General features: G+C 40.1%; 3 protein-coding genes and 1 pseudogene across 4 annotated transcripts; 3 read left to right on the top strand and 1 right to left on the bottom strand.

Annotated features, from left to right (window-relative positions):
• Positions 1-19857: 19857 nt before the first annotated feature.
• Positions 19858-43714, top strand: APELA (apelin receptor early endogenous ligand). 2 transcript variants are annotated; one of them, XM_047719900.1, is made up of 3 exons: positions 19858-20105; positions 21485-21574; positions 27990-28065. In XM_047719900.1, exons 1-2 carry the CDS (start codon positions 20030-20032, stop codon positions 21571-21573), a joined length of 165 nt encoding a protein of 54 aa, XP_047575856.1. In that variant the 5' UTR covers positions 19858-20029; the 3' UTR covers position 21574; positions 27990-28065. The 2 variants fall into 2 exon arrangements, with proteins under 2 accessions (XP_047575856.1, XP_047575854.1); XM_047719898.1 differs by lacking the exon at positions 27990-28065 and adding an exon at positions 42730-43714 and having other exon boundaries at positions 19859-20105.
• Positions 43715-45912: 2198 nt separating this feature from the next.
• On the top strand, positions 45913-49251 carry LOC125094084 (FAU ubiquitin-like and ribosomal protein S30; annotated as a pseudogene).
• A 6974-nt stretch (positions 49252-56225) lies between these two features.
• Positions 56226-57744, bottom strand: LOC125093074 (heterogeneous nuclear ribonucleoprotein A3-like). Its single transcript, XM_047717750.1, has one exon. It carries the CDS (start codon positions 57742-57744, stop codon positions 56617-56619), a length of 1128 nt encoding a protein of 375 aa, XP_047573706.1. The 3' UTR covers positions 56226-56616.
• Positions 57745-61633: 3889 nt separating this feature from the next.
• LOC125094249 (tripartite motif-containing protein 60-like) lies at positions 61634-63123 on the top strand. Its single transcript, XM_047719909.1, has one exon. It carries the CDS (start codon positions 61708-61710, stop codon positions 63121-63123), a length of 1416 nt encoding a protein of 471 aa, XP_047575865.1. The 5' UTR covers positions 61634-61707.
• Positions 63124-72089: the final 8966 nt, after the last annotated feature.

Genomic DNA, 72089 nt, shown 5'->3' with positions numbered 1-72089 from the left:
TTATTCAATTCAGTATGTGATGCCATGTCTCCCTAGCTTCTGCCGCTGGCTAAAAAAAGATTCTGTTTTGTTCCTCTTCTTATTGTCAAATCTTCGGGGTGCCTGGCCCGCTCAATCAGTAGAGCATGTGACCCTTGATCTTGGGGTCATGAGTTCGAGCCCCAAGTTGGGTGTGGAGATTACAAAAAAATAAAAAGTTAGGGGCTCCTGGGTGGCTCATTCAGTACTGTGTCTACCTTCAGCTTAGGTCATGTTCTCAATCAGTACTGGGTCTACCTTCAATTTAGGATTGAGTCCCGGGTCGGGATCCCTTCTGGGCTGGGAGCCTGCTTCTCCTCTCCCTCCACCTGCCACTCCCCCTGCTCATGCTATTTTGCTGTCAAATAAATAAATAAAATCTAAAAAAAAAAAAAGTTAAAAACAAAATCTTCTATTCCTCCTACCCCGACAGGTAAATCAGGCAGCAGGAAAAGGGATTAATGGATCATGTTATCAAGAATGAAAGAAGTGGACATTTTACAAGATTGTGCTCACACTGAATGTCATTTGCCAGCCATTGTTGTCTCAACCTGAATGTAATTTAAAGGGTAGTAGAACTTCCATTAACAGTGAAAGTCAGGACTCCTGGCTGGTTCAGTCAATAAAGCACACAGCTCTTATCTTGGGGTCATGAGTTCAAGCTCCATGTTGGGTATAGAAATTGCTTAAAAAGAAAAAAAAAGAAATCACAAAAGCTGGCATTTTGTTTGCTAAGCCCTCTACTGAGTGCTTGACTGCATTCTCATTTATTCTTCACCCCCCCCCTTTTTAAAAAGATTTTATCCACCCATTTGGCAGAGAGAAAGAGAGAGACACAGTGAGAGAGGGAACACAAGCAGGGGGAGTCAGAGAGGGAGAAGCAGGCTTCCCACTGAGCACGAATCCTTATGTGGGGCTCAATCCCAGAAACCTGGGACCATGACTTGAGCTGAAGGAAGACCTTAAGGACTGAGCCACCCAGGTGCCCCCATCTCTTTCCTACTAGACTTTATCTCTATTACCAGAGAAGAAATCTTAAACACACAGTTAACATGAGCTAAAACTTGCACCCAGTTTTTCTGATGGAAGATTATGGGGCTCTTAACTATTATATCATAATGTCTTAATCGAAATAAAATGGGATATGTAAAAATTAAAATAAATGGGGGCTCCCGGGTGGCCTAGATTGTTGGGCGTCTGCCTTTGGCTCAGGTCATGATCTTCAGGTCTTGGGATCGAGCCCCATGTTGGGCTCCTGGCTGGCTCAGTGGGAAGCCTGCTTCTGCCTCTCTCTGATTCTCTCAAATGAATAAATAAAAACTTAAAAAATAAAAAAATAAACAAAAAGAGAGGGAAATAGGAAAATACCTGAGATGTTACTCACATTCTTTTAAAAAGGCACATTTCCTTTTATTTCTTTTTTTTTAAACTGTTATTTATTTATTTGTCAGAGAGAGAGAGAGAGAATAAGCCAAGGAGAGGCAGAGGGAGAAGCAGGCTCCCCGCTAAGCAAGGAGCCCGATGTAGGACTCGATGCCAGGGCTCTGAGATCATAACTGGGCCAAAGATAGGTGCTTAACTGACTAAGCCACCCAGGTGTCCCATCATTTTCATGTGAAATATGCAGATGATGTTTCTTGTCACATCACAAAATGTCATCATAAATGATGTCAATAAAACATTTTCTACAGCACATGAGTGCCTAGCCCAGCACTGGGGGACTGTGGTGTCCATCTGGGACAGCTACTACAGATGGTCTGGAAGAGGTAAAGACTCTTTAGTGTTCTCTCCTGACTTGATTTCGAATGGAAAGTAAATATCTGCTTTCTCACTGCAAATGGCAAGTCTTAATGCTTCTTGACTTAGTAACAAGAGTCAAAATATGTCACACAGAGAGAGAATAAAAGACCCACAGTCATCAACCTCTTGGGGGTGGGGGGCAGAATCATAATATATATTACTTTCCACATTCCAAAGCTGAAAAGGACTGCTTTCTAAGGAATATTTATGGGGCATCAAGGTCTTCTTAACAAGGATAAGTTGATTTGATGGCAAAGATAGTGAGAAGATCTTCTCTGCAAAAGCAAAGGCGGTTTCATTTTTAATTCTTTAGTTTGACCCCTACGGTCAAGTAAGTAGGTACTTCTAGATTGATGGTTAAAGCTAACTTGATCAAATGAAAAAGTTTGGAAATAAAACTGCAGATAGCTAAATGTGTTGAGATTATTCTAAAACATGAACTGCTGACATCTTCAAGAATTGAGCTTCTTAAAAGAAAAAGGAAAAGGGGAAAAAAAAAAAAAAAAGGTGAGCTTCCAGAAAGTACCTGAAGCCAAAATCATACAGGTGGCCTTAAAAAGCATTTCAGGTAGTTAGGAGAGGTACAAAGTTATTTGTTGAGCTGTTTTTTTAAAGTTAATGTTTGTTGACCATTTTGTGACAATAGCCAAGTTTATTTCAAAATGCTTTATTTACTCTATTACACTTACTAGAAGAGCCTTTTAAAAGAGAAATTATGGACCTATTTGTTTAAGTACAACCCATGAAAATACTGAAAAGGTAATAAGGACATCAATATAAACATTTTGGAAGCTACTTCCTCGCTTTATATGTAACTATAACGGCCCCCCCTGCCCCGCCCCAGGGGAGGTGGAGCTATCTGGGAAGATTTAAAAAAAAAAAAAAAAACCTGCATAAAGGTTTTGAGGCTACCTCCTCCCTGTCCCTTAAATAATGGAAATAAGATCAACTCTTTTTCTTCTTGCATCTATACAGATCTTTATTAGCCCTAAAAATGATAAGCACCCTATCATTTTAAAATTCTCTAAGTTGGGGTGACTGGGTGGCTCAGTCATTGAAGTGTTTGCCTTGGGTGTTTGTGATCTCAGGGATTGAGCCCTGAGAAAGGCTCTCCCTTTAGCAGTGAGTCTGCTTCTCCCTCTCCCTCAACCTCTGTGATCTCTTTCACTCTCTCAAATAAATAAATAAAATCTTTTTTAAAAATTCTCTAGTTTTGTAGGGTGCCTGGCTGGCTCAGTTGGTAGAGTTTGTGACTCTCTTGATCTCAGGGATGTGAGTTCAAGTCCCACATTGGGTGTAGAGATACTTAAAAATAAAAGTTTTAGGGGCACCTGAGTGGTTCGGTCAGTTAAGCATCAAACTCTTGATTTTGGCTCAGGTCATGATCCCAGGATCGTGAGATGGAGCCCTGCATTGGGCTCCATGGGGCCTGCTTAGGAATCTCTTTCTCCCTCTCCCTCTGCCCTTCCCCTTCCCTCTTTCTCAATCCCTCTCTAAAAAATTTAAAATAAAATATTTAAAAATATATATTTGCTTTGATTTTCTAAGTTTATATGAAAATTACTTTTCACATGTAAATTCCATAGAAAGAATGGGAAAAGCAATGGTCGCGGCAGAAGGCCAACAATTCAGTTAAGTCTGAATTTGTCCCTCCCGTGCCCTACCCACCACACACACTAAGTATTCTTCACCTGTCCATCTCAATATATAGTCAATATATTCTGATAAGATCTCTTTTAATGAGAATGAAACTAATACCAGCTACACAAAAATAACCAGTTATCTTATCTTATCTTATCCTAGGACAAAGGAAAACAGAAACAGCTTTGCAATTGAGCAATGCTGTGGAGTTTAAATAAAGTCAGTCTAGTAGGTTCTTGGTTCCTGATTTAAGATTTAATTCAGAACTTCATTTTTTATACACTGAATGGAAACTAGTGAGAAGTTGAATGCTGGTCTTCTATGAGTCTGAACACCAATTTTAATTAACTGGAAACCATTAAAAGTCCTCTCTTTATTCCTTTACTGTATTTTCTTTTTTTAATTTTTTTTTCAAGATTTCATTAATTTATTTGTAAGAGAGCACACATGCACAAGGAGCAGGGGGAGGGGCAGGAAGAAGTGACTCCCCACCCAGCAGGGAGCCTGATTCAGACTTGGATCCCAGACCCTGAGATCCTGACCTGAGCCACAGGTAGAGGCTTCACCGACTGAGCCACCCAATCACCCTTCTCTACTGTATTTTTTACTCAAAACCAGGTTTCTTTCCAAAAGGAACTCCATTAATTGAGGGAAATCTTTCCTAAGTCTTTGTTTCTCTCTCTAGAAGTAAATATCACATATCACCCAAATTTGGAATAATGCAATTTCATAGCACAAAACTTATTTTCTCCATAAATCATTTCTTTATTTAAAAATTATTATGGGGGCACCTGGGTGGCTCAGTGGGTTAAGCCGCTGCCTTCGGCTCAGGTCAAGATCTCAGGGTCCTGGGATCGAGTCCCGCATCAGGAGCTCTGCTCAGCAGGGAGCCTGCTTCCCTCTCTCTCTCTCTCTCTGCCTGCCTCTCTGCCTACTTGTGATCTGTCCCTGTCAAATAAATAAATAAAATCTTTAAAAAATAAAAATAAATAAAAATTATTATGAGCTATCATTTAAAAAAAAAAAAAGGAAAACATCTAAAAACCAGGCATAAAATGCTATTCACTACAGGACAAAATTTAGCCAGAGAAGCACTCCCACGTATTACTCTAGAGTACAGAATGAGAACAAATCAGTCATCAAATGTGTAGAATGACATTTTCATTAGAATACATTAGAATATACATTAGAATACAGAGGATGAGAAGAATCGGAAAAAAAAAACACTTTTTTTAGAAAGGAAGGAATAAAACAAAAAAAGGAAGGAATACTCCAAACTACCGCTAAGTGGTAATATTATGAGTAATTTTTTTCTTGCTCCTCGCACTTTTTCTACACTCTAAGCCTTATTAAATTTGACAAAGGTGCAGAAAGATCAATGACTCAAAATTGCAAAATCATAACAAAGGAGGTTTAGATGTTATTGATCAGGAGTCACAGTTCCAAGCTAGTAAGTTCTGTCATATGTCCCATATGCCCTCATCCTGTCAGCCAGAATGGAGAATGAGAGCAGCAGTTTTGCCAACATGATAAAAGAATAATGAAATCCAAATACTTCCTTGTGTTTAAACCTTAAGATTTCAGAGGAAATAAAAATAATACGAAAGGGCCTTTTCGATACCCCTTCTGTAGTTTATTATCAGAAAACCCAGACAAGGTTTTGAAACCAAAGTAACTGATTCCTTCAGACCTAAGTGTTTTACTTTCTCAGGGTTTACAAAAATCCCTGAAATGGGTACTATTGATCTAATTTGTGAAGTACGGAGATTGAAGCTTTATACATTCGCATAAATTAAATGTACCAGTCATTGATCCAGAGCTGACCTTTGTCACTTGGTGGTTGTTTTCTGATTCTCTGGACACAAAGGGAGTAGACAGTAAATTAGAATGACTCCCTTTGTCTGGCATTTAGTGATCCGCAGGACAGGTCTTCAGCAACAATGAGTCAGCCCTAGGCTGTGTTCTCTGTTCTGTGTGGACAGGGACAGAGTACTCTTGTGGGATTTAACCCCTACCTTAGTCTGGAGGCCGTGCAAATTAGATGCTTTCACAAAGTTAGAAAAATAACTTCCCAGCTACATTATGATACAAACATGTTCCCCTGAACATAATGCAGTTGAGTCATAAAAATGGTCTGTAGCATGGGTGGTCAGAATATAAAAGCATATACAAAGAAGACGGAATCTATTCTGGAAAATATCATTTCCCGATCTGGTAAAGGCCTTCCAAAGTCAGCTATTTTTTGAAGAAATGTTAAATTACCTTCTGTTCCTTCTTTATCTTTCAACCCTTCTTTGCCTTACGATTACTAAAAATAAATCAGGTCCCTCGTATATGGTGCAGATACAGTGCATAAATAAAGTGCTTGCATTATTTTTTTACATTTTGCTACTTGGAGCGAGGTTTTGGGGACTTACAAAGGTTAATATTTATGAACACAGGTGAAGGCATTATCATGCAGTATTAAAGCAAAAGTCCAGGGATTTCCTGCGGTGACAACAAAGTCTTCAAATCCCTCTTCTCCACAACAAAAGTACACTTTGGAGTTCCTGTGGTAAAAGCTTGGATGTTCAAGTCTGACTGACAGGGTAAACACAGAACAGCAGATGGCAGGACTCCTGTAGAGAATGTCTTTGCATTCCTTAGCCATCAAGTATGGACTGAGCGCCTACTGTGTACCACACATTCCTCTAGGGTTTGTGGATAGAATGAGCACAGAAGACAAGATCCCTACTTTAAAAGAATTTATATTCGTGGGGAGAGACCACTGAAAAAATAAATAAATAAATTTGAGATGGCATTAAATGTGCCAAAGATAAGGAAACAGGACAATATGAGAGAATATAAGTAGAGGGAGTGGCAGAGAACATGAGAGAAAGTCATTCTACAGAAGGAAAAAGTTTTCCTTGATCCTCTTAGTGTCACTTCTTAACATTGAAGTGACAGAGTAACAGGAGAAAAGCATATAAATTATTTTAAAAGATTTTATTTATTCATTTGAGAGAGAGAGCGCGCACCCGTGAGCACACAAGCAAGGGGAGGGGCAGAGTGGGAAGCAGGCTTCCCCACCAAGCAGAGAGCCGGATGAGGGAGCCCTATGAGGGGCTCAATCCCAGGACCCTGGGACCGTGACCCGAGGCGAAGGCAGACACAACGACCGAGGCACCCAGGCGCCCATATAAATTTATTTAATATAAATTTTACATGACATGGGAGCCTTCTGAAGAAAATGAAGAACCAAAGAAACAGGTATTTTTATGCTAGGTTTGATGAAGAGTGGACAGTCAGATAGATACGTGACAGGGTAGAGTCTGAGCTAAGTTTAAACCAGGAGAAATTTTAGGAAGGCATATTTGTTCAGATTTTTCTTGGGGCCCCTTTGACTTAGGAGCTAAGGATGCACCTTTCCTCTAGGTATAGGAAGGGCACCTCTCACATATGTTCTTTGTTACCTACTTTATGAGGTATGGGAAGACAGAACATCAGAGTGACATACCTGCTTCTGCTATTTTCTCAAACTCCTTCAGCTTAAAATATTTGATATGCCAGGTGACATATTTTGGGGTGTCGTGTCCTAAACCCCATCACTATCCCTGTGAAGTCCTGACAAAATTTCTGAGAAGGGGAGACAGCAGGTGTAAAGATCCTGTGGGAGGAAAACGTGTAGGTTTTATAAGCAATGAAACATACGAAGGGAAGGGTGGGGTAGAGGGTAAGGATAGATGGATAGGCTGTTCTTCAAAGGACCCGGAAGGAACTGGTGCCATATTTTATTTTTTTTTCTGTGTGGGAAATCTATCCAAAATGCCTCTCACCATTTATGACTTTGCTCAAGAAAAGCATTTTTTAAAAGATTTTATTTGTCTTTTAAGTAATCTGCATACCCAACATGGGGCTCAAACTCACAACCCTGAGATGAAGAGTCGAACATTCTACTGACTGAGCCTGCCAGGCACCGCATCAGCATTTGTCTTTACATTCCTAATGTTTATCCTTTGCATGTGTCCAGCATAGCTGAGCTGTGTTGTGTTGAGAGTAATTTCCACAACAGTAAACCAGCTACTTTGTTGGAAACTGCAGGTTAAAACAGTGGTTACGAGCGTGGGCTCTGGGTTCTAAAGTCTGACCCAACCTCTTAGTCCTCGGGAGATAGGCATGTTATTAGCCATTCTGTGGCTCACTTTCACGGCTAGTAAAATGGAGAATGAGGAGTGCCTGGCCAGCTCAGACTGTAGAGATAGCACGTGACACTTGATCCAGGTCATGAGAGGGTTCAAGCCCCATGTTGCAGGTAGAGCTTACTTTAAAAAAAAAAAAAAGAGAGAGAGAGAGAAAGAATAGTTTCTTTCTTTCCCACTTTATTTTATTTATTTATTTACTGTAAGAATAGTTTCTGGGGGCACCTGGGTGGCTCAGTGGGTTAAAGTGTCTCCCTTCGGCTCAGGTCATGATCCCAGGGTCCTGGGATGGGGCCCCGAGCATTGGGCTCTCTGCCCATCGGAGAGCCTGCTTCCTCTTCTCTCTGCCTGCCTAGCTCTCTGCCTACTTGTGATCTGTCTGTCATATAAATAAATAAAATCTTAAAAAAAAAAAAAAGTTGCTGCTTCCTAGTGTTGTTATGGATAATGTAGAGAACAACGTATGAACTCATGGTGCTTGTCACATACCATGAGTTCTGTAAAGGGTTGCTCTTTTTATTATTGAAGCATTTGTTATTGGTGAACTGAGCTTTTCTGCCAAATGATAAAATATCAAGTATGTTGACTTAACTTCCCCCAAAGCTGTATGTGGCACCTGTAATAAGTCACTGTCTTAAAACTATATAACTCAGAAAGCTTATTTGGGGGTGCCTGGCTGGCTCAGTTGGTAGAGCATGGAACACACTCTCTCTCTCTCTCTTTTTTTTTTTTTAAGATTTTACTTATTTGTTAGAGAGAGAGAGAGAGAAAGAGCATAAGTAGGGGAAGCAGCAGGCAGAGGGAGAAGCAGAGGCAGGCTCCCTGCTGAGCAAGGAGCCCGATACAGGGCCCTATTCCAGGACCCTGGGATCATGACCTGAGCCAAAGGCAGACGCTTAACCCCCTGAGCCACTGAGGCATTCCAAAGCATGGAACTCTTCATTTAGGGGTTGCAAGTTTGAGCCTCACTTTGGGTGTAGAGATTACTTAAAAATAAAAATATTTAGAGCCTGGGTGGCTCAGTGGGTTAAGCCTCTGCCTTCGGCTCAGGTCATGATCCCAGAGTCCTGGGATCGAGTTCTGCATCGGGCTCTCTGCTTGGCAGGGAGCCTGCTTCCTCCTCTCTCTCTCTCTCTCTCTCTGCCTACTTGTGCTCTCTATGCCTCTGTCAAATAAATAAATAAAATCTTTAAAAAAAAAACAAATAAAAATATTTAGAAAGCATATTTGCTGTTAAGTCATTAGTTGAAGTTAGACCATGAAGTCATGTTAGCATTCTTATTTATGAATCAGTGTATCATATCTAATATGTACTTGAATAACACCATTTAGTAATGCCATTCATGTTGAACATATTAGGTCTCTATGCGTATTTAAAAGGGGCTGGCTAGAATCTGATCAACACTCACTCCCAGGTGGAAGAAGGAAAAACCACTGGTGTAGGAATAAAAAACATATTACCTCTCACCAATCAACCATAGTGGGACTATAAGAGCAGGACGAATTTTGCTAACATAGATCTTCATGACAATTTGAGAGATAGTTTATGCAAGCTACACCTAGCATTATCCATACTTCATTTTTAATCTGTAGGTAGCATTAAAGAATCATTTAAAGTAAATGGTCTCCAAAAAGATGGAAGAGAAAGCCAACTCTTCAGTAATTCTGACTTGAAATTTCCCTCCCCGCTCCATTTTGTTGATTGAAATGAAATGATAAAAAAAAAAAAAATGAGATTCAAAAGGTATCAGAGCGGGGAACCTGGGTGGTTAAGTCAGTTAAGTGGCTGCCTTCAGCTCAGATCATGATCCCAGGGTCCTGGGATTGAGCCCCACATCGGGCTCCCTGCTTAGTGGAGAGCCTGCTTCTCCTCCCGCGGCCTACCACTCTGCCTACTTGTGCTCTCTATGCCTCTGTCAAATAAATAAATAAAATCTTTAAAAAAAAAAAAAGGAATCAGGAAACAGAGCAGGTATTCAGGAAAAAACAAAGTGAAGAAGTTGATCACCTTTGTCAATTTTATTTTTTAAATGAGGTTTTAAAGAAAATAACACTCCACTGTCCTCTGCTACAATCCGGAGGAAACATTGATATGTTAACTATCCTCTTTGCCTGACTTGCTGAGGTGTGATTAGATGACTAGCAAAGTATTTTCAACACTTTTTAAAGTTGTTTCCATGAGATTGTAATTCCAGCTCCACAACTTCCTCAAATTCATTTAACTTGCTATGGCTTTGTGTTACATTTTACCAAGAGCAATCACGTTGTACGGTAACTACATTTGCAAAACAGATTTTCCTAGAACTAAACAATTATAGACTCCATCGAAATTCCTGCACAGTCAAGCTCTCCTTTAGCCTCCCCTTTGTCCTGTTGCCTCCGCTCCTTTTCTCATCCCATCTTCCCATTCTTCCCTTTTACTTCACACTTTATTCTTTTCCTTTTCAAATGACCAGACTGCCATAAACATTTTTCCTTCACACACACACACACACACACACACACACACACACACACACACACACACTGCATCTGCTGATTGGCTTCTTCCAAAAAGGACAAAGGGTCAAGTTAGGGGAGCCGTTCCTCAGTTTGTTTCTAGAGATTTGGCAGACTGGCTGAGATCAGTAGAAGTGACTGTCATTACAACTCTGCAGACAATTAAGTAATTGGATCCGTATGTTGCTGGCTTACACGATTTTAAAAAGCAGTTAACTTTACAGTGGAGTTCTGATCTCAGTAAAAAAGGATGCAGAAGTAAAAGGACACACCTGTAATTATTCTTCTAGCTTACCTCTTACCAATGGAGTATACCAGTCTTTTATAGAGAATTTGTATTCGTGCTATAACAGAGTTTTGTGCTTGTGTTATAGAGGAATGGGATGTTTTAAAGTATTCACGAGAAAGTGGAAGCCTAACCTAAATAATTAAATTTATTTAAGTACATGCCTACATACCTATGTATGCTATAACTCTAACCATTGTATTTCTAAATATAACATCTGATCAGAAGTTTAGCAGGGTCAGAAATCCAGTATGATTTGTTCACTGGAAGACATGTGCAGTAATAAGACTTAAAATTCAAATAAGCTTTATTAAAAATACAAAATTATTTTCACTGTAAATACTTAAGGAAACTTGGCCAAGTTTAACATATGATAAGGATTGTTTTACTCCTGCATCTGTGGAGAGGTAGCTAGAACTCAGAACTCTCCTGTGCTCTCCCTGCCTGGATTCAAACACTAGGTCTGTTTGTAGCTTGTATTATGTAACTATGTAACCTTAGAAAACCATTTCATTTCTCTATACCTACATTGCCCAGTTTGTAAAACAAGCAGAAGGGGGTTGTTATGAAGATTAAATCAGTTAATTCAAGTAAAGTTCTTACAATGCTTGGCATATAGAAGGTGATATAGAAAGGATCTTTCCCTTTAAACTTGCTTCTAAAAAGAACCATAACTGGGGCATGTTTGCTCTATCATTAACTTGCTTTTGGCTTTCAGCAAGCCATCGAATGCCAGTTTTCTCATTGAGAGAAAGAAAGCAGATTGGGCTTTCTTTTCTTCTCTTTTCTCTTTTCTTTTCTTTCTTTTTTTGGACTGCATTTCTAACATTCCTCCTACATGTATTTCTAGGACTTTTATCAGACTTCAAAACACATAAACTGGCTTAAATAATGGTATGTGTGTGTAATATGGACTCAACAAATCTAAAACAGTCACAGTAATTGAGTAATTGATCACAAATATTTCCAGTTCAGGTGCCAAGTTTGGGGAATGCAGAAGTCACAACGTAATAAACAATCAAATACCCATTCCAGCCAGGTCAAGAGGCATGACAGGGAACTGTATCCAATATTCTTGTCAAATAGCCCCTGTGGGCACTCCTTGTAGAAAGGGAGTTGGAAATTGTTCTGGACCAGTTATCGGGAAGACAGTCAGGCAAAGTGTGGCAGTGCTAGACAACTAGGCTGAGCATTCTGGGATAACATTAATTGGACTGGATTCTCTGAGAAAGAGAAATGATATTTTGCAGCATACTACTAGGGAGTGAAATAAGGGTTAGGGTTGAAAGGATAAAACACTTGGAAATTGATCAAAAAAATTCTCTGTACTTTGTCAACCACACATCAGTTAGTATGATACCATCCTACTGTTCTATTTGAGACATGGATGCTCTACGCTTACACTTTTTCTTTCTCATAAACTGCAACAAAATCTCTGCATATATGAAGTGTTCATGTCATGCTTATTAAATAAATTAGTGTACCCCCTTAAATTTTCAGCCAAAGGAAATTAAAGTAGAGCCGAAAGCTGGGGTTTCAGAGAACTTAAGACTCTGTAAATTTAAAGTCTAAATATCTCACCTTTTAAATGAAGGATCTGACAAAATAACTCGGCCAAAACCATATGACTTGGTGACAGGAACCAGGACTAAAACTTCAAGTTGCCTGACTCCCAAGGTCATGCTATTTCCATGACACCAAACTACCTTCATTTTTGGTGATGAGCAAAATTATCAAAAGCCAAGTTTTAATCTGTTGGTTTAATGTTGCACTCTAGACCACTCAACCTTTATGGTTCAAAGAACTTTCAAAATTCCATAATCTCAAAGTCTTAAATACACCCTTAAAGAATTCTAACATAAGGTTTACGAGCGGTTTTATATCATACATAATAAAATATCACACGTAAAAATATCATACACAATAAACAGTAATTACTGCTGAGGAGTTACTATGAAATTCCTGAGACATTTTTGATAAAAATAAGCATATAAGCAAGGTTAAAAGTTGGGGTAGAGAAGATAAACCCAAAATGTCTTACTTATTTTATTTATTTTTTGTTTTCTTAATTCTTTTTTTAAGATTGTATTTACTTATCAGAGAGAGAGGGAGGAGGATCAGAGGGAGAGGGAGAAGCAGACTCCCCGCTGAACTGGATGTAGGGCTTGATACCAGAACCCCAAGGTCATGACCTGAGCCAAACTCTGATGCTTAACCTGACCCAGGCAGGTGCCCCTCACTTTTTCTTCTTTTTTTAGGAGAGAAATACTACTAAGTGGGATCTCTTCTATGTCAATCGAATAATTTTTACCTAATTTGGTTTTCAATAGAAAAATATAGAAAGATCACCAATAACCTTTTTTATATACCGTAATAACAAACACCTTCTTGATGCCATTTGGTCAACCGCTTTACCCCAGTAAATAAGAATCACCATAATAATGTAGGGGCTATCTGGATGTTCCAGGTACATTGCCACCTCTATTACTTTTATACATGACATAATTGAAAGTCTTCTCCATCCATCACCAGGTTAACTTTTTTCAGGCTTTCCAGCATATGAGGATTAGGAAGATATCTGTACTCTCAAAAGTGTATGGTTTTCTGTTTCTGGTTTGTTTTGTGAATGCGTGTGTGTGTGTGTGGTGGTTTTTTTTTTTTTTTTTTTTTGGACATATGGTTTCTTGTGAAAATATATTTTTTGGCTCAGATATTAGCTCAATGCAGCATTTATGATCAGTAATGTTTTTTCAGCCAGCACATATGCCCAAGGAGATCCTGGGAAAATGTTTGAATGAGCATTGTACTGAATACACGTTTTACCACACTCAATATTCTAATTTTATACATTTGATATGTTCAACATGTCTTATTCACCATTTCCTCTAAGTAGGGAGAATGCCAATTTTGGTCACACAAATTTTCAAAACGAAAAATAATGTTATTTACTATGATTTTGCTTTTCTATAATTTTGGTTGTTAACTTCTCTTCACTGTTCATTTGGGGCCCAAGAATGGCAGTAAACAATTAAGGGAGGCCCGGGAGAACAAATGTGGGAAATGAAAACAGAGATGGCAGTAGGATTAATCTAGACCCAGAGGTGGTCAAAATGGAAACTAGGGTCAAAAGAAAAATGTATACCAAAACCAGATGTCAGTCAACATATTGGTCCAAAATCCAACAAGAATCAGAAAGCAGAGAAGTAGGAAAAAAGGAAAACCAGGATGAATTAAGGCTAAAGGCAGAGAGCTGAAATCTAAGCACGGTATTAGGAAAAGCAGTCAATACCACCTGAGCAACCAGGAATTCAAGAGGAAACACTATTGGAAAGACAGACTCTCATTGAAGCCATAGTCTGTCTCTACCAGGATCTATTTCAAATGTTTCCATCTGTGGGTAGGAGCTAATTCCACCACAAAGAGAGGCAGGTGGTTAACCAGAAATCAAGAGCGGATCCTGAGACTATTAGGATCTGCTTTACTACACTAGGATACTTAGGAATTTTACTAATTCATTTATTTCACACTAAGTTATATGGGGCGCCTGGCTGGCTAAGTCCACAGAGCATGAAATGTTCCCCTGGTTGAGTTCGAGCCCCACCCAAGTTGGGTGTGGAGCCTTCCTCAAAAAAAAAGAAAAAGAAAACCAACCCAATAAGTTATATAATGAAGACACAGAAATGAAGAAAACAGATAAAATTTCCTACCTTTATGGAGTGAACACTCTACAGGTTATAGAGCTATAATTACAGAACACAGCTTTTCAGACTTAAAAGACACCTTGTTCTATCTTTACCTAGATCCATCTCCATAAACTACCATTCTATATTGCTATAATTAATTCCTGAACTTGTTTCCTTTCTTTTTCCTTTTCACCTTTTCCAGGTGGATATTTTTCACATTTTCATTTCTTTATTCTTTTTTTCCATTTTCTTTATTCTTTATTCTCATCCCTTTATTTTTTTTAATATCTCATGACTTCTATATTTAATATTCCTAGGTTCTGGAGAAGACATCAAAAGGTAAAGAACAAGTGTCTCCACTCAAGGAGTTTTTATTTCTGCAGACGTTCATATGTCTTCAAGAAACTGTCAGACCAGGATGAATGTACTATGGCCCACAAGGGAGGCATTAAGTGCTACGGTGGTGAAAAGGCTGTGATAACTAAAGGAAATTCTCCAGATCCCCAGAAGAGAATTGAAATCACTTTCAGTTGGCAGGAATTAGAAAATGCTTATAGAGGAGACCTAATGAATTTATTTTTAAAAGTTAAATGCAATTAGATAAAATTTAATAAGGATTAAATTCAAGAGTGGGGTCTATGTCTGATTCTTCAATTTATCCCTAGTATCTAGAACTGGAGCCCAGAACATAGTGTTAATTACTCAACAAATATTTGTTTGGTCTGACCTTGAATAATTGAATTAAACCCTAAACAATGAGTAGGACCTCAGTTAAATACCTTGGTACAAACAGAGCAGGTCTTTCCAAAGAGAAGAAACCTATAGCACGAGCAAAATTAGAAAAGAAGAAAATGCTAGCATAGAGTAATTCATCCTAACTTGGATGGATGAAGGTTTTCCCAGAAAAGGCCCTATTTGAAAGTTTAATGATTTTATGTGAGACACACAAGTTTCAGTCACATGGTGGTGAAAATTGGAGTCCAGTATCAGGAAGATGTATCCTGAAAAGGTGGTGAGGGAGTAGAACAGTCAGGGTGCCGCAGTTATTTCAGACTTCTGGCTGAATAGGGGCTGAATGAAATTGGGCAGAGAGACAATTTTTAGGTTAGAGAGTGCACATTCATAGGGAGAGAGAGAGAGAAGCAAATAATAAGATGCAGATGGAAAAGAAGGCAAGACAGATGGGGCAGGACCTCTTAGGACACACAAAGGCACGGGATCAAAACCAAAGGAGTAAGAGGTCTAGAACTATATAGACACAGGCCTCACCTTGGCTTTGCTATTAGCTATTTAATTTAATTTGGGGCAGATCACTTAATTCTGAGTTTGTTTTCTCATCTATAAAATGGAGGTGAAAAGTAAATCATCAGAGTATGGTGTCTAAGAACAATAACTTCTGCTAAATACTTGGCATAAATAGTATTCCACTATAAAAATAAGCATCTTGGGACGCCTGGGTGGCTCAGTGGGTTAAGCCACTGCCTTCAGCTCAGGTCCTGATTCCAGGGTCCTGGGATGGAACCCTGCATGGGGCTCCTTGCTCAGCAGGAAGCCTGCTTCTCTCTCTCCCTCTGCCTGCTGCTCTGCCTGCTTGTGTTCTCCCTCTCTATCTCTGACAAACAAATAAATAAAATCTTTGAATACATAGTGGGTCAATTAATTAAAATAAGTATCTTTTTGGTGGAATCATACAGACAATACACCTACTCATAGAATAATGAATATAGATAAGTGTATTAGCTTTCTAGGGCTTCTATAGTTCTTCCTTTTTTTTTTTTTTTAAGGTTTATTTATTTATTTTAGAGGGAAAGAGAGAAAGAGATAGAGGGTGAAGCCGGGAGAGGGACAGAGGGAGAGAGAGAAACTCAAGCAGTCTCCCCGCTGAGCATGGAGCCTGACGCCGGGCTCCATCTCAGGAGCCTGAGATCCTGACCTGAGCCGAAATCAGGAGTCGGCTGCTTAACTGACTCAGCCACCCAGGCACCCCAGTTCCCCAGGGCATCTCTAACAAAGTACCACAAACTGGGTGGCTCAAGACAACAGAAATCTATTATCTCACCATTCAGGAGGCCAGAAGTCCAAAACCAAAGTGTCAGCAGGTTTGGTTCCTTCTTGGGGGATCAGAGGGAGAGGATGTTCTATGCCTCTCTCCTAACTTTTGGCAGTTGCTGGCAATCCTTGGTGTTCCTAGGCTTGTAGAAACACAAATCCAATCTCTGCCTCTGGGGCAACATGGCTTTCTCCCTGTGTGTCCCTGTGTGTTCTTCTGTCTCTCCTCCTTTCTCTTGTAAGGACTCCCACCAGTCATGTTGGATTTAGAGCCCCCTACTCCAGTACAATCTCAATCTTAATGACTTAAGTGTGCAAAGACCCTCTTTCCAAACAAGGTCATGTTCTTTTTTTTTTTTTTTTTTAAGATTTTTTATTTATTTGACAGAGAGAGAGATCACAAGTAGATGGAGAGGCAGGCAGAGAGAGAGAGAGAGGGAAGCAGGCTTCTTGCTGAGCAGAGAGCCCGATGCGGGACTCGATCCCAGGACCCTGAGATCATGACCTGAGCTGAAGGCAGCGGCTTAACCCACTGAGCCACCCAGGCGCCCCAAACAAGATCATGTTCTGACGCTCCAGGTTGACATGAATTTGGGGACACTATTCAATCCAGTACAAGAAGTATGTTCCTAACTTATCCTGACTTTTGTAATGTCTTCAAGAGGGCTTTATTGTAAGAACTAGGATTTGGGCCTAAGAGGGAAGAAAGCAAAATGGCTGGGAGCTCTGTTCATGAACTTTTAACTCCATGGATTCGTCTTCCCAGTTGTATAGCGTTGGAGGCCACACCCTCTTCAGTTGATCATTTTCTCATCTACTAAACAGGGAGTAGTACTTCACAGTGTTTGGGGGAAGATTAAGTGGAGTAATACAAGCAACACACTTAGTCTGGTACCTGGCCCAGAAGGACAGGGCCTGGTTCACTCAAAGGAGCCTGACCAGTGCTGTAGGCGGGGTGAAGTGGGGTTTTATGTTCACATAAACAAAGATCATTCATCCTTTTCATCTAGCTCCAGGCTACAAGCACTGTTTGCAGAGCCATTTGCATTGTTTTCACTAATCATTTTGCTAGTGAGATTTCTCCATGTCTGGTTGTTCAATACTAACATGAATGATTTACCACCATTGGTAACCCGCATTCCTTAGAAATGCTGGATCACGTGTCATTGTCCTTCAATGTCTAGCACTTCAGTTTGCCCATCGACTTCATAACACTTTATTGCTGAACCCCCTCCCCAGAACAACTGCTTAAATTTGGCAAGAATACTATTTAAATATATAAATAAATAATGCCTTAAGTTTTGTAAATGTAATACATTATCTTATAACTCTTACAGGTAGAAAACCTGGTATTTTATACCATTTTTTTAATAAGAAAATTGATGTTCAAAGTAGTTCCATGACAGAGTTTTTGTTTTGTTTTGTTTTGTTTTTGAAATAATCTCTACACCCAACCTGGACCTTGACTTACAACCCTGAGATCGAGTCACATGCTCTACCGACTTGAGCCAGCCAGACAACCCAAAGTCTATATGACAAATGCAACACTTCATTGTATCCTGATCAGTAGAGATGTTCTATATCTTCCACAGTGCTTGGCTTTTACTGTCCGTATTCTAGGTGTTCATTGTTTATCATCTGGTAATGAAAAATAAACAATCTTAATATACACAGTCTGTGGCCGTAACTATTTTATCCTAAAGAAAACTCACTATTCTGCCTTAGAATATACTTAAAAGTTGGCCGGAAGTTATATTGTCAAAATCTGGTTTGTTAACCCTCAATTTTGTTAGCTTGCTGTTTTCCAGTATGCTATAATGGGAAGTTTGAAGGGGAAGTGAAAATTTGAACCAACCCTTTGTTACTCATGATGCACTTTTACTTTTTTTTATTTTTTACTACTTTTTAAAAATATTTTATTTATTTATTTGACTGAGAGAGAGAGATCACAAGTAGCCAGAGAGGCAGGCAGAGAGAGAGGGTGAAGCAGGCTCCCCGCTGGGCAGAGAGCCCGATGTGGGGCTCGATCCGAGGACCCAGGGATCATGACCTGAGTCGAAGGCAGAGGCTTAACCCACTGAGCTACCCAGTCACCCCTATTTTTTACTACTTTTTAAAAGTTTATTTTCAAGTAATCTCCGCACCCAGTGTGGGGCTCGAACTCACAACCCAAAGATCAAGAGCTGTAGCTCATCTGACTGAGCCAGCCAGACTCCCTAATGCATTTTTTTTTAAGATTTTATTTATTTGAGGGTGAGAGCACAAGCAGAGGGAGTAGCAGAGGGAGAGGGAGAAGCAGGCTTCCCGCTGAGCAGGGAGCCCAGTGCAGGGCTGGATCCCAGGACCCTGGGTTCATGACCTGAGCTGAAGGCAGATGCTTAACTGACTGAGCCACTCTGGCGCCCTCTTCTGGTGCATTTTTATATCATGAGTCCAAATTCTTGTATCCCATTGATTTTGTGGAGCAATGTACTAATATAGCACAAGAATGTAGTACTCTTTGACATTATGTTCACAGTCATCAAATGGGCAAATAGTCATTGGATTTTAAGTGACTTGAAGAATTTCTGTATGCTATTGCCTGTTATAAAGTGCAGGCATAATTAGGCAGGCAGGGAATTTCACAGAGTGACTCATAACATTAGGACAAATTACGCGTTAATTTCAAATCTCTGGAAGCCCAAGGTTGTTCATCAACTCCCTGAACCTTGAGAAGATTTTATTTAAATCTTTTATTTATTTATTTTATTTAAAGTGCCCTAGAATGGCCACTTATAACAAGTTGCACATGCTTTAGATTTGGTATTTAGGCTCTACCTGTGTTCTAGAGTGTATCTATACCATCCTTTTGGTTCGCTTTATGGGTAAATACAGTGGTTTCTGTTTACAACAGCTACATATGACAAGGAAATGCTTCAAAAAAGATCCCAGCGCATGTGTGGGAGCGACAATAGCAGGCTGTACCTGCGTCTTCTGAATTCAGTGGAAGATGAACTGAGAACTCATTTCTCCACGTCTCATTTCTGTGCCTCTGATATGTTAGCCTGGTATTCCACTACATATAAAATTTTTAACGGAACACAGATTTCATGAGTTTGTGGCTTTCCTGAACTTCCTTTTAAAAAAAATCCTGGATGGTATTGCAGATGAAAATGATCTCCATTACTTTTTAAACTGCACTTTGTGAAATAAAAATATAAACATTTCGGAACATTCATTCTAAAACCCCAGGAATGTTGATACTAATAGAAAACCACAGAGATTAAGCAATTTAGAGATTTGGAGTAAATAGGCACCACTTGGCTGTGGGTTTGGAAAAGAGAAAGCATTTCAGCACATGTTCTGCCACAAACTATTTGGGAGTCTTAAATCAGAGCGGCAGAATTCCTTCTGAAGAGGACAAAAGAGAGACTTCCTCTCATTTCTATTGGTTTCTGCATGTGGGACCAATATGGGCAATGCAAAGTTTAAACAGATGCAAATGGTGAGGGGAGGGGGCAAAGCCCTGCCTCGTTTTACATATTTCTCCACCTCCAGATTGAGTTTAAGTCTCCCCTAGAAGCTTCCACAGCCGACTGCCACTAAGTTACAGCACGCTTGAATGGTTTACTTCACCAATATTTGCTTATGGAAATAAAGGGGAGTGTCAGGGGTGGGGGAGGGGGAGGAGGGGAGGAGGGGTTTGCGACCGAGGGAGGCTCGACCAAGGCACCAGTAACCTTGTCTGATGTGATCATTAACCTTTCTGGAAAAAGCAGCTGGCCGTTGTCTGAGGCTCGTCAGTAGAATGTGAGGGGAGCCTCACAGATACCGCACAGACTATTCAAGACTGGTTTACGTTGAGAGCTGTTGCTCTACTTCAGGGGGGCAGGAAAATGAGGTTGCAACAATTTCTTTTTGCCTTTCTGCTTTTCGTGATGAGTCTTCTTCTTATCAACGGACAGAGACCAGGTAGGACTTTGATGTGTGTGGACCGAGTAACTTGTTTCTGCCTGTTTGGGCCCGTAGGTGGGAGGGAGCAGGATCATGTTCCTGATGAAAATCACTTAGTGGTGCTTGAGGTACCGGTAAATGTGTAAGATTTCAGGAGAATGTTATCTATCCTGGTAGGTCCAGTATTTGAATGTTTTTTTTTTTAAAGTAGGTGAATTTTAAAATGGTAATAAATATTTTGCCACTATTTTTTTAAATTCAAAGAAAATTTATTCCTTAGCTATTTTAGATATGTTGTCCTTATAAGTAAAAAAAAAAAAAAAAAAAAAAGGACTGTTTGGTCTATTCACGACAGAAGTCAACAAACTTGGACAGATTTTTAGGTGAAATATAAAATCCAAAGCAGTTGATTAGAAGAACATGTTGCTGGCTGGAGTGGGGCAATGTTATTAATTTGAATTAACAACAAAAATCATGTAACAGGTTGCAGATGAAATCTTAAAACAGGTTATGATAGCTGTTATTTCTAGTTATATAATTAGATGTCTCACTTAAAAATGCAATTTTAGTAGTATTGTGCTAATGGAGCCAAAAATGTCAGAAATATTTATGGTCAAGATAGCATTAATTGACGACACATTTTTCAAAGATGATGTATGCTGCATCGTTCCTAAACAACAGGAATTAGTAAGCAGAGTTACTCTTATGTGCTTTTACTTCAAAACCAAATATCTAAGATTTCAAAGCACTTTGGCAAGTAAAAAAAATTAGAAGGTTTTCTGACTCAGGAAAAATTTAAATAGAGGGGGGTGTCATATTTATTCCAAATACATTAGGTTATTCAGTTGGTAATATACTTCTCCATTTAGAACAGAAAAGAGTACATAGCTGGTTAAAAATTCAGTCTCTCCTTTTTAGTTAATCAGAAGTCTGATTGCTGAGGTTATTTCAGATGACATCCCCGAGTTAGCCCTTCTACATAAATAAGAGAAAATGTGCAGGTCAGCAGTTCAGAAAGCAACTGACCCCTTCTTACAGTTTATAGCAATTGCTAATCAAACTTTTCTGAACTACGGAACATCTTGGACATGTTCTTGTAGAATTACATCTGTGATTGATTCATTTCAGAGGACGAAAGGTCCAAGAGCACTGAGGAAGAAGTCCTGCGGAAGGAGGAGGTTACTACAGCTAGATCCTGCTATGAACATGAGCTGTTAGGAATATATTCCGTGTTTTTGACTCACAATCATTTTCAGGTCACAGTCACATCTGAACAAGTAGCAAATAACCACAGTATAGCTTGGATCCAAAATATTCCTTTACATTCTCCAGATTAAACAATAATTCATTTTCTGAAAACTGCTCCTAATATTGCCCCCCCCCCTTTTTTTTCTCAGCTAATTTGGCTGTGAGAAGAAAATTGCACAGACACAACTGCCTTCAGAGGAGATGTGTGCCTCTCCATTCACGGGTGCCCTTCCCCTGAGGTATTTCTGACAGAAAATTATTTTACTACATTTAGGCAATGTTCCAGATGAGATCTATCAAAGAAGGTCCATTTATATTTTGTAATATGCGATAATACCTTTAAGGTGATACCATTTCAATGGATGCATACTGACAAACGAAACAGTGAATGACACGATATGTGAGAATTGCTTTAGTTGTTCAATGAGATAAAGTAAATGTAGGAAAATCTTGATAATTGTTGTGAGTGATAGTATGGGGATTACTACTGTGGTTTGTGTTTAGCAATTTCATAATTGAAAAATCAGGTACCAAGAGAATGTAATTATGAGAGTATCTTTAAACATATGTTTTGAAAAACACTGAATAGCTCTATATGCCATCCAGAACAAGCATATTTCTCCCTAAGACCATTGTGTCCTTGGAAAGCATTTGAAGATATTTGCCCAATGACACCATATAAACGATGTACCATCCTCAATATTTTAATGATTTATTAAACCAGTTTCTTTTTCTTGGCAATATTTCTTTTAATGTACAAAACCAATTTAATATTGATACCAACTCATAGAGTTGGTCTTGATGGTTGCTGCATCTTTAAGGATAAATTCTGAATAGAATTTTGCTCCTCTCTCTCTCCCCTGCCTCTTTTTTTCCTTACATTCACTGAAAGGCCAATGATTTTATCCACCACCACTACCAGTAACATTGCTTGAACCAATTAACTTCAAACACTGACCAAGTGTGTATTTCTTCATACTAAAAAATAAATGACTTGGCATTCCATTGTAATTATTTTAAGCTCTTTAATTCTTCTAAAATATATCATCCTTTAAAAAATGCCATTGAAATAGCCCTCAGCTGGTTAGCATACAGAGGCAATAGCTAAATTAGCTTATTCAGTTGGTCTGTAGACTGTTGTTTTTATGGCACTGTTCATTCAAGGCACTATTCATTCATGGTTGCCATGCCTCTTGTTCAATAATACATGCTTTCCAAACCTGGTGAAAGTCCCATAGTGGGACATTAAACGAAGGAGCAAATGAGTAATCATTTATCAAGAAGGCTAAGACAAAAAGCCAAGTTCTCTACACCTGTATCTGTAACAAATTACCCTTTGCTATCAAAATATGAAAAACAGGTCTAGTGGAAAAATCCAGAAAGATACAGTAAGAAATTCCTGAGAAGCCAATTAGTAGGGGCTAAAACATTTTCGATGCTAAAAAATCCTTTGGCATGTGTCGATAATGCATTTCAGTCCCACATACAAATAGTGGTAAAATCTGTGCTTAGGAGGAGTAGAGAAGTTCAAGACTTTCCCAGCACTCCTCCACAAATAACAAAGAGGAGAGGAGGCGGTCCACAGTAGCAAGGGAATTCCTGCATATACTGAGGAAGATACCTTGCTGAACGCAAATAAAAGCCTGCAGCCCCGGGTTGTATCAGCTTTCTACACAAACCACCTGCCCTAAAAACAAGGGTCACAAGTAAACAAGATAGAGCGGTGAAATTTGAATTGTCAAAGTTAAGGAAAACTTTGTAAACCAAAGGGCAATCTAAAGAAAAGCCATGTCAACCATATAATAAGAGCAGTCCTTTACCAAATTTGGTTGATTGGTAAACAACCGCTCGGGTTACAGTATCGATTTTCTCATTTCTCTTTAGATTAGACCAGCCCTACATTCCAATTAAAGTTCTTCGAAGAATGTATAAAACTCCCATTTTGAAATCCAGTGATAGCATAAGAGCCAACGTGGATTAAATATTAAGATACTTTTCCAGGATCTTGCTCAACGATGCTGTAGTAACAAGCACCACCTTCAGATGTGAAAGCGTAATCCTCATTTGTCCCAAATACTTGAACACTTTTTTACATGTTCTGCAACACAACTTGACGGCTGGCTAAATCACTAGAGACCTAGGTAGTGGAACTCTAAGGCAGAACCTCCCTTTCACTTATCCCCGCTCTGTTTTCTCCATGTTTTGTTTGTCTCCATTATTTTTTATGTAAGCTTTACACCTATCATAGGGCTTGAACTCATGACCCAGAGATCAAGAGTTTCTGTGCTCTGCTGACTGAGCCAGCCAGGCACTCCTGTTTTCTGCATGTTTTAGATAAAAATCACACATGGTTACAGCTAGGGTCGTGTAAGGCTGAAAAAGGATAGGTAAGGTAAACAGTTGACTTTGGAAATTGTCCAGACTAACCTTTGAAGTAGCTTAGACTTTTAGCTCCCTTAATAAGAATGTCCTATTATCATTGCCATGTAAATTTTACCAGCTCCTTGTGTCCTTCTCCATGATCCTCAGAGACATTTTCCAAACTGTACAACTGAGTTAATTAAATAGAGAAATCTATGTTGTGTGAAGTTCATTCTTTGAAGATTTTATTTATTTGACATAGAGAGCACAAGTAGGCAGAGCGGCAGGCAGAGGCAGAGGGAGAGGGAGAAGCAGGCTCCCTGAGCCCGATGTGGGCTCAATCCCAGGACCCTGGGATAATGACTTGCGCCGAAGGCAGACGCTTAACTGACTGAGTCACCCAGATACCCCTAAAATTCATTCTCTTGATAAACGTTTTTTCTTGCTGGAATAAGTTGGCATCAGGTTCACCCCTAAGTGAATTAGAGTGGAGGAAAACAAGAGAAAGGATGTCAGGAAATCCCAAGTTTACAGGCTAATGTGAGAGTGTTAGAGTGGAAAATGAGGTAGGATCCTTCAATTCTAATGATTTTCCTCATTCACCCATAAAATCTCACTACATCAATGCTTTTCTTTATAAATACGTACTCTAGGGGGTGGCTGGGCAGCTCATTCAGTTAAACGTCTACCTTTGGGTCAGGTCAGGAAGGATGCAACCCCGGACTCCCTGTTCAGCAGGGAGTCTGCTTCTCCCTTGGCTCAGGTCAGGAGGGATGCAACCCCGGACTCCCTGTTCAGCAGGGAGTCCGCTTCTCCCTTTCCCTCTGCTCTTACCCCAGCTCGTGCTCGCTCTCTCTCTCTCTCTCAAATAAATAAAATCTTAAAAATAAATAGATACTTGGGGCACCTGGGTGGCTTAGTGGGTTAAAGCCTCTGCCTTTGGCTCAGGTCATGATCCGAGGGTCCTGGGATCGAGCCCTGCATCAGGCTCTCTGCTTAGCGGGGAGCCTGCTTCCTCCTCTCTCTCTCTGCCTGCCTCTCTGCCTACTTGTGATCTCTGTCTGTCAAATAAATAAATAAATAAATCTTTAAAATAAATAGATACTCTAGATAACTACATAACCTATTAATACATACTCTATCACACTTTAATATAATCTCTATATCCAGCATGGTGCTTGAATTTATAATCCCGAGATTAAGAGTCATATGGTCCAGTGATTGAGCCAGCCAGGCACCCCTGTCTGGCTTTTAAATAATTGTGACATATGTTCATGTTGTAAAATCTTTTCCTAACAGTATGAAAGAATGTAAAATCACAAGTAAAAAGTCTCCTAGTCTAACCTTTGGCCCTTCATTTCCGAGAGGCAATGGCTATGAAAGGGTTTTTGGTAAAGTAGATTTATTTTTTTTTTTTCAATTTAAAAAAGATTTATTTATTTTAGAGAGAGAGCTCCTGAGCTGGGCTGTGGGAGGGTGGGGGTGCGAAGGAGGGTGGGGGAGGAGGAGGAGGGAGGAGGAGAGGAATAATTTCAAGCAGACTGGGGCTGAGCACCAAGGTGGGGGTCCGGGGGGGTGGATCTCATACAGGGAGATCCTGACCTGAGCTGAAACCAAGATCTGGATGCTTTACTGACTGGGCCACCCAGGCACCCTGGTAAAGGTACATTTTAATACATTATTTTAAATTGAGACCAGCTAATACTCTCTTGTCACTCTTGACTACCATTCAAATGTTAAGTATTCTCTATTTTCTCCCTTATTCTTACCTCCTCACAGTTACAGGCTTCCCACTCCTTTGACCAGTCCTCTAGCCCTGCCTGCCAATTCTTTCTGCAATTGTCCTATTTATTGTCTTGGCCCTTCTTGTTGCATGCTGCCTCTTTGGCTGAACTGTGAAAGCCAACTCTCTAAAGCACAGAATCTCTACTTTTGTGAAGCATTTTATCTTTCACATTAGCAGGACTTTCTGAGAAAACTTTTTTTTTTTTTTTTTTTTTTTTTGTAAACTCTACACTCAGTGTAGGGCTTGAACTCACATCCCCAAGATCAAGAGTGGCATGTTCTTCTGACTGTGCTAGCCAGGTGCCCCCGAGAAAAACTCCTACTTACTTTTAGGCACCTCTGATTCCCATTCGCCTACATTTAAACCTCTAATGACCTCTAGTTTCCTTGAACTTCTGAACCTTTTCCAATTCACAAGAGATAATTTCTCTTCCAGAGAAAATGGAGATCATCAAGCTTTAAAATTAGACTGCACTCAGACTATATTTACATCTGCTACAACTTCTGTTTTCTTTTCCTCTCCTGGGTATGGTTAATCTCTCTACACCTCAAGAACCTTGATCTAACAGTCACTCCCTTTCTTACTCAGATGGTTCAGTATGTCAAAACTGGTTTGTTTCCTCTTTTAAGAAGAGGAAAACACGTGCACCACTGACCCCATGGTCCTCTCTAGTGACTAACCTAGGTTCTTCTCTGCGTAGCCAAATTTCTTGAAAAGGTGGCTGTTTCCTTTCTTACCATCTGCTCCCTGCTGCATTCTGGGAAAGATAAACAGTGACTTCTCAATCCAATGAACACATTTTGATTCTGGTCTCAGTTATCTTGCTACAGGTCAGATAACGAATAGATTTTCCTTGGTTTTGATGATACCATGCTCCATTTTGATTATCTTTGAAACAAATCACTATTCCTTTCGGTACCTGTACACGGTGTCCAATTGCCTACTTGAAATCACCTTAGCTGTTCTCAGTCACTTCAAGTTCATGCCTACAGTGCATTTGCAAATCTCTGCCATGACTTCTGCATACCCATAGCTTATTCTTGTAACTCAGTTCTCTGTTCCAACATGGTAGATGTCATCAGGAAGGACTTCCCTGCATCTATTCCCTGCAACACTGGGGCGCCTAGGTGGCCCAGTCAGTCAAGCGCCTGACTCTTGATTTCTGCTCAGGTCATGATCTCAGGGTCCTGAGATTGAGCCCCACATCAGGCTCCATGCTCTGTGTAAGTCTGCTTAAGTTTCTCTCTTCTCTGCCCCTTCACCCGGTGGCTTCTCTCTCTTTCTCTGTCAGATAAATAAATAAATCTTTAAAATAAATACACAATGCAAAAATAAACTCATATAAGAAAGCAGTACCTCAGGGGTGCCTGGGTGGCTCAGTGGGTGGCCTTTGCCTTCGGCTCTGGTCATGATCCCAGCATCCTAGGAGAGAGAGCCCACATCCGGCTCTCTGCTCAGCAGGGAGCCTGCTGCCCCCCACCTCTCTCTTCTGCCCACCTCTCTGCCTACTTGTGATCTCTGTCTGGCAAATAAATAAATAAAATCTTAAAAAAAAAAAAAAAAGGCAGTACCTCATTCCACCCAAGGTAACTCTATTTCCTTTTTCATGGTTTGTTTTTCTCCATGACACCTGCCACCAGATTTTGTTATTGTTTAGTATCTGCCTCTCTTCATTAGAATGTAAGTTCCATAAGAACAGAGACTTTGCTTTGATGACAGCTATACACCCAGTGACTGCCATAAGCTCCACAGAAATATTTGATGAACGAGTGAATGCACACTTAAAAGTAAAGTCTTCAATTCCTTCCACTCAGATATGTCCCAGAATCTGGAGAATAATTGTAGAGCTATCATATATTAGATGTTTACTATGTATCAAGCTCTGTGCTATGAAATATACATTTTACCTTGACAGTGTAAATTTTAAAAAAAATTTTTAAAGATTGTATTTGTTTGTGGGAGAGAGAGAGATAGCAAGAGAGAGCACAAGCAGGGGGAGAGAGAGAAGCAGGCTCTTTACCAAGCAGGAAGCCTGATGTGGGGCCCAATCCCAGGACCCAGGGATCATGACCTGAGCCAAAGGCAGAGACTTAACCCACCGAGCCACCCAGCATCCCTCAGTGTTACTCTTTGAGCTGCCTGTGCTGTAGTATTCAGTTCTGGTAGGTCTCCCAGGCCTATCATTTCTACCTTGAAATATTTTTAAAAATCTGCTCCCCCTTCATCTCTGTTACCACTATCTTAGTACCTGTTAGAGCTCTCCGGCATGACTTCAACTCCTTAACTCATCACTCCAGCCTCCAGTTCTGGAAAATCCTTTTTTTTTTTTTTTTTCTTTTATCAACTGATTCTTCCTAAACTGTAAATCCAACCATGTCACATCTTAATTAAGTGATTGTCCCTGTAGCCTTCAGGATAGTGAGAACTTTCACAATTTAAAAAACGAGACCTTACGAAATAACACCTCTTCAGCATCCTGTCACCTCTTCTCTGCCTTCTCTCTCTAGAAGGGATAAGAAAGAATTAACACCAGCCTCTGTGGATTCGAACCCTGACCACAAGCTGACTCACTGGTGGTCACTGGTAAGTCACTTGTCTGGCTTAAGATCTCTTAGCTTCTAGACTAGTAAATTGGAGTTAGTAATGGTGTTAACTTGGCCATACCCTACCTAGCACGGGGTAGCTGCTAAATTGATAGGAGCCAGAGTTTATTATTAACATGACTTTCGAGTTCGTGTTCTATAGCTCTGGGTGTTCCTCAAAGTATACTTCTGCCTGCAGTGTCCTTACTTGATGCTTTTCCTCTCTGTTCACTCATCCTTCAGGAAAGCGTCCCAGAGATTGATGCCCCTATGAATTGTATTAGATGTCTACATTGTCCGTCACCCTATTTGTGTAATTCTGTCAAAGTACTTGCCTCACTGCATTGTAACACCTTAATTGCCTGTACTCCTCCCTCCCTTACTCCTGAAGGATGTAAATTCCCTGAAGGCAGAGGGTGGGTGTTCTGCTTTGTTAACATTTGTTAAGTGGAGCACCAGTACAGAACAATGAGCCCTCAACCTTAGTTCAAAAGCTGGCCCACAGGTGATTGGAAATAGGGAACTTCATGACTCATAGGTCCTGGAGAAAGTGCGCAACGTGCCTGGAGGGGTCACCTGGGGGAGGTCAAGGGAAATGCCGACCTAGAGACGAGCCCCAGGGCACATGCCAATATTCCAGACTGGGTGGAGTGCTTTGGGATTCCTGGGTTGGGGTCTTGATCGGGTCAATTCAGACCCAAGGTGGGGGGTTTGTCCCCCCGCAAGGGTTCATATCTAAGGGCTACTTAAAATACAGAGGCCCTGGGAGGCAAGGGAGATTTGATCACAAGGGCTGTTAGGGAAGTGATACCTGAATTTCCATTTCTTTGCTACTTTGCTGGTGGTTCTGCAGCTGCGCTCCACAGGAGCTTGCCAGAGGGGCTGGTGTCAGCGCAGGTCCCCTGCTGGCTGCTTGGCTACAAAAAACTGGATCTGGAGGAGGCAGTGCCATGGAGTGGCTAAGCGAACCTCTCCACACTGGGTTGGGTTAATCTTCGTATCATTAGCCAATGAAAATGTCCCTGAATACAGCGAGGCAGTCCATAAATGCTGCTAACAGAAGTGAAATGAAACTTTGAGTTATTATCTTAGCAGTTAAGACTTACTACAATGACACCCTAACACACGTTTTCAGCTTTATTTCCTAATACTAACTTGACAAACTGAACTCTGAGTAGCGGCCACTGGCACCTCATCAGGCCTTCCACCAGAGTACTGACCATCCTTCCCCAGGTCCACCAGTCCTCCAGAGTCTTTCCATCCTCCAGCTAAGATTCTCTAATTCATTATTTCCATACTTGCTGCCAACATCATAGGTCACCCTTTGTTGTTCTGTCTTCATCACACTGTTTTTGGAAGAATCCTGACGTCTCCATCCAGTCATGTTCCTGCTGCTGGAGGATACACAAGAAGCCAGACTGGAACCACTTTTATTTATTTGTTTATTTATTTATTTATTTATTAAGATTTTTATTTAGGGGCACCTGGGTGGCTCAGTGGGTTAAGCCTCTGCCTTCAGCTCGAGTCATGATCCCAAGGTCCTGAGATCAAGCCCCGCCTCAGGCTCTCTGCTCAGCGGGGAGCCTGCTTCCCTTCCTCTCTCTCTGCCTGCCCCTCGGCCTACTTACGATCTCTGTCAATTAAATAAATAAAATCTTTTTTAAAAAATTTTTATTTATTTATTTGACAGATCACAAGTAGGCAGAGGGGGAGGGGGAAGCAGGCTCCCTGATGAGCAGAGAGCCCAATGGAGGGCTTAATCCCAGGACCCTGAGATCATGATCTGATCATGGTTTAACCCACTGAGCCACCCAGGCGCCCCCTGGAACCACTTTTAAATTCATCATCTCCCCCTTATCGTCTGGCAAGCTCCCGCTGCATTTCTGTGCTCAGCTTGCTGCCTCATGCTCCACAATCACTGGTACTTAATTTTTCTTAAAACCTCTGGTTTTGGGGCGCCTGGGTGGCTCAGTGGGTCAAGCCACTGCCTTCGGCTCAGGTCATGATCTCAGGGTCCTGGGATCGAGTCCCACATCGGGCTCTCTGCTCAGCAGGGAGCCTGCTTCCCTCTCTCTCTCTCTGCCTGCCTCTCTGTCTACTTGTGATCTCTCTCTGTCAAATAAATAAATAAAATCTTTTTAAAAAAAAAACAAAAAAACTCTGGTTTTAGGCCCTTCTTTGCATTTTTAGCAGCTGACCTTGCCTCTTCACATTACAAAGAAATGTCTTCAGATGGTGTATCCCTCAATTTCCCAGCACCAAACTAGAATCCCATCTAATCCGATTTCCACCCTGCTCACCCCAATCCTCCTCTGCCCTCCCACCACCTGAGAAAGCAAGGCCATTGCCTCTTCTCTGTTGTGGGTCCCCTCCCCATCCCTTCCCACTTTATCAGGAATCTGAAACTGTCCCTTAAACATTTTGTTCATTCTCCTCAATCTCTGGATTATGTAACAACATGGAGATTTAAACATGGTAAGAGGGCTGTGTGGGTGGCTCAGTCGGCTAAGGGTCTAGTCCGCCTGTGGACCAGGTCATGATCCTGAGGTCCTGGGATCAAGTCCCACATCGAACTGATCAGGGAGCCTGCTTCTCCCCTCTGCCTGCACCTCCCTCCTGCTTGTGCACACACTCTCTCGCAAATAAATAAAATCCATAAAATTTTTTTTAAAATGCTGATAAGACTATATACTAAAATAGACAACACACAGCCTGGGCACTTCTCTGTGAATGCTCTCAAACCAGTCTTCTGTACTCTTCATTTCCGATCCACTATTTTGTTTTCTTTTTCAATACTTTGTTATATTTAATTGTAAACCCTACACCTAACACGGTGCCCGAACTCAGTTTGTTACAGCATTTTCTTCCTCCATCAGTGCTCACAGTGTCCTGTTCTCAGTCATGCCACTTTGAAGAATTAGACCAGATAGACTGGTGGGCAGCAAACCAAGGTTTATTGGGCGATAGCAAAGTCAGAGTACTAAGCTCCCAAGAAGGGAGGGGACCCAAGAGGCTTGCCAGTGGAATTTCTAAGTCTTAGGGTTTAACTGGGCTCAGGGGCGGCTGTTTTAATCTGATTAACCCTCCCTGCACCTGTCATCCAACCAGGTTTTTGCCACGTGGGAAAGGGTGGAGGGCTCCTTCCAGGGTGGTATAAAATCCCTTTAAGGGTGGTTTCCTCTTGGGGAGGGCGGGGGCAGGGCGGGGGGAGCGTTGTTGTTGCTGCCTGCATGCCTTGCAACTCTCCTTCAAGTCAGGACCCTGAGATCAGAGCTGCATCCTCTGTTGACTAACCCAGCCTGGCACCCTGTCTAATCCATTATTTTCCATTCACACCTCAAGCCACTCTAATCCTTTTACACCTTCTTTAAAATAGCCATTGGGGCACCTGGGCAGCTGGGTTAGTGAAGTGGCTAACTCTTAATCTCTGTTCAGGTCATGATCTCGGGGTCCTGGGATTGAGCCCCGCCCTCAGGCTCCGAGCTCGGCACAGTCTTGCTTGAGATTCGTGTTCTCTCTCTTTCTTTTTCTCTCTCTCTCAAATAAATAAATCTTTAAAATAAAATAGCCTTCAGTCACCTTCAGCTTTCTAAATTAAGGTTTTTTTTTAATTCTTCCTCTTTATTTTTCAGAATTTTAACAACTATGTCTGCAAAAATCCCTTACCTTAGATTTCTGACCCTATACTGCTTTTCCATCAAGTTCTCAGCCAACCCTCTGTCTCCTAGGTAGGCTTAATCATACCTAAAAGGCTTGCAAGCTCTAGTTTTCCTCTACCTTCTTCTACTCCATTTCAGCCTTTCCTTCTTTTGTTTATTTATTTATTTATTTATTTAAGGTTTCAGTATTTTATTTATTTTACTTTTTTTTTTTTTTTTTTAGATTTTATTTACTTATCTGAGAGAGAAAGCACAAGCAGGGGAAGCAAGCAGCAGACAGAGAGGGAGAAGCAGGCTCCCCACTGAGCAGAGAGTAGGACATGGGGCTCTGTCCCAGGGGCTGGATCACTAGGATCATGACCTGCCAAAGGCAGACGCTTAACCAACTGAGCCATCCGGGCGCCGAATTTTGGTTTTTCATTTTAATTGAAGTGTACTTAAAACACAATGTGTTTCACCCATTCCTTTGGCCTAAATTTCTTCTTTACACTGACTGATAATACTGGAGGGGGGAGAAGACCTTCCAAATGAAAACCAGTAAAGCCTATTTATTCAGAGCTGATTCAGCAGCTGTCATTTGTTTTTGGCTGAGGACAAGAGATAAGCAGGGGAGTTGGAAAGTTCTATAGTGAAAAAAGAGAAGGCTTTGACGTGTGATCTGATTGGAAGTTGTTGGTATGGGGAAGTTGAAGTCAGGCTACCTAGAAATGAGGCTTCCTATGTGATTGGTTTGGGGTGCATATATGGCTTTCTCTCCTTAGTCCTGAATTGGGATCAGAGTAAAGAAGGACAAAATTAGGGAACCTGGTAGTTACTGAGAGAATATTGACTATTTGAGGCCAGTTGCTACACAGGTCATGGTTGGGCTTCCTCAAATGGTTGCTATAGCATTTGCAGGTCAGAGTTCTATTTTATGGTCTTTATATAGTCTGGCCATGGCCATTGTCCATTTATATGTTCAGTCTCTCCGTTCCAAACTTACTTCCTCTCTAGTTCACATGACCCAAGCCTCACTGCTGTCTGCCTTGTACCAGCTGCCTCATACCTACTTTTGCGTCTCTTACCCATTCTTCATATTCATAGCTTCATACATTTCAAGACCCTTTAGTGATTTCTCATTACTATTAAAATTAAAATCAATTTTTTTAAAGATTATATTTTTAATTAATCTCTGTGCTCAACACGGGGCTTGAATTTACAACCCCAAGACCAAGAGTTGCATGCTCCACGGACTGAGCCTGGTACCCCAAAATAAACTTTTTTTTCTTCCCAAAATAAAATTCTTTTTTTTTTTTTTAGATTTTTTTTTTTTCATTATTTATTTGATAGAGTGAGAGAAGGAGAAATAGCACAGAGGGAGCCGAAGAGGGAGAAGGGGAAGCAGGCTCCCTGCTGAGCAGGGAGCCCAATGTGGGACTCTACCCCAGGACTCCGAGATAATGACCTGAGCTGAAGGCAGAGGCTTAACCCACTGAGCCACCCTGGTGCCCCCAAAATAAAATTGTTAATGTAGCCCACAAAACCGCATGATCAAGCACTGCTCTGTCTTCCGCCCTATCTGACCTGACTCACTAGCTATATATGTCCTTTTTTCACTTCAGAGCTTTCACACATTGTTTCTCTGGACCTAAGATTAGGATGTTCCAGCCCTTCCCTTCACCGAGTTTATTCCTACTCAGTCAAGAACTTTGATCAAGGGCGCCTGGGTGGCTCAGTGGGTTAAGCCACTGCCTTCGGCTCAGGTCATGATCTCAGGGTCCTGGGATCGAGTCCCGCATCGGGCTCTCTGCTCAGCGGGGAGCCTGCTTCCCTCTCTCTCTCTCTCTCTCTGCCTGCCTCTCTGTCTACTTGTGATCTCTCTCTGTCAAATAAATAAATAAAATCTTTAAAAAAAAAAAAAAAAGAACTTTGATCAAATGTTACTTTACTCCTGTGTGTGCACACTGGCTGGCTCAGTCAGTAGCGCATGTGACTGGATCTCAGGGTTGTGAGTTCAAGCCCCACATTGGGTATGGAGATTACTTAAAAATAAAATCTAAAAAAAAAACATGGGTGCCTGGGTGGCTCAGTTGGTTAAGCATCTGTCTTCAGCTCAGGTCATGGTCCCAGGGTCCTGTGATTAAGCCCTACGTTATGCTCCCTGCTCAACAGGGAGCCTACTTCTCCCTCTCCCCCTCGCCCCCCATCCCCTGCTCGTGCTCTCTCTCAGATAAATAGAATCATTAAAAAGAAGAAGAAGAAAGAACTTGTGTTAGAGCTTGCAACTTTATGTGTACTCATTTTTTTCTCTACTAATATTTTTTTTTAAGATTTTATTTATTTATTTGACAGAGAGAAATCACAAGTAAGCAGAGAGGCAGGCAGAGAGAGAGAGGAGGAAGCAGGCTCCCTGCTGAGCAGAAAGCCCGATGTGGGGCTCGAACCCAGGACCTGGGATCATGACCTGAGCCGAAGGCAGCGGCCCAACCCACTGAGCCACCCAGGCGCCCCTCTACTAATATTTGTATATATACAAAAACTATATATATATACACACACATAATTTAAACACATGTGTAATGCATTTATTACCTTGCCTCTTTAGGTTGCTAAACTTAGTTGTATTTATTTGTAGATCTGGAGACAGTCATTTTTTTTTTAAGATTTTATTTTTGTAAGTAATCTCTACACTGAGCATGGGGCTCAGACCCATAACCCCAAGATGAAGAGTTGCAAGCTCTACCAGCTGAGCCAGCCAGGCACCCTGGGAGACAGTCCTCCTGAGCCACTCTTCAGTTTCTTTGTATGGACAGCCTTAATTTATTTAACCTGGCTATTGATGGATATTAATGTATTTATGTTATTTTGAAGAGCGCAATGTACATGTATGCACTCATCTTAGAACACTTGTGCATTTACTTACAAAACATTTCTAAAAGCATCACTAGGACATGCATATTTTTTAAATTTTTTGAAATATTTATGTAGTGTATAATTTACCTATTTTAAGTTGTACTGTTTAATGGGTTTTATTATATTTAAGTAGTTATGCGACATCATGATAATTGATTTTAGAGCATTTTCATGCTACCCCATAATGAAGTATTCATACCCATTAGCAGGCACTTCCCATTTCTCCCCAGATCTCTGATCCTGGACAACTACTAAACTACTTTCTCTCCCTATAGATTTGCTATTCTGGACATTTTATATAAATATCCTTGGGATTTTTTTCTTGTATGATCGGCTTATTTCACTTAGCTTAATGTTTTCAAGACCCATCCATATAGTAGCAGATATTAGTACTTCATTTGTTTTTAAAGATGAAATAAAATTGCATAGAAAGATTTTGTTTATCCAGTCATTATTATTTTCACTATTTGGTTATTAGGGATAATTCTCCTCTGAACATTCATTTATAATTTCTTTAAGTTTATTTATAATCTCTACACCCAACATGGGGCTTGAACTCATGACCCTGAGATGAAGACTTAAATGCTCTAGTGACTGAGCCAGCCAGGCGCCCTTCATTTATAAAATTTTTGTTTGAACAGATGTTTTCAATTCTCTTGGGTATACACCTAAGATTGAAATTGCTGGGTTATATGGTTATTCTCTATTTACCTTACTGAGGAACTGCCAGGCTATTTTCCATAGTGGTTGCAGTATTTTACATTCCTATCAGCAGTATATAAGGATTCCAATTTCTCCACATCCTCACCAACATTTTTTACTTTAACAATCCTGGGGGTTAGTACAGTAGTCCCCCACCACCCTTATCCATGATTTTGTTGTCCATGGTTTCTGTTAACCTGCAGTGAACTGTGGTTCTGAAGCAGATGATCCTCCTGACCTGTCTTCAGAAGGTCAGTGGTTGCCTAACATTGTATGGCAGCGCCTGCGTCATTCCCCTCACTTTATCTCATCTTGTAGGCATTGTGTCCTCTCACACTAGCGCAAGAAAGGGTGAGTATAGTAAGATAAGGTATTTTGAAAGAGAGAGATCATATTCACATAACTGTTTATATATATATATACACACACATACATATATGTATATATGTATATACGTTATATACATATATACATACGTTATATACATATATATATTATATGTATATACATATATATATTATTATTTTATAACTTTTTATTCATTTGAGGGAGAGAGGCACAGAGCACCAGCAGAGGAAGAGGAGAAGCAGACTCTCCACTGAGCTGGGAGCCTGCCATGGGGCTTGATTCTAGTACCTGGAGGTCATGATCTGAGCCAAAGGCAGATGCCCAATCATCTGAGCCACTCAGGCACCCCCTATAGCAAGCTTTTAAATAAGGATGTGTGAATCCTCCAACTTTGTAGTTCTTCAAGGTTTTTTTTGTTTGTTTGTTTTTTAATTTTATTTATTTATTTATTTGACAGAGAGAGAGAGAGAGAGAGAGAGATCACAAGTAGACAGAGAGGCAGGCAGAGAGAAGGGAGAAGCAGGCCCCCCGCCTAGCGGAGAGCCTGATGTGGGGCTCGATCCCAGGACCCTGAGATCATGACCTGAGCTGAAGGCAGAGGCTTAACCCACTGAGCCACCCAGGTGCCCCTCTTCAAGGTTTTTTGTTTGGTTGGTAGGTTTTGTGTTTTTTGGGGGGGTGGTTATTCTGGTTGTCTTGAATTTCTGTATGAAGTTTAAGATCTGCTTATGGGTTTCTGCAAAGAGCCAGCTGAGATACGGAAAGGATTATTGAATCTATAGATCAATATGGGAAGTATTGCCATCTTGGCAATTAAGTTTTCCAACTCAAGACCATAGAATGTTTTTCCATCTAGTCAGATTTAATTTAGTTTTTTTAAACAATGTTTGTAGTTTTTAGAATATGAAGTTTACACTTACTTTGTTTCTTAAAGTTTATTTCTTTTCTTTGAGTAATCTCCACAGTGTGGGGCTTCAACTCATAATCCCAAGATTAAGAGTCTCACACTCTACTAACTGAGGCAGACAGGCACCGCTTCACTTATTCTGTCTAATTTATTCTTAAGTATTTTATTCTTTTGATGCCATTGTAAATGGAATCTTCTTAATTTCATTTTTGAATTATTCATTGTTAATATATAAAAATATAATTTGATTTTTGTTTATTGATCCTATATCTTGTAAACTTGGTGAAATTTTTTATTCATTCTCATAATTTTTAGTAGGTTCCTTAGGCTCTATTATGTATAAACTCATGTCAGCAGCAGATAGATACTTACACTTCTTTCTTTTTTCTTTTTTTTTAAGATTTTATTTTTAAATCATCTCTGTACTCAGCTTGGGGCTTGAACTCAAAACCCCAGGACCAAGAGGAACATGCTCTACTGACTGAGCCAGCCAGGCGCCCCCTACTTCTTTCTTTCTAATCTGGATGTCTCTTATCTTCTTTCCTTGCCTAATTGCCCTAATTAGAATCTCTAGTACAATGTTGTATAGAATTGGTGAAAACAGTCATCTTTGTTGTTACGTGATTTTAGATGGAAAGCATTCAGTCTCTCGTCATTAAGTATGTTAACTGTGGGTCTTTGTATTTGTCCTTTATCAGTTTGAAGAAGTTCCCTTTAATTCTTAGTTCGTTGAAAATTTTTATCGTGAAAAAGAAGTGTTGAGTTTTAACTTTTTTTCCCCCCTCTATATGTGTTGAGATTATCATGCATTTTTTGTCTTTTGTTCTATTGAAATCATGTGTGATGTTGAAATATTAAATGGTTGGGGAAAAAATTAAAAATTTGGTAAAATTCACCAGTGGAGCCATCTGGCCTAGGGCTTTTCTTTCTTTCTTTCTTTCTTTTTTAAGTTTTTTATTTAAGTTTAATTTAACATAACTGTATTATTAGTTTCAGAGGTAGAGTTCAGTGATTCATCGGTTGCATACAACACCCAGTGCTCATTACTGCAAGTGCTTTTCCCATCACCCAATTACCCCATCCCCCCCACCAACCTCCCCTCCAGCAACCCTGTTTGTTTCCCATAGTTAAGAGTCTCTTATGGTTTTTTTCTCTCTCTGTTTTTGTCTTTTTTTTTTTCTCCTTCCTTTCCCCTATATTCATCTGTTTTGTTTCTTAAATTCCATGTATGAATGAAATCATACATAAGACTTTTCTTTGTGGGAAGTTTTTAAAATTGCTAATGCAGTCATTTGTCATGGGCCTAATTAGATTTTTTATTTCTGGGGCGCCTGGCTGGCTCAGTCAGTAGAGCATGTAACTCTTGATCTTGGGGTCATGAGCTCAAGCCCCACATTGGGTGTAAAGCATACTTCAAAAAAAAAAAAAAAAGTTTAAATTTCTTCTTAAGCAATTTTGGTAGCTTGTATTTTTTTTTTTTTTAAGATTTTGCTTATTTAACAGAGAGAGCGAGATCACAAGTAGGCAGAGAGGCAGGCAGAGAGAGGGGGGAAGCAGGCTCCCCGCGGAGCAGAGAGCCCAGTGAGGGGCTCGATCCCAGAACCCCAGGACCATGACCTGAGCCAAAGGCAGAGGCCTTAACCCACTGAGCCCAGGTGCCCTGGTAGCTTGTATCTTTTTAGGAACTTGTTCTTTCATCTAAGTTACCCAATTTTTTGGTATACAGTTCTTCAGAATATTTCCTTATAATCTTATAAAAATGTTACTGTAAGGTCAATAGTGATGTTTTTGCTTTCATTTCTGAGTTTAGTAATTTGAATTTTTCTTTATTCTTGGTCAGTCTACGTAAGGTTCATTAGTTTTATTGATCTCTTCAAGGGACCAGCTTTGGGGTTTGTTCTTTTTCGTTATAGTTTCTCCATTCTCTATGTCATTTATTTCTATTTTAATCCTTATTTTTTCTGCTTGCTTTAGGTTTCATTTGCTCTTTTTTTAGTGTGTTAAGGTGAACTGTTACCTTGCTGATAGAGATCTGTCTTTGTCTTCTTTTGATACAGATGTTTAGAGTTACAAATTTCCTTCTAAGCATTATTTAGCTACACCCATAAGTTTTCATATTCATTTCAAGGTATTTTCTTTTAAGATTGTATTTATTTATTTATTTATTTACTTACTTATTTGACAGAGAGAGAGAGTGAGAGAGGGAACACAAGCTGGGGTGGGGGGGACGGGTGTGGGGAGTGGAAGAGGGAGAAGCAGGCTTCCTGCCCAGCAGGGATCCCAGGACCCTGGGGTCATGACCTGAGCTGAAGGCAGACACCCAATGACTGAGCCACCCAGGAGCCCCCATCTCAGAGTATTTGCTTACTTCCTTTATGATTTCTGATTTGATCCATTGGTTGTTCAGCAGCGTGTGGTCTATTCCCATGTATTTGTGAATTTTTCAGATTTATTTGTTCTTGATTTCTAACTTCATCCTGTTGTTGAATCATCTATTTGTCCTTTTAATTTGGTCAGTTTCTGCTTCCATGTATTTTGGGGGCTCTGTTTTAGGTGCATGTATCTTCATAATTCTTGTATCTTCCTCAGTTGACTCCTTTTATCATTATAAAATATCTTTGTCTCTAATAACTTTTGGTCTTAGAGTTTATCTGACATTAGTATATCTGCTTCAGCTGTCTTATGGTTGCTGTTTGCATATCTTTTTCTATCTTTTAACCGATTTGTGACCTTTGACTATATGTGGTGGTTTTTTTTAAGATTTTATTTATTTATTTGTCAGAGAGAGAGGAGCAAGAGTGAGCACAGGCAGACAGAGTGGCAGGCAGAGGCAGAGGGAGAAGCAGGCTCCCTGCCAAGCAAGGAGCCCGATGTGGGACTCGATCCCAGGATACCGGGATCATGACCCGAGCTGAAGGCAGCTGCTTAACCAACTGAGCCACCCAGGCGTCCCTATATGTGTGTTTTTTATACAGTTAGATTAAAAGTTTGTTTTGTTTCGTTTTACCCAGTCTGACAAGACGGGCCTTTTGAATGGATTGTTTGGTGATTGCACCTTTTTTTTTTTTTTTTTAAGGTAGGCTCCACACCCAGCATGGGGCTTGAACTCATGACCCTGAGATCAAAAAATCGCATGCTCTCCTGCCTGAGCCAGCCAAGCTACCCAAATTCACATTTAATGTTATTATTGATATAGTTGGATACACAGTTGACACTTGAACAACCTGGAATTTCATATTGCATCCTTACAGTAAAGTAAGCTAGATAAAAACAAATGTTATTAAGAAAATCATAAGGGGCACCTGGGTGGCTCAGTTGGTTGAGCATCTGGCTCTTGATGTTTGTTGGTTTAGGTGATGACCTTGTGGATTGTGAGATTAAGACCCACTTCTGGATCCACACTCAGCTCGGAGTCTGCTTATCCCTCTGCCTCTGCTCTTCCCCCCCACTCCCTGCTCTCACTCTCAAAAAATAAATAAAAATCTTTAAAAAAAATCATAAGGAATAGAAAATAGATTTATAGAATCATATCAAAAAAGAATCCATGTATAAGTGGACCTGTGTAGTTCAAACCCATGTTGTTCAAGGGTCAACTGTATATCTGATATTTTACTTTCTTAGCAGTTGCTCTAGGACTTAAACAGTATACTAATTTATCAGCATCTTCCTCAGATTATGCTATTTTTTAAGTCCACGAGCTACAGAAATACCTGTATAGCTGTATTCTCTTTCTTTTTAATTTCACTACAGTTATACACATCTGTATATGTTACACATACAAATTTGTTAAAATCATTACTTTCTACAATTTTAGGTCCTTTAAGGCTGAGAGAAGGAAGGAGAAGAAATACATGTTTATAATAGAGTTATTGTATTAGCCTTCTTATTTATCATTTCCAGTTCTTGTCATTAGTGGATTTTTCTGATGTCTTAGTCTATTCAGGGTGCTATAGCAAAGTACCATAGGCTAGGTGGTATTTCTCCCAGTTCTGGAGGCTGGTTCATAGATATCCATCTTCTCACATGGTGGAAGGCACTAAGGAGCTCTCTGGATTCTACTTGGTAAGGGCACTAATCCCAGCCATGAAGGTTCTACCTCATAGTTTACTCACTTCCCAAAGGCCCTACCTCCAAATACCATCACATTGCAAATTAGATTTAAATACCTGAATTTGGGGGACACACAAACATTTAATTTATACCACTTGAATCAATGTTTCCATTTGCTCTATTCCCTCAATTTCCAGAGACTTCAAAGACCTTTTTTTAAAGCAGGCTCCATACTCAATGTGGAACCCAACATGGGGCTTGAACTCAAAACCCTAGATCAGGACCTGAGCTGTCAAGAGTCCAATGCTTAACCAACTGAGCCAACTAATTATTTAAAGGAGCGGCACTCCTTTAAATAATTTTTTTAAAGAAAATGGCTCAATTGGAAGAGTATATGACTCTTGATCTCGGGGTTGTGAGTTTGAGCCCTATATGGGGTGTAGAGATTATAAACAAACAAACTAACTTAAAAACATTTTTTTTTCACCAGCTAAGATTGTTTCATCAGGAGGAAGGGTCACAGAGCTCCTTGTATCCTCATTTAAGAACCCTCTAGGGTTTGCACGTTTTTGTCTTTTAAGTAAACTCTACACCTACTGTGGGGTTTGAACTCATGATCCCCAAGAAATCAGGAGTTTTTCACTCTACCAACTAAGCCAGCCAGGTGCCTCTAGGCTGTGCGTGTTTTAAACATGGATACCTAGTAGTAAATTGCTCTGTAGAAAAGCTACCACCTGGGCGCCTGGGTTGCTCAGTGGTTAAGGCCTCTGCCTTGGGCTCAGGTCGTGATCTCGGGGTCCTGGGATCAAGTCCCGCATCGGGCTCTCTGCTCAGCAGGGAGCCTGCCTTCTCCTCCTCCTGTCTCTCTCTGCCTGCCTCTCTGCCTACTTGTGATCTGTCTGTCAAATAAATTTTTAAAAAAAGAAAAAAAAAAAAAAGAAAAGCTACCACCTTACATTTCCAATACCAAGTTGTCAGAAGGCTTATACTACAAAGTTTTGCCAACACTGGGTGCTATCAGTGTTTTTAATCTTTTCTAATCTGATAAGCAAAAAACCCGTCTCATTTTATGTTCCAAATTTAGGCAATCTGAGGTGATTTCTAGAAGAGGCATACCTGCATTTTTTACTGCTATTCATTAAAGTTGACACCTCACTGTGACTATCACTAAAGTGAAATGTTAAGGATGTGGAAGCTTCCAAAAATGAACCAAGAGAGTGCCTCATGTCTTCACGAGGGGGCCAAAACGAATTGCCTAGGGAAACCTTGATACCAATGATTGTCTTCCTGTAAAAGGTCCATTTTTCTTTTTAAGAAATTAGTTACATGTTGCCCTACCATATATTTAAAAGTTATTGCTAAGTATTAATTTAAATAGTTTCATAACATTAAAAGATTTCTAGGGACCATTTTATCTATTAAAATACCCCAAATTAAGATACTGGTTCTGGGGGTGCCTGACTGGTTCAGTCAGTAGAGCATTTGACTCTTTTTTTTTTTTTAATTTTATTTATTTATTTATTTGACAGTGAAAAAAAGAGAGCAGGAGCAGAGGCAGTGGCAGGTGGAGGGAGAGGAAGCAGACTCCTCACTGAGAAATGAGCCTGATCCTGGGCTCTATGAAAACCCTGTATTATGACCTGAGCTGAAGGCAGACACTTAACTTGCTGAGCCATCCAGGCACCCCAGACGTGTGACTCTTGACTTAGGGTTTGTGAGTTCAAGCTCCAGGTTGGGCATGGAGCCTACTTGAAAAAAGATACTGGTTCTGATATGTTTTTGTGGACCTGCTCCACATAAATTGTCTTAGCTAGTATAAATACCAAGAATCAAAATCCAAAATACTAAGACAAATAGCTGGGACTGCTCATGTGGGTCACTGAGCAAATAGAGATGAGGTGAAAAATAATTCAATGAAAAAAATCTCTTTAATAACATAAATTCAGACTTGAAGAAATAGAGGTACTTTTTCTATATTAAAAGGTAAGAAAATACAAAGTATACTATTGATAGTATAACTCATTATCTGTTTTAAAAAAATAAGCATGGGTAATTGGTCTGCTGGATAGCATTTCTTACTATATTTCTTTCTCCTTTGCCTTCCCATTGTGGACCTTCTCTAGATAATCGTACCTGGTCTACCAGAAGAGGAATGAAGGAAAGATACCCACCCACACCATAGTGTGATTGCTTAGAAGTTCCTGTACAAAAAGGAATCATTTGAAAGCACCTGGGATGGTTTATTAGTCTTACAGGATTCTCTTCCTGGTTTCTCTTTAGAGGGGAAAATAACAAATTCAAAAGCAATTCCAGTCTGAAGCACAATTATTTGCTTGTATATTAAAAATCTCTCATCTTTTTCTGCACATTACTATTCCTAGAGGAGTTAAAAATACTTTTTAATGTCTTAGTATAAGAATTAAAATTTTTCTTTCATAATTCTGTAATTCTCCACAAGTATTAAAATGTTTGTATACGTTTGTATATGTTTGAGTGATTTTTTTTCCAAAAATGCTAAATCTCTAATCAAATGCTTTGACCGTTTGGCTTTACAGAATAAGGATACATTAATTGGTTCATTGATTATTTATATAGTGAAACTAAGAAAGAAACTATTAATTGCTATCAATTTTATATTATAGGCTTTAATGTTTATGAAAGCATTTTTTTATTTTGAACAATACCCATAAAGTCATAAAAGAAAGTTTGAAATACTAAGATGTTAATTTCTGAATCTGTCTCTCATCATGTAATTATAAGAAACCAGTGCTTTATTTCCTTCCCAGTGTGAGGTCTTCCCAAGTTGTTAAATACACTCTTAATTTGTATTTATTAAAAGAGTAAAGTTAGCACAATGCCATAAAGTTTTTATTTTACTGTAAGTTAATTCCAGGTATGAAATTTATGAAATCTTGATTAGAAATTTTGCTTGTAAACATTGTAGAGTGGAAGAAACAATAAACCATTAACCCTTATTTTGATAAAATAAAAGTTTGGGAGTACATGGGTGGCTCAGTCGGTTAAGCCTCTGCCATCGGCTCAGGTCATGATCTCAGGGTCCTGGGATCGAGGTCCATCCCCATCGTGTCCCCTCCCCCCTTCCCAGGCTCTCTGCACAGCGGGGAGCCTGCTTCCCTTCCTTTCTCTCTGCCTACTTGTGATCTCTGTCTGTCGAATAAATAAATAAAAATCTTTAATAAAAAAAATAAAAGTTTGGGATTGGTATACTATAAAGAATTTGAGATAGAAATTCTGAAATCACAGTTTGTCCCCCTTTCATAGTTAATTAATGGTATCTTTTGGAATGGAAAGTACTGTAAAACACTAACTTTAAACACAAAAGATGTTTTATGAAATGTATTACCTCATGTAAATTGGGTACTTTTGGGGAAATTCTAAATAATTGTAATAAATAAATAAATTGTAATTCCTTTACACAAGTGCATTTCAGTAGAAACAGAAGCTGTTAATCAGTTATATTTATGTTTAAAACATGTACTTGTTTTAAATAAATAAATAAATAAATAAAACATATACTTGTTTATATATTTTGTACCAAAAAAAGAAAAACAATACAGTTCAGGGGTGCCTGGGTGGGTCAGTGGGTTAAGGCCTCTGCCTTTGGCTCAGGTCATGATCCCAGGGTGCTTGGATCAAGCCCCACATTGGGCTCTCTGCTCAGCAGGGAGCCTGCTTCCTCCTCTCTCTCTCTGCCTGCTTCTCTGCCTACTTGTGATCTCTGTCAAATAAATAAATAAAATTTTTTTAAAAACTACAGTTCAGATACTGTCTTATTGAATACAAACCAACACTTTTTCAAGTACAGACTCATATTCACAAAGCTAAAAACTAGCCATATCATTGTAATTAAATGGGTGAAGATTTCTGCCCAAACAACTATAAGTTTTCAATAAACATCCAAGTGTCTAGTTGTCTTCATTTTGTATAAGAAATGTTCAGAATGTTGGGCACAGCACGGCAAAAATGCTTCTGATATTTGTCTTTATTTTCATTTTTTATTGCTTTCAGTTGTGGCATTTAAGGTTATAAATCCTTGATACATACCCTGCCACTGCGAGCTTTTTTTATTACTTAATTCAGGATTACCAGGGTAAGGGCAAAAATTCTTTCAAAATCTATAAAAACTCAACAACCAGTCACATGTATGCTGGAAGTGGCATACCAGAACAAATCCATGATAATGGAGCCAAATTTAGTCACTGATGAGATGGAGGGGGAGACCAGAGGACATCAAATATGTATACTTAACTTCCCCTATGATTTGATGTTTGTTTTTTTATTTTTTATAAAAGTTACAGTTAAAAGTTCTTTGTAATTGCTAACATTTTCAGAACCCAAAGGAAAATAGATGTTACATAGTTTAATCAAGATGCTTAAGGGGATCAGAAGTAATGGTGCCACCCCAATTTGGGGCCATGAGGTGAGTCAGGGAAGTGGAGCAGATGGCAACGCGTGGACCAAATAAGAGTTGATCCTTCCCTCTTGGCTTAGTTCCTTCCAAACTCTGAAGTCAGTGCAGTCTTTGGTTCTATTTTTGCACTATTTTTATTCCTTCCCAGAGCCAGGACTAGAGTATGTGGACACAAAATTTAAGGGCGTGCTCAAAACCTCACTAAACAAGTAATGGTTTAACACCATTTTTGAGAAAAATAAAAACACCAAAAAAAAATGCATGATGAACAAAATATCAATTTTTTAAATAAAGACAGGATCAACCATGCCATGTTAGAGCCTGAAGCAAAGGGAAAAAATGAGTAATTCTAATTCAGTAAGAAGAACTTTATTTTAGCATATTGAAGTCACATTCCAGGCTTTGTTTCTTCTCTTTGTTCTCACTTCCCAAAATGACCTCACTCTGTAAACCCTAGGTCTGTATCCCATTTTCCATTCTTGCCTTCCACCCGGCCAGAATGTTCATGGAAAGAACATTGGATACTAGCTGTGGCATCTTTTTACATCTAAGCTCTCATCCTACTATAAAATCATAATTGGATTCCAAAGAGTCTCGGTAAGTGATGGTGAGATTGGCTTGAGGCTGGTCCCTGTCAACTGCTCTGCAGAAAAGCCCTCAGCCTTATCTGGAAGTTTGTTACTTGATTGTATGCTGGGAATCCACAAGAACTACCTATGCCACCATCTCACTACATATTTAGGAATATTACAAAACTCAGTTTTTACAAGTTCTCATAATACCGTATATCAACCGCTTTGTGTCACTTGCTATGTAGTAAGTGGCTATAGAATATTCTCAAAAGTTTTTACTTTGGTAATGGGTAAAAGTAAAGAATATTGTGGTATGTATCCATTTTTCTATTTTTAATGTAACATGTCCTGGGAGCATGTGTTACTATATTAGTTTCCATACTATTTTTTCTTCCATTGAGGTGTTAATAAAATTTTTGTGTTTCATAACTCAAATAGTTATGCTTAACTAAGTACAACTTGGGTTTTTTTGTTTTTTTTTTTTTTAAAGATTCTTATTTATTTATTTGACAGAGAGAGATCACAAGCAGGCAGAGAGGCAGGCAGAAAGAGAGGAAGGGAAGCAGGCTCCCAGCTGAGCAGAGAGCCCGATGCGGGGCTCGATCCCAGGACCCTGAGATCACGACCTGAGCCGAAGGCAGAGGCTTAACCCACTGAGCCACCCAGGTGCCCCACTAAGTACAACTTGTATAAACTAAGCCATAAGTATCATGGAAAGTTCAAATACAACAAGTAAACCAAAACAAAAATATTTCTAATTCTTTAGTATTTGGTAAGATATTTTAGTAATATTAGCTTTGAAAAATAAAAACTTCCAAATTTGTAATTTGATAAAAGCAAAAACAACAAGGGCACCGGGGTGGCTCAGGGGGTTAAAGCCTCTGCCTTCGGCTCAGGTCATGATCCCAGGGTGCTGGGATGGAGCCCTGCATGGGGCTCTCTGCTCAGCAGGGAACCTCTTCCCCCTCTCTCTCTGCCTGCCTCTCTACCTACTTGTGATCTCTCTTTCTGTCAAATAAATAAATAAAATCTTTAGAAAAAAACAACACCAAACAGGGTGCCTTCTGTTAAAATAGCCTTCCCTGTAATGAGATTGTAGATGATTGTTGTCCATATTGTTTTCAGAATGTCTGAGCCTCTTTTTAAAAAGTATTAATTTAGGAGGGGCACTAGGGTGGCTCAGTCTTGATTTCAGCTCAGGTCATGATCTCAGGGTTGTGAGATCAAGCTCTGCACTGGGCCTGAAGCCTACTTAAGATTCCCTCTCTCCTAACTCCCTAGTTGCCTCCCTACTCTCTAAAGAAAAAAAATACATATTACTTAGGCTTACAATTTAATTTTAAAAGTGCACTTGAGGGGAACCTCAGTGGCTCAGTCAGTTAAGCATCCGACTCTTGATTTCAGCTCAGATCATGATCTCAGGATTATGAATTGACCCTGCATCAGGCTCCCCTCTTGGTGGGGAATCTGCTTGAGATTCTCTCTCCTTACCTCTTCCTCTGCCCCACCCCTCTGAAGCATGCTCTCTCTCTCTCTCTAAAAATAAACATGTCTTTAAAAACTTAAAAAGTGGGGCGCCTGGGTGGCTCAGTGGGTTAAAGCTTCTGCCTTCGGCTCAGGTCATGGTCCCGGGGTCCTGGGATCGAGCCCCGCATCGGGCTCTCTGTTCAGCGGAGAGCCTGCTTCCCTTCCTCTCTCTCTGCCTGCCTCTCTGCCTACTTGTGATCTCTGTCTGTCAAATAAATAAATAAAAAATCTTTTAAAAAAATAAATAAATAAATAAAAACTTAAAAAGTGTGAGCCACAGGGTGGCTTAGTCGATTAAGCATTTGCCTTCAGCTTAGGTCATGATCCCAGGGTCCTGGGATTGAGTCCCACATTGAGCTGATTTATCAGCAGGGAGCCTGCTTCTCCCTCTGCCTGCTCTGCCTGCCATTCCCCCTGCTTGTGCGCTTGCTCACTCTCTGACAGCAAATAAGTAAGTAAACTCTTTTGAAAATAAATAAATATGGGGAGCCTGGGTGGCTCAGTGGGTTAAGCTGCTGCCTTCAGCTTGGGTCGTGATCTTGGGGTCCTGGGATGGAATCCCGAGTCGGGCTCTCTGCTCGGCTGGGGGCCTGCTTCCTCCTCTCTCTCTGCCTGCCTCTCTGCCTACTTGTGATCTCTCTCTGTCAAATAAATAAATAAATAATCTTTTAAAAAAATAAATAACAAGTGCACTTGCTAAAAAGGGAGAGGAGGAAGGGAGGAAAGAAGGGACTCAGCCTTTTGCAAAGTAGTCTCCTTATAACTCTATTGGATTAAGCATTATTTTGCCTGTTTTATTTATTTAAAAGATTTTATTTATTTGACAGAGAAAGAGTATCAGCAGGGGAAGACCTGAGCCAAAGACAGACACCTAACCAACTGAGCCACCCAGGCACCCACCCATTTTTAGATGAAGAAACTGAAACTTCGAAAATGGAAGTAAACTAAAATCACACAGCTAGCAAACTGATACAGCTGGAATGAAAATCCAAGTGCCTTCCAAAATGTGCTCTTAAGTATTAGGATATAAGAGGAGTTTAAAATTATCAAAGCCACATCTTTTATAATAACATGGAATCAAAAGTAGTTTCCTGACCTGCCACTGAAAACTGGGGCAAATTTTCTAGTGTGTAGATTTTTGCCCCCTCTTGGAGACAGATCGCTTTGGTGGTCACTACTTCAGCTCAGTTAGCGAGAGCCCTGTGTGTCCATCCGTGTGATTCATACTTAATTCAACGAAGTTTGGATTAATTCCTTCTCAACTTTCCTTCTGCGCTTTTAAGGAAACTTGGAAATCATTCTGTTGGCTTTAGCTAATTTTTTTTTATTAAAAGATTTTTTTATTTATTTGACAGATGGAAATCACAAGTAGGCAGAGAGGCAAGCAGAGAGAGAGAAGGAAGCAGGCTCCCCACTGAGCAGAGGGCCCGATGCAGGGCTCGATCCCAGGACCCTGAGATCATGACCTGAGCCAAAGGCAGAGGCTTAACCCACTGAGCCACCCAGGCACCCCAGGCCCATAGATTTTAGTTTAGTTTAGTTTTTTTGTTTGTTTCTGTTTTTGTTTTTTAACTTTACAAATGATACAGCTCTTTCTCAACTCCATCTTCAAGGCAGTGGCTGCAGTGGCTGTGGTTCAGTCATGGACACGCAACTCTCTGTCCATGCCCAAGAGTGACACACCCTGGAGGTGAGTGGACAAGAGATGGTCGCCCAGATTCAGGTTCATGTAGCCTTGCTGGAGGGTATCACTCCAGAAGATCAGGTTGAGCTCCTGGCAGGCCTACCTCTAGAGGCTGAGGCTACTCTCGATCAGTGTGAAGTGGCGGCTCTGACCACCCTGAAGAAGCTCAACATGTGCCTGGAGACGAAGTCCATGGTTCCCTGGCCTGCACTGGGAAAGGAAGAAGGAAGACTCCCAAGGTGGCCAAGCAGGAGAGAAAGAAGACAGGCAGAGCGAAGCAGCAGATGCAGGATGGCTGGCACTCTGTCAATGTTGTGCCCGCCTTTGGCAAGACAAAAGGCCCCAATGCCAACTCTTAAATCCATTGTAATCCAGATTTTCCCCCAATAAAGCCACTTAGTTCAGTCAAAAAAAGAAAAAAAAAAAAAAAGAAGAGGAGGAGGAAAGAAAAAAGAAAGAGCTTTACAAATGAAAGAAAACAAAATGGACCACTTATACCTGCTGCTTCTAAATCTCATTTCTGCTCTCAGGGAAACAGAAATAGGCATTTTCAGATGAATTTATATAGTGTGTGCGTGTGTTTAACATTTTATTCATTCATTTGAGAGCGAGAAGGAGAACAAGTGGAGGGGGTAGAGGGAGAAGCAGACTTCCTGCTGAACAGAGAGCCTTACACAGGACTCAGTCTCCAGACCTGGAGATCCTGATGAGAGCCGAAGGCAAATATTTAACCGACTGAACCTCCCCAGATGCCGAGTGTGTGTGTGTGTGTGTGTGTGTGTGTGTGTGTGTGTGTGTGTTTTAACACTACATTTGCCATGTCAGATGTTAGTGCTTTCGCTCATAAAAATCTCATTTAGTCGGGGCGCCTGGGTGGCTCAGTGGGTTAAGCTTCTGCCTTCAGTTCAGGTCATGATCTCAGGGTCCTGGGATCGAGCCCCCCATCGGGCTCTCTGCTCAGCAGAGAACCTGCTTCCCCCTCTCTCTCTGCCCGCCTCTCTGCCTACTTGTGATCTCTGTCTGTCAAATAAATAAAATATTAAAAAAAAATCTCATTTAGTCTCCAAGAAGTCAAATTGTACTGTGTCATGAGCACGCTATAAAGACACACACATTTGTGTCTTTCCACAATGTCAGCTTTATTCAGTCATAAAGCAAGGTTAACAAAATTGTAAAGCAGGTTGAGGATTCCAAACTCCATGACATTTCACCATGCACTAATTTGTCTACTTACACGGCATACAAAGCCCAACACAAGTCACACAACAAATAAGACAGAGGGTAGAAAGTTAACGAACCAAACGGGAAGTCATTCTGTGGGTGTGTAGTTGAGGTAAGTCTTGGATCTGGTCCAGGTCAGTTCTTGGCACTTACTGCCTATTATGTTCAAGCAGTGAAGGATCTCAGTTCTGTTCAGAGATCAGTCAGGCAGAGCCTTTGGTGGCAGCTGCCTTTTTTCAAGTGGTCAGACATAGAGGGGTCAACGTCTGAGGAGTCTGACAGTTTGCTGCCAAAATCCTCCCCTTTTAAAGGAATTTAATTAATCTTGGGCCCCTGCAAACCTCCTTTGCTTCTGCTTATCAGTTCTGAGGTGTCATCAACTGCTGCTGGTCTCAGTGCTATCTGACAGCTGCAACACCCATGACTATGTGTGTCATTGCTTGACATGAGTGAAACATCTTATTCTCTACATATTGTTACCGCCCCACGCCCATTTTCTGTGTGCTAGATGAGAAACAGGTACAAAAAGATAAACTGCCAAAGGTTACACAAAGCAGTGCTTGGTTTTACATTCCTGCGAGCCTGGTTCTAAAGCCAGACCTTAACCATCACTTTTTCTCTCTACATGCAGAAGCAAACAAATACACGTATGTGTACCCATACATATACACATCCATATATATGTTTCATACTACATATTAAAACTTTGTCATGTGCCCTTGCAGGCCTTTACTTATGCGCATGAGTGCAGGCAGAGGAAGAGCAAGTTGCTAAAACAAGATGGAGCAGCCAGAGACCAAGAATACAAAGCATCCAGAGATTAATAAGCGTGAAAAATCATCTTTGGCTGAGAAACTAGATCACTGATCAACTAGGAAGAGTTTCAGTCCTTACACAGGAAGATTAAGGGTGAAGGCCAGATTGCTTCTGAACTAGTCTTGTGGGATGTTAAATAATTTTTTTTTTAAATTTATTTATTTTATTTGACACAGAGAGAGCGCACAAACTGGGGGAGCAGCAGGCAGAGGGAGAAGCAAACTCCCTGCTCAACAGGGAGACCCACGCAGGGCCTGATATCTGGATTCTGGGATCATGACCTAAATGGAAAGCAGATGCTTAACCGACTGAGCCACCCAGGCACCCCTTAAATAATTCTTAAAAACAATGCGTTGAGAAGAAGAATCCAATGCATAACGATCAACTCCTTAAATAGCATATAGCAGGTAGGCTGGCCCTATCTGGATGGATTATGATGTACCCTATAGAGTATGGCCAGCCTTTCAGGATTCAGTGTCATACCAATGTCATAAATAATTTTTTACGTCATGAACTGTGATAGGAAATGACTCAAATTTTCTATCTCACGGTATTTAAATTAAAACCATGTACTCATCCCACAATAAAAGAACAAAGGAAAAGGGGGTAAGCTCTCGCCACCAGCAATTCAAAAGGTTTAGGAAGCACCAATAACAATATTTGGTGAAAAATCTCTAATTCACACCCGTATTTTTTTTTAAGATTTTATTTATTTGCTGGAGAGAGAGAGAGACAGTGAGAGAGGGAACACAAGCATCGAGCCCCCCATCGGGCTCCCTGGAGTGGGAGAGGGAGTGGGAGAGGGAGAAGTGGGAATGGGAGTGGGAGAGGGAGAAGCAGGTTCCCCACTGAGCAGGGAGCCTGATGCTGGGCTCAATCCCAGGACCCTGGGATCATAACCTGAGCCAAAGGCAGACGCTTAATGACCGAGCCTTCACACCTGTATTTTACTTCCCACCACTCACCACTGCCCAAAATTCTTAAGTCACTGAATTGTAGCCAATTCTCCTTTCAAAATTCAAATTTTATTGTATCATGGTAAGGGTTTAAAATGTTTCACTGGCCAGGGCGCCTGGGTGGTTCCGTCAGTAGAGCATGAGACCCGTAATTTCAGGTTCCATATTGTGTGTAGGGATTACTTAAAAAAAAAAGGAAGGAAAAGAAAGCTTCACCGTCTTTTCTTTACACTATGAAACCGCAGTGACTTTATAAAGATCAAAATTCTCCATTTTGCCTGAAAAGTATTGCAGCAGCTATTCTGGCCTAGCTCATCGGCTTCCCAAAAGCCATTTTCCATCTTTTCTACTTCATACCCCTCCCTACTTCCCCCTGAGGTGCCAGCCAAGGGTACAGAATCTTTCATTCACCAAGTTCTTTAGAGTTACCAGCCTCCCCACTGGCACTTCCTTCAGCATCAAAGACTTACGAAGTAACTCAAATCCACTCCTTAAATTTCACCTTAAGTATCACTTCCTCAGAAGGGACTTTGGGTGAGTCAGAGTTGAGGTGGGGCATAGTTCTACAGGGTGGGACGGACCCACCCACTAACCCACAGAGATGCAAATTGATCCATTAAGGTGACTGCTTCTCTTTCACTTCAAAGCTTACTATCTCCTCACCTGCCATCCCAAAGTAAGCACGTCTGCCCCAGAACTCTGCCTTCCCGTAGTGTCTGAGAGGAGGAAGGCGTTCTTTTAAAACCAACCTGAAATCTTACTGTGATCCTCAAATTGCTCACAGGAATAAAAATCATAAGAATGTACAAAAGGTTGCCACTGAGAAAAATCAATTGATGACAACAGCTGCTTGATTACTTAAGGAAACGCCCTCAGCAACGCTCAAAAGCTCTTCCCAATCTCCTTGGCCACTAAGGGACATTGAGCTCGAGCAAGCGATTACCCACCCACTTCCGGAGGGATAGCCAATCACCGCAAGGGTCGCGGGTGTGCTTCTGGCGAGAACCCGCCCATTCACGCAGATTAGGGCTCTCTGTTGAATGCTGAATCAGGCTCTGGGGCGCAGCGTTTCTGCTCTGAGAGGTGCTGAGTGCGTCATCGGTTCCAGGTAAGCCGAGTGGGGTGTCATGAGGTTCAGTTGAGCAAGGGCCTCCTTAGCATCTGCTGGGCGCCAGACCTCGGGGTCATAGTTTGTCTAAGACTGGGTCTCCTCAGTGTGGCGAGGATCTTGTGAAAACGTCAGCTCCTTATTCTCAGACATGTGGAATCAGGATGGGAGTGGTAGCCCTGTTTCAGTTAAATTTTCGAGAAGATGTTGGTTTGAACGAGAATTGTGAAATTGTTGGGTTATTGCCAAAGAATTACTGTCTTTGGTGGAAGAGAGAAGGGAGGCGAGATGGGAAGTTAAGAGAATGGAGTGGTAGGCACCATTTAAAAATCCATTACTCCACAGTGCGTACACCTCCTGGCCAATTGAAATATCCTTTAACTCTCACAAAGATCTTACCATTGGGAATGAACCATTTCAACTCTTGAAATGAGCTGATTTAGGCTCTGGCATGTAAAGAGTCATTCGAGGTGATGGTGGTTGAAACTGAGAGCTAGAAATCTACCACAGGTTCTCTTTATTCATTAAATACTTCTTGAGCACCCATTGTATTGCCCAAGAATAAGAATAAAGTTGGAGGGGCGCCTGGGTGGCTCAGTGGGTTAAGCCGCTGCCTTCGGCTTGGGTCATGATCTCAGGGTCCTGGGATCGAGTCCCGCATCGGGCTCTCTGCTCAGCAAGAAGCCTGCTTCCCTCTCTCTCTCTGCCTGCCTCTCCGTCTACTTGTGATCTCTCTCTGTCAAATAAATAAATAAAATCTTTAAAAAAAAAAAAAAAGAATAAAGTTGGAGACACTTTCCCACCAAGAAGCTCACAGTCTGGCAGAAAGAGTTGGACATACCTGCTAAGGAATTTCAAAAATTACTGTAGAATCAAATCAGAATAACGATGTATGATTGGGTGGGGGGCTAAGCAAACAGGCTAGGACCAGCTCTTGATGGGTCTTAAAGCTTTATTTTTCTTAAAGCAGCAGTTCACAAACTATGGTCCCTTGAGCAGCAACATCATCTGGGAATTTAGCAATAAAACACACCAACTGAATCAGAAACCAGGAATTTGGCCCAGTAGTCTTTTATCAAGGTGTTCAGGTAATCTTGATGCTATCTAAGGTTTGAGAGCTACTTTCTTAGAGTAATAAAGGACTAGTGGAATGTCTTAAGTGGAAGATAAAAGGATTATATTTATATTTGGAAAGATCAGTATAGCTACAGAGTTAGGGAATTTATTGGAAGCACCATTCTGTTTTGGAGTAGAAAGGGGACTTATACTATAGTGGGAAGAGAGAAAAGGACAGTTAACTGGGGTGGTAGCAGTCTGTTCCCACAAAGCTGGTGCTTTTGGCTTTATAGTCTGTTAATGGCATTATTCTGGAAAGTAGGGAAAACTGACCAGTGTGTGCACTTGGAAAAAGTGGTGCACAGTGATACCTGGAGTGAGTATTTTATGTTCCTTGAACCCTACTGAGTCCTCTTTTTTTGCACATACTTTTTTAAAAAGTTACATTTTTTTCTTGATTTTTATTTTCCCATTATCCTTTGCAATTCAGTATGCTGTTATATTGGGCAAGATTCTTAAAACTTCTTCAGCCCGTTTTCTAATCTCTGACCATTCTATGCAGCCTCACCCTGAACGCAATGCACTCAACATCTTAGCTTACTCAGAAGTACCTGTTTTGGGGGCTCAGGAGCCTGCAGTTCTTCATCTCGGGGTTGTGAATTTGAGCCCCATGTGTGATGTAGAGATTACTTAAATAAAAAACTTTTTTTTAAAAAGTACCCATTTTGAAAGTTGTCTTTCTGTTTTTCAAGATTTTATTTATTTATTTATCAGAGAGCAAGAGAGAGTGCACACGCAGGGGGAGAGGTAGGCTCCCTGCTAAGCAGGGAGCCTGATATGGGGCTGCATCCAAGGACCCTGGGATCATGACCTGAGCCAAAGGCAGATAGATGCTTAACCAACTGAGCCACTCAGGCGCCCTCCATTTTGAAAGTATTAATCAAGAATGAGAAGTCGGGGCGCCTGGGTGGTTCAGTGGGTTAAGCCGCTGCCTTCGGCTCAGGTCATGATCCCAGGTCCTGGGTTCGAGCCCCGCATCGGGCTTTCTGCTCAGCAGGGAGCCTGCTTCCTCCTCTCTCTCTGCCTGCCTCTCTGCCTACTTGTGATTTCTCTCTGTCAAATAAATAAATAAAATCTTTAAAAAAAAAAAATAAAAAAAAAAGAATGAGAAGTCATTGAACCCTTAGTCATTAGGTACAACATAGTGTGGACAAGTAGGAAGAGTAGCTTGGAAGAGACTATGCTTTATTTTCTGTAGTTCCGTGTTATTGGAATTTATTACAAATTGAATGTATTTTAATATAGAATTAAAAGTTCATTTTAAAATTCTGAAGCTCCTCTCCTGTGCCTCCAAAATCAGTGCAAGAAAATTTCCTACATCACATTATTATAGTGAACCTGGTGGAAGATAATGCCTTTACCAGTCACAAAGGACTTAGCAACTATATGAGACAGAGCAACTTTTAGGTTTAATATCAGTACTTTTTATATTACGTGCCTACACAGGCGCACGCGCACGACTTAGAGATACTGTGGGATCAATTCCAGACCACTGTCAGAAAACAAGTCAAACGAATTTTGTTTCTCAGTGCATATAAAAGTTATGTTTGCCCTATACTTTAGTGTGCAATAGCCTTATGTCTGAAAAAATCAGTGTACGTATTTTAAATAATTTGGGGCGCCTGGGTGGCTCAGTGGGTTAAAGCCTCTGCCTTCGGCTCGGGTCATGATCCCAGGGTCCTGGGATCGAGCCCTGCATCAGGCCCTCTGCTCAGCAGGGGGCCTGCTTGCTCCTCTCTGCCTGCCTCTCTGCCTACTTGTGATCTATATCTGTCAAATAAATAAAAAAAATAAATAAATAAATTTTTTTTTTTTTGGAATTTTGAGATTTTTTTCATTTGAAGGTAAATCTTAATGCTATTAAATTCACAAGTATGCTAATTTAAATACCCAATTCTATTTATCTAAAACACACATTGCAAACATACAAATTATCTATTTTCTCCACATGTCAGAGCCCATTCATTTCATGGTTTGGAAATGCGGAGAATAGATTCCCCTTAAACTGCAAGTCAGCAGGTGTTTCTTTACAGTTAACTTTAGCAAAATTCATACAAAATAGTAATTAACAATGATCTTCTTTACTTGTTAACTCACAAGGAAACACCTTCAAAACTGCATTTTGTTAAAGTTTCTGTACTAAAATGTAGAAAAACTGAACTACACAAATATTGAAAAGTTAAAAATTCCTTAATTTTTTATTCCTGGTACCACTACCACAATTTACAGGGCAATATACCTGATGTAATGAAAAGAAAAAGAAAAAGACAAAGCTACAACAGATAAAAGACCTCAGGAATGTACATCTAATTGACACTACATTGCATTAATCAATAGCTGCACTTTTTGCAAACTGTGGCTATGACAGTCCTGAACAAGAAGGGTTTCCTGTTTAAGCTGCAGTAACTTTTCTGACTATGGATCATCGTTCCTTCTGTGGCAGATTTTTACAGTTCCTCTAATGCATTTGGGACGACTGTCTCAAAGTAACCTGCAGCTTTCCTGACAAATCCTCGCTCTCTCTCCTGCTAAGAACTGTAGCCCTTTTCTTCTGAAAATTTTTTAGAACCTTCTGCTACCATATCCACCACTTCCACCACCAGAGCCATAACCACCACCATAGGGACTGCCCGAGCTTCTTCCACCAAAACTGCCCCCCTTCATGGGTCCATAATTTGATTGCTGTTGTCCACTATAATTTCCAAAATCATTATAGTTCCCACCACCACCATAGTTACCTCCAAAATTTCCTCCTTCATTGTAACCATCGTATCCTCCACCACCACCTCCATATCCACCTCCTTGGTTTCCATACCCTGGTCCACCACCATAGCCTCCTCTACTACTGTAACCAGGACCACCACCATAGTTGCCACCATCACCTCCAAATCCATTATATCCACCATCACCTCCTCCGTAACTACCTCTGCTGCCACCACCACCACCACCATAGCCTCCTCTTCCACCAAAGTTTCCACCACGGCCAAAGTTACCACCACCTCCAAAGTTTCCTCCACGACCCATGAAGTTGCCAGATCCACCTCCACGACCTCTTTGTGATCCAGCAGACTGCATTTCTTGTTTAGAAAGGGCCTTTTTCACTTCACAATTATGCCCATTAATAGTGTGGTATTTCTGAACAATTTTATCAACTGTATCATGATCATCAAAAGTTACAAAAGCAAATCCTCTCTTTTTTCCACTCTGCCTGTCTTCCATAACTTCTATGGTTTCAATCTTGCCATACTTTTCAAAGTAGTCTCTCAAATTATACTCTTCTGTATCTTCTTTAATACCACCAACAAAAATTTTCTTCACTGTTAGATGGGCACCAGGCTTTACAGAATCCTCTCTAGAAACAGCTCTCTTTGGTTCCACTACACGCCCATCAACCTTGTGTGGTCGGGCACACATTGCTGCATCCACCTCTTCAACACAAGAGTAAGTCACAAAACCAAAACCCCTGGAACGTTTTGTTTGGGGGTCTCTCATCACCACACAATCTGTAAGTGTACCCCATTTTTCAAAATGTTCTCTTAAACTATCATCTGTAGTTTCAAAGCTCAAACCACCAATAAACAGTTTTCTCAACTGCTCTGGTTCCTTTGGATCATGGCCCTCCTCCCCCCGGCGGCGGCGGCGACGGCCGGAGTCGGGCTGGGGGCGACCGGGCGGCGGTTTTACCTCCATTTTGCAATAAATAAATCTTTTAAAAAAATAATTTAATGCTAAAAATGCGAACCATCATTTGAGCTTTCAGTGCGTTATAATCTTTTTGCTGGTGGAGGATCTTGCTTCTGTTTGATGGCTGGTGACTGATCAGGGTGGTGGTTAGTCAAGGTTGGGGTGGCTATGGCAGTTTATTAAAATGAGACAGTAGAAATTGCCACTTTGACTCTACTTTCATGAATGATTTCTCTGTTGACATGTGATACTGTTTGATAGCATTGTAGTCACAGTAGAAATTATTTAAAAATTGGGAGTCTATCCTCAAACCTTGCTACTGCTTTGTCAACTGAGTTTATGGCATATTCTAAATCCATTTCAACAGTCTTCATAGCACCTTTACCAGGAGTGGGTTGCATCTCAAGAAACGACTTTTTTCTCCTTGTCCATAAGCAGCTACTAACTCTCTTTTTATAAAGATCTATTTATTTATTTATTTGACAGACAGAGATTACAAGTAGGCAGAGAGGCAGGCAGAGAGAGAGAGGAGGAAGCAGGCTCCCTGCTGAGCAGAGAGCTCCATCCCAGGACCAGGACCTGAGCCAAAGGCAGAGGCTTTAACCCACTGAGCCAACCAGGCGCCCCAAGCAGCTACTAACTCTTAATCCGTTCAACCACAGTTTGTTAAAACAAACCAAAAAAACCTCAGTATATGAAAAGTACAGTCCTGTAAAGCATGATAAAATGAGGTATGCCTGTATGTGTAATAGAAGTATGTGATTTCTGCTAGATTTCTGAGAGCTTTTGAGATTTTATGAGCTGTCTTATAATACTTCTTATTGCACCTTTGTTAAATGGCAGGCACTGTGACATGTGCGTTAATTTTATTTCCATGTTTAATAATTACAATATGAGATAGTATTATTTCTTTCTTTGTGAAAAGAAAACTGAAGTTCAGAGAAACTAATTTGGCCAAGGGCATACAGCTAGTTAAGTGGCAGAGTCAGATGAAGACCTAGTTCTATACGGTATTGCTGTTTCTCGATGTATATGTTTCTGCTGTGATAGTGCTAGAATCAATAAAGCCCTGTCCTTCCTCCTAAAAGTGTTTGAGTATGTTATCAAATGTGAAGAATTGTGGCTGTATCAAATATGAAAAATATAAGTTGCTTTGAAATAGATGTAGAGGGATGCAGAGGATTCTGCGGGAGTGTGAAGGAGGGACAGTACAGCTTTGTGATCATCGTGCCAATTAATGCAGTGTTTGTATGCATGTACTCAGATTATTGCAGACTCGTTTTTTACAGCTCTAATTGAGGATAATAGCTCCTAAATTATAGGGTTGTTCGGAGAGTTTAATTGAATCAGTGACTACATGAAAGATCCTAGCTTAGTGCCTAACACATACTAAACCATCTTAGAGAAAATTTGTCTTGGTTGGAGTCTCCAAAAGGAGCAGAACTTAGTTCCAAGGAAAGAAGGGAGGAAAAGGTAATGTAACCAGTTGAGTCATTTAAGCAGGAAGGAGAACATAACATCTCTGTTTTAAAAAAAAAAAAAAAGAAAGAAAAGGAAAAAAACTGCTTTTGGGAACCATAGGCAGGTGAAGATGAAAACAATAAGGTATGAAGGGTGAAGGGCTCTGAATGGTAAGCCAAGGGGAGTGCTTTGTCTTGACTGTTGGTGAGTTATTGACAGGTTTTTAACTGAGAGGAAAGGTTTAATCGTTTAAACAGTCATGGTATGAGGGATAAGTTAAAATTATATAGCAAGAAGCAATAGGTAAATGTGGAACTTGGGATAGTCCACCGGGACAAAGGTAGAGGCAGAAGACACTATTATAGATTGAAAGTTACTTAAGGGTGCTAATAAGTAAATGTAACATGTGGGCCATATTTGGATCCAGGTTCAAATAAATGTAAAATAGAAAGGTGGGGCACCTGGCTGGCTCAGTAGGTGGAGCATGTGACTTTTAATCTCGAGGTTGTAGGTTCAAGCCCCACGTTGAATGTTGGGATAATGTGAAAAATAAAATCTTTAATAAATAGCTTATTGGCCAAGAACAGTAAACACGTTGGCTGCCATTTATGTGATCTCCTTATTTAAAAGGGGGTTATAGGGGAACCTGAGTTAAGCGTCTGCCTTTGGCATGGGTCATCATCTCAGGGTCCTTGGGATTGAGCGCTGCATCAGGCTCCCTGCTCAGTGGAGAGCCTGCTTCTCCCTCTCTCTCTGCCTGCCACTCCCCCTGCTTGTGCACGCTTTCTCGGTCAAATAAGGAAAACCTAAATAAATAAGGAAGGAAGTAAATAAATGTCAACAATCCCCATTTTTATAGATCAAAGAAATGGGATTAAAAAAAAGCTATATGGGTTTTCCTGAAGTATACACTAAGTAGCTGAACCAGGATTCAAATGTAATAGACTTTTTTCTTTAAAGATTTTACTTACTGTGGGGGGAGAAGGAGGGAGGGAAAGAGGCAGGCAGAGGGAGATGCAGGGTTCCTGCTGAGCAGGGAGCCCAATGCAAGGCTTGATCCCATGACCCGAGCTGAAGGCAGATGCTTAACTGACTGAGCCACCCAGGCGTTCCAGGTGTGTTGGGTATCTTAAAAACAAGCTGGGAAATTTTTTCACTACCTTTTCTTTTCTTTCTTTCTTGCTTTTTTTTTTTTTTTTTTTTTTTTCAGATTTTGTTTATTTGAGAGAGAGCACAAGCAAGAGAGTGTACAAACTGGGGAGCAGCACAGGGAGAGGGAGAAAGAGACTTCCCACTGAGCAGGAAGCCCAAAATGGAGCTCAATCTCAGGACCCTGAGATGAAAGGCGGTTGCTTAACTGTCTGAGCCACGCAGGTGCCCCTCACCCTAACTCTTATTTCGAACATTTCAAACCTATAGAAAAACCTTTAGGTAAACCTTTTGCTTAGATGCACCAGTTTCTAACTTTTCTGTTAACACATCTTAAAATTATTGAGACTTCTGAAAGTAAGTTGCCACCATCAAGATGGTGTCCCTGCCCCCCGAACTATATATTGCCTAAGAACAAGGATGTTTTTACTTCTTAACATATGGTAAATTAATATGTTAACACGATTTAATACTGATAGAATATGAAATGTAGTTCATAACTAAAATTCTCCCATTTATCCCAGAAATATTCTTTTAGTTTATCTTTTAAGATCCCAGATTCAATCAGGTATTGTATATTATATTTTTGTCTGTCATATTTCTGAAACTTTTTTGTGTTTTCATGACATTTACATTTTGAAGAATACATACGGACTGTCTTGTAGAATGCCCCCCTATTTAAGTTACACTACTTGTTTTCTTATGACTGTATTGAGATGGAATTTTTTTTGCAAGATTATCTTACAGGTTTTGTTGCTGCTGTTGAAATATGTGAGATGAATGACTATAACTATGAATTCCTGTTTGTTTGTTTGTTTGTTTGTTTTTTAAGAGATTCTACACAATGATTTTAGCATTTACTGATGAGTCTTGTGTGACTGTTTCAATACATTGGTGATTGTGGTGTCATAGTTTTAACTTAATGTCTTTCTTACCATAGGAAGGATTCCTAGTCTTGACCTACAGGTGCGTGCTTGCTTGCTTGCTTTTTTATTAACATATAATGTATTATTTGTTTCAGGGCTACTACAGCTGCTTTCTTGAACAGGAAAGTCATTAAGCCTGACTTTATAGCATTGAGTGGGAAGAACAGCAGCCCAGCTGATACGTTCTAGTATGCAATAGACTACAGCCTGTGGAGTATTCTTGGCAAAAGACCTTAGAGCTAAGGGGCAGGGGGATAAACAGGTTTATATAGACTATTACCAACATGCCAATCCAGTGAAACTGGAAGCTGGTCAGTTTTCAAGGTCTGTGGGAGGATATCATTCACTGTTCGTTAGCTGGATCTTGAGCGATAGAGAGCCAAGCTTTACTAAAGGACATACTACCTTACTCACCACCTTTCTTCACGGCTCAATGGAGTTTATGACAGCCCTGGCAGACCTCCAAACAGGGGCTAGCTGTCCCATCTGTCTAGACTACTTGAAAGAGCCAGTGACCATCAACTGTGGGCACAACTTCTGTCTCTCCTGCATCAGTATGTTCTGGAAGGATCTAAATGGTACTTTCCCCTGCCCCTTTTGCCGTTACTGCTCTCCAGAAAGGAAATTCACAAACAATCCCCAATTGGGCAATTTGATTGAAATTGCTAAGCTACTACGGGTAAGAAGAAGCAAGAGGAAGAGGAAGGAAGAGAAGCTTATATGTGAAAAACATAATCAGGTTTTGACATTTTTCTGTCAGAAGGACCTAGAAGTTTTATGTCCACAGTGTAGTTTCTCTACTGATCACCGGAGTCACTATATTTGGCCCATAGAGAAGGCTGCTCCTTATCATAGGAAAAGATTGCAGAATTGCATTGAACCATGGAAGGAGAGAGTAGAACAAGTTGAAAAGGTGATAACTATGCAAAGCAGAAAATCATTGGAACTGAAGAAGAAGGTACAGTGTAGGAGGGAAGAAATAAAGTCTGAATTTGAACAAATTTTGTTGTTTCTCAAAAATGAGCAAGAGATGGTTCTTCGGCAATTACAAGATGAAGAAATGGATATTTTAACAAAACTAAATGAAAACCTAACAACATTTTCAAGTCATCTTTCCACATTAAAACATCTATCAAAGGAGATAGAGGGTAAATCTACTAAATCAGAGCTGGAATTACTGACAGATGTTAAAAGTATCTACCATAGGTATAAAACCTTAAAGGCCCCTGAGCCTTTTTCATTCCAATTAAAGGAATATGGTTACCATCTTGCTCCACAATATTCTGGCCTAAATAAAATTATCAACAGATTTCAGGTGGATCTAATTCTCGATCCTGAAACAGCACATCGTAAGCTTATTGTCTCAGAAGATAGAAAAACTGTCCAATATGGAAATAAAAGGCATAACTTACCTCATAACCCAAGGAGGTTCTATCTCTGTCCAGCTGTTCTGGGTTCTAGGGGTTATGATTCTGGCAGGCAGTATTGGGAGGTGAAAGTGAAAGATAAGCCTGAATGGATCGTGGGTGTCTGTAAAGACTCTCTTCCCAGAAGGAGAAAGAAGCAACCAATTCTAGCACAGGATGGATTATGGGGTGTTGGACGATGTAGTCAGAGTAATTATATTGCACTGGGTCCTAAAAAAATTAATCTTCTGCCAAAAGTAATACCTAGAAAAATCGGCATTTTTTTAGACTGTGAATTGTGTGAGATTTCTTTTTATAATTTGAGTGATAGATCCCTTCTCTATATCTTTAACTATTATTTTACAGAAATACTTTGGCCTTATTTCTATACTGGAACTGACTCAAAGCCTCTTAAAATCTGTACAGTGACAGATTCTGAATGATGAATTATTATAAAACTCTTACTTTCGTTGTTTGTTTGTTTCAGGTGGTGGATAAAACTAAGCCAATGAATGTAGTCTCAACAGTTCTGTTGTGGTTTTTGTTGTTGACTTTTTGCTTTAGTTTTGTTTTAGTTTTAGTTTTCCCTTTAAACAACCAGAATGATTTTATCTTCATTTCAGCAGCTTCTAAAAAAAATACAATTATAGGGTACTTGGCTGGCTCAGCCAGTACTACTTGCAATTCTTGATCTCAGGTTGTGAGTTTGAGCCCACGTTGCGGGTAGAGTTTACTTTTTCTTTTAAATGTGGTTATAATGAGACAGAAGAAAGAAAAATTAAGGAGTTGATGCCCATTTGCGGTTGCACCAAAAGCCATAAGATTCTTAGGAATAGACCTAACCATAGAGATAAAGGATCTTTACTCAGAAAACTACAGAACCCTCATAAAAGAAATTGAAGAAGACACAAAGAAGTGGAAAAATGTTCCATGATAATGGATTAGAAGAACAAATGTTGTTAAAATGTCTGTGCTACCTGGGGCAATCTATACATTCAGTGTAATTCCTATCAGAATACTATCAACTATTTTTTTAAATAATACCATCAACTTTTATCACAGAGCTGGAACAAATAATCCTAAAATTTGTATGGAACCAGAAAAGACCCCAGATAGCCAAAGGAATGTTAAAAAAGAAAACCAAAACTGGTGGCATCACAATTCCAGACTTAAACTGTTACAAAGATGTAATCATCAAGGCAGTATGGTGCTGACACAAGAACAGACACATGGATCAATGGAACAGAATAGAGAGCCCAGAGATGGAGCCTCAACTCTATGGTCAGCTTATCTTCAACAAAGCAGGAAAGAACATCCGGTGGGAAAAAAGACTCTTCAACAAATGGTGTTGGGTAAATTGGACCGTCACATGCAGAAGAGTGAAACTGTACCATTTCCTTACACCATACATAAAAGTAGATTCAAAATGAAAGACCTCAGTGTGAAACAGGAACCCATCAAAATCCTAGAGGAGAACATAGGCAGTAACCTCTTCAACCTGAGCTGCAGCAACTTCTTGCTAGACACATTTCCAAAGGCAAGGGAAACAAAGGCAAAAATGAACTATTCGGACTTCATCAAGATCAAAAGCTTTTCCACAGCAAAGGAAACCGCAAAACCGAAAGACACAGAATAGGAGAAAGTATTTGCAAATAACATGATCAGATAAAGGGCTGGTATCCAAAATCTGTAAAGAACTTACCAAACTCAACACTCAAAGAACAAATAGTCCAAACAAGAAATGGCAGAAGACATCCAAGTGGCCAGCAGCAATTTCATGTGAAAATGTTCTCAACATCACTTATCATCAGTGAAATACAAATCAAAACCGCAATGAGATACTGCCTCACACCAGTCAGAATGGCTAAAATTAAGTCAGGAAATGACAGATGTTGGCGAGGATATAGTGAAAGGGGAACCCTCCTACATTGTTGGAATGCAAGTTGGTGCAGCTACTCTGGAAAACAGTATGGAGGCTCCCCAAAAAGTTTGAAAATAGAGCTACTCTGTAAGGCAACAATTGTACTACTGGGTATTTACTCCAAAGATAGAAAAAGGGGACACCTGCACCCCAGTGTCCATAGCAGTGTCCACAATAGCTGAACTATGGAAAGAGCCCAGATGTCCCATCAACAGATGACTAGATAAAGAAGTGTGTGTGTGTATATGTGTGTATGATGGACTATGACTCAGCCATCAAAAAGAATGAAATCTTGCCATTTGAAACAAAGTGGATGGAACTAGAGGGTATTGTGCTAAGCAAAGTCAGTCAGTTAGAGAAAGATAGTAATCATAAATCTCACTGATAAGTGGAATTTGAGAAGCAAGTCAGAGGATCATAGGGGCAGAGAGGAAAAAGATGAAACCAGAGAGGGAGACAAACCATAAGAGTCTTAAAATCATAGGAACAAACAGGGTTGTGGGAGGGGAGTGGAGGGATATGGTAACTGGGTGATTGATAATAAGGAGGGCACATGATGTAGTGAGCACTGGACTGGGTATTATATAAGACAGATGAATCAGGCCTGTACCTCTGAAACCAATAATACATTTGTTTAATTAAATTTAAATGAAAAATGTTTAAAAATGTGGTTATAATGCCTGTTTTATAGACACATTATGGGATCAGTTGGAGAGTAATTGTCAATAAAAGTCCAGTATTTTTTTCTGTATTGCATACATATTTTGCTTATATATATATATATATATATATATACACACACCACACATTTTGTCTATACACACACACTTTATGAAAGGCAGACATGACCATTCCAGGACTACGGGCTCTGTAAAGGCAGCCCCTTTCCACTTTATTCTGTTTACGTCAATATTTCTCTAACATGTTTTGTTCTTTTTATCTTGTGTGTTGACTTAGTATTATGGAATATGAGGTAATACCCCACCATATACATGCAGCATATACTTATTACATTAGGTAAACACAGTAAGTCATCTTCCTTCTGATAATGCAGAATTTAAGAAACAAGGCAGAGGATCATAGGGGAATGGGAGAAAATAAGAAACCAGAGAGGGAGACAAACCATAAGAGATTTTTTTTTTTTTAAGATTTTATTTATTTGACAGAGATCACAAGTAAGCAGAGAGAATGGGGGAAGCAGGCTCCCCTCCGAGCAGAGAGCCTGATGCAGGACTCAATCCCAGGACCCTGAGACCATGACCAGAGCTGAAGGCAGAGGCCCAACCCACTGAACCACCCAAGCGCCCCCCATAAGAGACTCTTAATTTTAGGACACAGTGTTGCTGGGGTGGGGTGAGGGTGGACGTTGCAGAATGTCAGTTGTGAGCGCTAGGTGTTGTGTAAGCCGGGTGAATCACAGACCTGTACCCCTGAAACAATCTATGTTAATAATAAAAAGAATGGGAAGAAATGTAGGAGTAGAAAAAAAAAACCCTCTATTCCTGTTTGGACACTGTACCTATAGCTATCTTAAGCTACCATCCTTCATTACATTTTAGGGACTGATCTCTTTCTCAATCCCTTTTGATTTAGATCTTCTAGGTTCGTTTGTTCATTCGTTCTTTTTCAGAGTTTGTTAGCGAAGCATGAGCTGGGGGTGGGGGACAGGCAGAGGGTAAGGGACAGCAGATTTCCTACTAGGTGTGGACCCAAGACTCAGGTCATGCTTGAGGCAAAGTCAGATGCTTAATTGCTTGAGCCCTGTAGGTTTTCTTTCTTAGGCGTTCTCTATTCTGAAAATTGAATCTCTCAGTAGATAACATAAAATTTAGACCTGTATCAACAACAAAGAAACACTGCCGAGCCTTTGATTGGAGTTGTATTGAATCTAGATCAATTTGCATAAAATTCAGATCTTGACAATATTGAGGCTTCTAATCCATGTACCCATTTATTTGACTATAACTTCTCTCTGCAATGTTTGTAGTTTTCAATATACATGGTACAACATCCTGTCAGTATTATGCCCAAGTACAGTCCACTGGGTTTTCAACAAAGATGATTTTGTTACCTTCAAATAGACATTTTAGTTGCTTCCTTGACAGTCTAAGTCCTTTTCCTTTTTTTTTCTTTTTCTTCCTTTTTTTTTTCCCCCGATTGCACAGACTAGGACCTCCAGCACAATGCTAATTCTTAACATTTTATGATTGGTTTTACCCGTCATTTTACTGCTCCTATTTCCTTATTTGATTTTCTTACTTTTTTCTGTTTTATTTAAATTCAGAGTATTGTTAGTTTCAGAGGTAGAGTTTAGTTGTTCATCAGTTGTATATAACACCATTAAAGAGGACTCATTACATCATGTGTTCCTAATGCCCATCACCCTGTTACTCCATCCCCACATGTTCCTCCCTCTTTTTATTACTTAGGATACCTCTCAGTCTTTTTTTTTTTTTTTAAGATTCTATTTATTTATTTGTCAGAAAGAGAGAGAGAGAAAGCACACAAGCAGGCAGAGAGGCAGGCAGAGGCGGAGAGAGAGGCAGGCTCCCCGCTGAGCAAGGAGCCCGATGCGGGACTCGATCCCAGGACCCTGGGATCATGACCTGAGCCGAAGGCAGCGGCTTAACCCACTGAGCCACCCAGGCGTCCCTACCTCTCAGTCTTTACATAAAATTATTTAATACTGGCAATTCAATATTCTTTGATCATTTCCCCACTGATGTTATTTAGTTCATCTTCTATAAATAATATACAATTTATACATATTTATACTTTTAACAAAATAGGACTATCGAACATAATGAAAAAAAACTCATGTATGCTTGGCCCTAATGTTAATAGAACATTACCAACACCTTTGAGGTTTCCTTTATGCCCCTTTTCAATCCCAACCTCTTCACTTCCTGGTCCTATCTAGTTACCTCTGCTATTTTCAATTTGATAGTCCGTTGTTTCCTGACCTTTTACTGTGTATGTTTATATCTGCAAACAATATGTTAATTTGTTCCACATGTTTTTAAAATTAACTTAGTTAATTACAACATGTATGGTTAACATAGTGTTAATTTCAGGTGCACAATATAGTTATTCAATTCTGTATATTATTCAAAGCTCATAAGTGTACTCTTTAGTTTCACATATATTTGAGTTTTACATAAAGTTGATTAATCATGTCTTGAATATTTTTCATTCAACATGTTCATGAACTTGATTTGTCATGTTTTTGCTTAAAGTTGTACTTCGTTTTCATTCTACTTCTGATACTCAGTTTGAAACTTTCAACAAACAGCTGCTATGAAAATTATGCATCTGGTTTCTTTGGGGAGTGAGTTACTAAACTTTCATCTTTATTTATAATAGCAAATTACTTTCCAAAGTGTTGTGCCAATTTATACCCCCCCCACAGTGTATATATGTTTTCATTGCTCTGCCTCAAGAGTACTTGATTTAAATTATATATATACACATACTTTTTTTTTTTACTAATTGCAATATGTTAAATGTTCTCTCCAGTCTTAATTATTCCCATGATCTCTAATAGAGTATATTTTTGTAGTTTAATAATCATAGTTTTTCTTCTGTAAAATACCTGTTAACCCTCCACCCTGTTTTCCTGTTAGTGTGTCTTACTGATTTATAAGAGCTCTTTATAGTTTCTGGATTTTAGTCCTGTAGCAATTACATTCACTGCAGGTATCTTCTTCAAAATTTATCTCACTCTTACTGTGTCTTAGTTAAGTTTGATTCAATCTTTTTTCTTGAGGTTTGAATTCTTTTTGAAGATGTTATTTATTAGAGAGTAAGCATGAACAGGGGCAGAGGGAAAGGGAGAAGCAAATGTTCTGCTGAGCTTGGAGCCCGACGAGGGACCCCATCCCAGGACTGTGGGATCTTGACTTGAGCCAAAGGCAGATGCCTAACTAAGCCACCCAGGTGCCCCAGAGGTTTGGTTTCTTTAGGAAATCCTCCCCTACTCTACTCCAGGGCCATTAAATAATCTATATGTACACCTAATCATCTACTTGGAAGTTGATTCTGTTTTGGGGATGGGTCCTGCTTATTAACTTAACTATACATAATGTATGGATGACTAATGGTTATAACACCATTTATTGAGAGGTCCATAATTTCCCCAGGTACCACTTGTATCTACATTTAATATGTTCTGCTGGTCTGTTTGTCTATCCTTGGTCTATCCCAATACCATACTCTTGCAGGTCTCTCATTAGTATCTGGTGACAGTTTTCATCTCTTCAAGGTTACCTTGACAACTCATGGCTTCTTCCATACAAATTTTAGCCTGCCATATTAAACACCATAACTTGGGGTGCCTAGGTGGCTCAGTGGGTTAAGCCTCTGCCTTTGGCTCAGGTCATGATTTCAGGGTCCAGGGATCGAGACCCACGTCGGTCTCTGCTCAGCAGGGAGCCTGCTTCCCCCTCTCTGCCTGCCTCTCTGCCTACTTCTGATCTCTCTCTCTCTCTCTGTTAAATAAATAAAATCTTAAAAAAAATACCATAACTTGGAGATTTTATTTGAAATTGCATTGAAGCTATAAATCAAGTTTGAGAAAACTGACACGTTTATTGAATTGCCTGATCCATGTATGCCTTTACATCTATTGAAGTCTTTAAAACTACTACAACACCCACCAGTGGGATACCTTAGGGAAAACTAAACATTCTAACTCACATGACTTCCACGGGGTATTCCTGACATCAAGATTACTCAGAAGAATACTGAATATTAAGCAAGTTTGCATCTGTATCTTCATTTCCATGAAAACCCTTCTAGTTCACATAGTAGCCCAAGAACACTTTTGGGTTCCCTGTGAGATGGTTCAGGTAGAAATAAATGAGACATTGAGCAAATGAGAGACCTGCACTGACTTAAAAGCTTCATATCTCAAGAAGCCATTAAGTTTTGTGACTGACCTGACGAGTGTGTTTCACGGACTGGAGATTGCACTGAAGAGTTATGTGGTCTCTGGAGGAAGCACATATACTAGGTACACCAAAAGGGCTTTGAAGTTCTTCGAACTTGTTAGGTTTTAGAACCAGTTTCCTTATCTTTTTTTTTTTTTAAGATTTTATTTATTTATTTGACAGAGAGAGAGAGATCACAAGTAGACAGAGAGGCAGGCAGAGAGAGAGGAAGGGAAGCAGGCTCCCTGCTGAGCAGAGAGCCCGATGCGGGACTCGATCCCAGGACCCTGAGATCATGACCTGAGCCCAAGGCAGCAGCTTAACCCACTGAGCCACCCAGGCGCCCGACTCACCTTTATTTTTAAATCTAGTTTTAATGTTTCAATTATTCGTATTGTTTACAAGATTATTTTACAGCCACTATTGCCAGCTTCTCAGAGGCCACCACTTCTCACCTCTTGTTCTTAGGGTGTTTATAATCACTAAACAACAGGCTAACAATAGTACTTCTATATTTTTTAGTTTTTGATATTATCATTTAATGTCTTACTTTGGAAGATTAGAATTTAGAGCAGTTGTCATTCTTTGGTCCTCTCCTAATAGCATTCTTCATTTTCTATAGAATGTTTTCTGATGTTTACAAAATATTTTGACTATGTTAGTGCCATTCACCTCTTAGCCATATATTATGAAATAATATTTTGTTTCTCTACAACTTTGCTTGGCCATAGTTAAAACAGTTCTATTTCTCATTGCCTTTATTTCCCATGTCCTTATCCTTAGTTCATCCCCAAACTGTCCCTACAGTTCTCCAAATTTCTCAGTTTTAACATACTTAGCTTTCTGCCACTTTGATTTTGCCAGCTACTCTCAAGGAGCCCTGTGACTTCTAATGCAGACCAGTTCACGAAGCCAGCTGCTCATAGAACATCTTGGGAATGCCTTTGGCATCTCTTGAGTTGATTTTTGTGTTTCCGTATGGTTTTACATTTAAAGGTTGTTTTTCATTGACAAGGCCCTTCAGTAGCTTCCTAATAGTGGTCCATGGGAAATAAATTTTTTGAGACTTTAAAAAGGATTTTATTTTAGAGGCACCTGGGTGACTCAGTAGGTTGGGCATCTACCTTCGGCTCAGGTCATGATCCCAGGGTCCTGGGATTGAGTCCCACATTGGGCTCCTTGCTCTTTGGGGAGCCTGCTTCTCTCTTTTCCTCTGCCTGACATTCCCCCTGCTTGTGCTCTCTCTGCCCGTGTCAAATAAATAAATAAAATATTTTTTAATAAAATATTTTATTTTTAAGTAATCTCTTTACACAACATAGGGCTTAAAAATTCACAACCTCAAGATCAAGAGTTGCGTGCTCCACCAAGTGAGTCAGCCAGGCACCCCTTTTCGAGACTTTCAAGTATGAAAGTATGTTTAGTCTATCCTGGTATTTAACAAAGTTTCTCAGTTTCTGGTTTTGAAATAATTGTTACATATTTCTAGCATTTTTTGTTGTGAAATCTACTGTTAGCATGTCTGACATGTGTTTGAAAATACATCAACAGAGGGTGCCTGGGTGGCTCAGTCGGTTAAGCATCTGCCTTCAGCTCAGGGGATGATCCCAGGGTCCTGGGATTGAGCCCCACATCAGGCTCCCTACTCAGTAGAGCCTGCTTCTCCCTCTCCCTCTGCCATTCCCTCTGCTTGTGCTCTCTGGTTTTCTCTCTCTCTCTCTCTCTCTTTAAAATAAAATAAAATGCATCAACAGAAACAATGTGCTAAAGCATGACAATACTGCATACAGAGTTAGTCAGTTTCTCTAATCAGGAATTCACATTCAAGGATGATCAGGTGGCATTCCAATAGCAAACTTAAGCTCTAAGTGCTGCAACATTGCTTCAGATATATAGATATAGATATATATTTGCTTCAGTTATCTTAATCTCTCATATATTCTGAAGCTATAATTAAACTAATGGATTATAATGGACATAAAAAATGGGGTGAGTTTGATGAAATTAGTGGTATTGGACATGTATGATTTGACTGAAAGATTAGAGTTATTCACACTCTTGCATGGATAGGACAATAATGCTAGGGAACGCTGTAGTCTATACCCAATGAAAAATGAGCCTGGAATTCCCAAACTCTCTGGCCGTCGATTCTAAGGACACTGGTGGCCTCACAGTAAGTATAATGTTAGATGAATTCTGCCTTTATGGAATTGTGTTTGCTTCAAGTGAACCGTTGGTGCAAGATCAGAACACCTAAAAAGAATACTGGGAACACTGGTTTACCAACAAGGCTATATGAACATACAGAGTCTGCCTGCTAAGTAAATGACTACCGCAAATGTGTTCTAGAGGGCGCCTGTGTGGCTCAGTCAGTTAAACATCTGCCTTGGGCTCAGGTCATAATCCCAGGGTCCTGGGATTGAGCCCTTCTGCATGGAGCTCCCTGCTCAGAGGGGAGTCTGCTTCTCCCTCTCCCTCTGCTGATCTCTCTGCTTATGCTGTCTCTCTCTCTCAAATAAGTAAATAAAATCTTTAAAAAAATAAAATAAAATGCTGAAAC

The sequence above is a fragment of the Lutra lutra genome, chromosome 2 (assembly GCF_902655055.1).
Source record: "Lutra lutra chromosome 2, mLutLut1.2, whole genome shotgun sequence".
NCBI lineage: Eukaryota > Metazoa > Chordata > Mammalia > Carnivora > Mustelidae > Lutra > Lutra lutra.
The sequence above is the reverse complement of the archived record's forward strand: the minus strand, read 5'-3'. Positions and strand labels throughout refer to the sequence as shown.

Coding starts and splice junctions, on each gene's coding strand:
- LOC125093074 (XM_047717750.1), bottom strand. CDS start 57,744: ATGGAGGTAAAACCGCCGCCCGGTCGCCCCCAGCCCGACTCCGGCCGT.
- APELA (XM_047719898.1), top strand. CDS start 20,030: ATGAGGTTGCAACAATTTCTTTTTGCCTTTCTGCTTTTCGTGATGAGT. Junction 20,106..21,484: donor TATCAACGGACAGAGACCAG/GTAGGACTTTGA, acceptor TTTTTTTCTCAG/CTAATTTGGCTGTGAGAAGA.
- LOC125094249 (XM_047719909.1), top strand. CDS start 61,708: ATGGAGTTTATGACAGCCCTGGCAGACCTCCAAACAGGGGCTAGCTGT.